The 60948-nt window shown below is 38.0% G+C and overlaps 1 protein-coding gene and 2 long non-coding RNA genes across 3 annotated transcripts; 2 read left to right on the top strand and 1 right to left on the bottom strand.

Moving 5' to 3' along the window:
* Positions 1-12523: 12523 nt before the first annotated feature.
* fndc5b (fibronectin type III domain containing 5b) lies at positions 12524-38971 on the bottom strand. Its single transcript, XM_041967277.1, has 6 exons — positions 38549-38971; positions 31658-31776; positions 29596-29794; positions 20806-20895; positions 16152-16342; positions 12524-13875 (listed from the first exon to the last, which is right to left on the bottom strand). The coding sequence occupies exons 1-5, from the start codon at positions 38622-38624 to the stop codon at positions 16203-16205; spliced, it is 624 nt and encodes a 207-aa protein (XP_041823211.1). The 5' UTR covers positions 38625-38971; the 3' UTR covers positions 12524-13875; positions 16152-16202.
* Positions 38972-54331: 15360 nt separating this feature from the next.
* On the top strand, positions 54332-55208 carry LOC121657055. The gene is made up of 2 exons (XR_006013509.1): positions 54332-54752; positions 55161-55208. It is a non-coding gene; the product is annotated as an uncharacterized LOC121657055 (long non-coding RNA).
* Positions 55209-57354: 2146 nt separating this feature from the next.
* Positions 57355-59370, top strand: LOC121628259. The gene is made up of 4 exons (XR_006008116.1): positions 57355-57480; positions 57519-57537; positions 58680-58742; positions 59253-59370. It is a non-coding gene; the product is annotated as an uncharacterized LOC121628259 (long non-coding RNA).
* Positions 59371-60948: the final 1578 nt, after the last annotated feature.

The raw sequence follows: 60948 nt of genomic DNA, 5'->3' as shown, positions 1-60948 counted from the left end.
CATTTTTAAAGGCCTTTGCAATCCACTTAAAAAGAGCATACGCCTTCTTAGCAAAGGTAGAGAAAGAGAAAAGAATATCTATGTAAGATTAAAAGATTAGCTTGTCATTTTGAGAAATGTGCCCTTTCTTTTTTTTTTTTTTTGTCAAGAGCTACATCAGACGTTTCAAATAACTTTTATGTCTGTCTGTTAAATTCAAAGAGAGATCCAGCTACTAAGTTTGGCATATTAAAAAAATGAAACAGCTACACAATCACAGCTGAATGTATCCCAATGTCTTGTTCTTGTCTTGACATATTAAAGCAAAAATTTTCTTCATGTCGAGCCTAATCCATGTCATAATATAATCTTTGGTACTGGGAAACTAGAACATGTAACCTTCTATCCATGCTGTATTAATATAAGGAATAGTGAGTATACTTAGTATCATTAAAGAATTGTGAGCATCTAAAAAGTCTTTGTGTCTATGGGACAAGGTTAAAAAACAATGATAATATGGTAATCACAGCATTGTTTTAGGAATTTATAACACCATTCTCTTGTTGCTGCTTCTAAAAAACCAAGTTAGAAATCTACGGTGCGAAGGACAAAAAATCACATGTATACATGATGCAGAAAATCTAACACCCTCTGTCAGCTGGAGGTGGAAACTCTTCCTTCAATCTGACAAATGAAACTTTAACTTTTGATAAACAAGTGATGATATTTTTTATCAGCACACAGTTCTAAAGCTTTTTTCCATCAAATTCATCACAACCTGGTTTCATACTTCAGAGCTTTAATGAAGACTTGCAGAAGGTTAGTGATATTTCAGAATAATCTTACCTGTTCTGTATGTTGATTGTGTGTTTCTCATCTCCTTATGACAATATACGTAGCATGGTGGTGATGTTATACTTAAAAACCTTTGCATTGAACAGAAATTACAGTAAATATAATAAACAAGACATGAGCGACACCTTAATCCGGGACAGTGGCTGAAACTGTTACTCTTTGCTTGGACCACACTGACTATCTCATTAAATTCCTTATCAAATTGAGAAATTATGTCAACAATAAAAAGTCAGACAAGTGACAAAATTTATGGCCCCATAAACCAATAGTATACCATGACGATACCTTGTGTTGAAGACAAATAAAAAATTACATTAACATATGGTAATTATTTTCTGTGAACATAGAGATCAGACAGAGATAAAGGTCAGCCTGGTTATGGCGGGTTTGTTTTTAAAAAATCCCTTCAGTATGTGTGGTTTATTAATCATTATCACCTAAACTGGCTTCTGTTCTCATGGTCCACATTTTTACAATAGATCAGTGTTTTTATAGTTTTATAAAGCATTTGCTGCTGCTCACAAATTGGCTTTTTTGGAGGCGTCAATTTTTTTCTGAGCTGGTGCAACTGGATCACTCACTATTTCATAATGATGTTCTTGGCAACTCAGAATTCTGAGACAACTGAAATGCACCATCGCAACTAATTTAGCCTAACTCAGCTAAGCTAAGTTATTTTGCCCATTTCTCTCAGTAAGGTAACACAAAAGCCACAAGTGATGAAGGAATGAAGACACAAATGCAGCACATTTAACATATTAACTTAGCCAAGTCGTTAGCTAAGCTAACTTGTGAAGATTTGTTTTCATATTGTTCATACTATCTGTGTGTGCCTCAAATATGACTATTAGCATGTTAACCAGCTAGAAGAAGTCCTAAAAAGGAATAGGCATATTGATACTCTGGAGTCGATGGTCTGATGTCAGCCTGTCAAAATGTTGAATAAATATGGAGATACGACTCTGCTGATTCAAAACATGCCATTTGTTTGAGACAGTACAATTGTGTGTGAAGCCCAGCAACAGTATTCTTACTCTGTCACATGATTATAGCAGCCTATCAGATGTCGTGATGCTGCGACTGTTAGCAATGATGATTTTGCTTATTTTGCTGGTTTAAAGCAGGTTATTGCACATTATGTTTTATTTGTCCTATTACTATGACATATTCTATTTTTATTTTCACATTTTAAATAAATGTGAATAACCTTTAATGATCTATTAAAATTATTTAGCAATTTTAAAAATATTTATTTTTATCTTATTTTAATTTACCCATTAATAGCCTATAATTTATTATTGTTTTGAAAGCGTTTCTTTCAGGTATTTATGTTCTTGAGTTTTACTCATATTTCATACTGCCTTAGCAATACATATATTAATTCACACTGTACAATCGTAATATTATTTAAAGGAGCTAAAGTATTTCTAACGGCATCAATATTGGTATTGATATCGATAAAAAAGCCAGACTATTATCATTTTGCTTGCTATGATGCTGGACAGGACAGGTTAAAAAAAAGATATCTATAAAAAAGCACTATAAACTAATGGTAACGACAGGAAAGATTTTTGTATCACCCACCCCTAGTCCGGAAGTCCATGTAACTGATATTCATCACCTAAACTGGGCTAGTACTTTCTGCCTCACTGATTTATTTGTTTTGCTAATAATATTATCTAAGCTTGGCTAATCTCTGCCCTTGACTTCATGATTAGCATGCAGACATAAGTATTGATCTTCTCATCCATCTAACAGAATATATGCAATTTGTTAACCAGAATATCTTACTATTATTTATTAGTCAACTTTCTTCAGGTAAAATAATAAGCAAAATTGGGAAGGAAGGAGCAATAAATTTATACTTTAAATAGAAAAAACCTTGTTAAACACATACATAATGTACAAAGTATATTGGATACAAGTCTGGCTTTCACTCAACAGCCAAATCTCCTGAGTAAACAGATGCTGCAGCGGTCATAGAGGGTATGCAGTGGTTATGTCACACAAGTAACTACACCATGTGTTCAGGGTCATATAGCAGAGACAAGCACTGCAGTAAAACTGACTGCTTTGAATACACTTTTAATCCATAACTTTAGCTTTGGAGAAAAGTAATCTGCATTGACTGTGATCAATTTTCCGTTAATTCACATCTAATGAATTTTCTAACCTGCCCTTAGCGATGTACTGGAGCACCTGGATGGAGCTGTGACTTGTGAATTTCTGTCTGCATATTGAAATAACATCAGGAAGGGAAGCAGTGCCTAATATGACGTAGATGATTTGGACAGACTTGAAAGCGTTACAGATGCAGAATCATTATGTGTCATTCTGTCTTTATTGTTTTGTACATCCAAGTCACACCAGACAATAAGCATCAAGCTTCTTGTCATCCAAGATAAGCAACATTGTTTTCATCATTAAACTTCATCAGACTCCTTTGACAATCTACACAGTCATTATCTGCCAGTACTGTTTACCCCATTCATTACAAAACTAGCATCAGCCTCTTATTTGACACAACGCCATTAGCTTGCATGTGCACACAAGCCCAAATGTGTGAACACCTGCGGTCGTCCACTCTCTGGAGCCTCACTCTAATTTATGTTTTCGGTTCCGCAGGATGCCCAGGATGAGTGGGAGTGAGCCTGTGTGTGTTTGTGTGAGTGTTGGGGTTGTTAGTTTGATACACAGCGGCTGCAAATCCAGCCTCATAAACCAGCCTTGAATTCTCAGACCTGCGCCACATTCATCGCAATCTAACCTTGTCACACCCCGTATGCTGGAGGCAAACTTTGACCAACAACCCCTCATTAACATTCGGAGAGATAACATCTGTTGTTGCAGAGCCCAGAAGTGATCTGATACGCTGGATCAGTACTGGTCTTTCATCAAGATCACACTCGTGCAATTATGTGTTATCTGCCAATTTAATGCACATCTTACGGCCTGAAACCAGTATAATGACCAGGAAAATGGCAGCATACATTCTCCAGTCACAGTCCTTCTTTAATGATTTATAGTTTTATATGTAAATATCATAAAATGAAGCTCTGAGGGCTCAAGAAGCAACGCTGAATTCCATCCTAGGTGAAGTCGATTAGTAGCCCTGGAGCTCAAAACCTTCAATGCATCTTGTGTGATCCTGCCTGAAATGTAGTTTTTTGGTACTGCAGATACATGTTGGTTCTTAATAGTACCATACTAAACTAATCTGGTACACAACAAACTGAAGTCCAGGTGCTGTGACAGCTGGTGGATTCAGTGCTGCTTGTTTTTTTTTTCCAATTTCTGTCAGTAAGATAACACCACGTGTGATGACTGATGGAATGAGGATACATAAGGAACTTTTAAGATAAACTCAAATGAGCTGATTTACTGGTAAAACAGGGAGAAACTAACAGATAATCAGTGAGGAAGACGTGACATACAAATGCTTGGTAAAGGCAGAATGAATGAATATGGGCAGGGCAAAAACCCAGACAAAAGCACACACTTTATGAAAACAGCGAAAACGAAAAAAATGCAACAAGTTAGTCATGAAGAACATCTACAATCTGACAAAGACAACAAGAAACTGGCTAATATACACTGATCAATCATGACATTATGACCACTGACAGGTGAAGTAAAAATCTGATTGTCAAGTGGATGGGATATATGAGGCATCAAAGGGATATCTTGTCTTTAGTGCTGATGTTTTACAGGAAAAATGAGCAACGTAAACATTTAAGCAAGCTTAACTAGGGCCAGATTGTGATGGCTAAACACCTGGGTCAGAGCATTTCCATAACTGCATGTCCTGTAGGGTTGTCCCAGTCTGCAGTGGTCTGTATCTATCTAAAATGGTCCAAGGAGTGAGCTGTGACAGGGTGTCAAGGCTTATTGATGCAAAGTGGGGGTGAAAGCAGGTCTGTGTTCAAATTGCTGAGAAAGTTAATGCTGGTGCTGATAGAAATGAGTCAGAATACACAGTGCAGTGCAGTTTGCTGTATACGGGGCTGCATAATCGCTGACCAGTCAGAGTCTGTCCACTGCTGAAAGCATCAACCATTAGGTCTAAAAGGTCTAACTATTTGCTTTATCACTTTTGTTATAGAGATGTAGAGCTCTGACAGCTCTGTACAACCCACTTATGGCTGCATGGCACTAGCTCCAAACATCTTTGGGTCCCGTAGACTCCCATTAACCCCTTAACACAAAATCTTTTTTTTACAATTATATAAAAACAAAATAAATGCAGTAAAATATAAGGGGAAAAAATACAACTAAATACTGAATAAATGACCAATGAATAGATTAAAAATAAAAAAATAAAATAATACAAAAATAATACATAAAAATAGTAAGTAAAAATAAAAAATAAATTGATCAGTATGTAGCAGGCACCAAGGGGTTAGAAAAATACACCATTATCATGAACGTTAGTCACATTTTTAAATTTTACCCCTCTGTATGTGTGTGTCTCACCTAGATGATGATGGTCAGTTTGATCCCCGTCCTCTGTGTGGATGACATCATCTTAGCTTTCATTGCTACGGCTAACAACCTGTGAGCTATTTTTGACCAGGATCTGTCCTTTGACAAATGCAAATCAGGGGCCGTATTCCTAAAGATTCTCAGCGTAGAGTTGCTCCCAGAGGCCAAATTCTAAGAATCAATAATAAAAAATCTTAGCTCTTAAGAGAGCTCCTAATGTGAGATTTGTTAAGAGCAGGGAGGCTTAAGGTTTCCTATATATATATATATATATATATATATATATATATATATATATATATATATATATATATATATATGGTTCCCTGAGCTGAGGAGAAAATGGCATACAGAAGAAAAGGGGGAGATATTTTTCAAATATAGGAAGACAGTGAATTAATTAAACGCTACCAATTGAACCAGGAACAAACACTGTTCCTCTGTCCAGTTGGGTTTCCTTCTTCTTTTCTTCTCTACTGCTATTCACTGGTTTGTGGTAGATTTGAAAACCAACCAACACTGCTTCTTATTTTTAGGAATAAAGGCCCAGGTTTCTAGGACTATCTCTTTTTTCTTGTTTGTTTGTTTTTTTCCATGATATTGCCAAACAATATGACCAAAATATATTGTGTATTTTCTGATCAGAATTAGAAGGCAACATCATATTTCTCTAGTTTTATCTTCTGTTGTCTGGCTCCTTGTTAAATCCAAGAAAGAATTTAAAATTCATCACCAGACATATAAAGTTCTTCGTGACCAAGCTCCAGTGTATCCTAAATTTCTTGTCTTTTCATATTTCCCCAACAGATTACTTCACTCTCAGACTGCAGGTTTACTTGTGGTTCCTAGAGTTTCTAAAAGTAGCATGGGAGGCAGAACCTTTCTCTGTGGAACCAGTTTCTAGTTTGGGTTCGGGAAGCAAACACCCTCTCTACTTTTAAAATCAGGCTTTAAACCTTTTTTTGTTTTTGTAAAGCTTAAAGTTAGGGCTGGCTTGGGTAAGCCTTAGTCAACTCTAGCTGGGTTAGGCTGCTTGGGGGATGTTCAATACACTTTGCGCTTCCCTACATTTTTCTCTCTTTACTGTTTATTTTCCATGTATAAATACGTGACACTATAGTTGTTCATTTGTGCCTCTTTTTTGTCCTCAGCTGGTATCCCTGGCTCAGAGCTGTGGTGCTTGTTAACCCCCGTATCCTGTCCTCTCTACTCCAGTTGAGGCAGAGGGCTCCACTTCCTGTGTCTGGCTGTGCTGCAGGTTTTCCTTCTTGTTAAAACAGAGTTTTTTTCTTCACTGCTGCCTGCCACCCCATGAAAACTTGGACTAGAGGACTGAATCGAAGAAAAGATTCAATACAATCCACTGGTTTCCTTAGCTATAGAATTACGGTTATGAATTGGCTTATATACTCTACCAATAATTGTAACTGGATTATAATTGAAGTGAATTAGGTACATTAAGATGACTTTGTTGTGAACTGATGCTACAGAAACAAAGGTAATTTTATTTGAATTGAATAGCTGGATTTACCCATTTAATAAGTAGGCTGGTAGTATTTTTTTAAATAATTATACCTTGTTTAAATAACTAAACAGATAGTACATCTGAGAGAAGCTGGTGGAAGAAAGTCATAGGATTGGCACATGGAGATGTGGTGGAAGGCATTATATTCAAGTCTCTAGGAGGTTGAAATTAATCTAAAGTACTTAATGTGTGACCAACACTCCAAAACCCAAACATTTCAATGTACAGAAGCCCAGAATTTGTTCTAGACATTTAGAAAATGAAATTTTCAGTACATTCTTCATTATTATGCTATTCTAGAGGTTTTAATCAGGTCTCGTAAATGAATAAATACTTAAATGGTTCTCATGCAAACTGAAGAAAGTACAAACAATTAATGAAGATTTTCAGATTTATATTTCATGTGATATGTAGGAAAACTGGAGAACAAACCAGGTGATTAAAAATTAAAAAAGGACCACATGTTATTAGCCAGCATAGACATGAATCATAAATCCTCATGTCTGCATCCTAAAGTACGTACAAATAATCAAAATCTAAAGAACAGCCAATACATTACTCTCCATGTGATGTGGTTTTATAAAATCATATTCAGTGTGTAGTTATGTAAAAAAAAAAAAAAAAAAAATGTGTTCTTATATTAATGTCAACACACGCACAGACACACACACACACACACACACACACACACACACACACACACACACACACACACACACACACACGTTTCCTCATTCAAAGTGCTGCAAAAAAGAAGACACATCAGTGGTGCATTGAAAATATTATTTTTTTTTCCAGTGTTAATACATAATTAGACATTTATATTTTCATAGAAACATTATATATATATATATTTATATATGTATACCATGGGTGTGAACAATAGCAGAGTCATGCTAGCCCTCATGAACAGGTTTTATCCCATGAACATCAACATGGTTCAACACAGACGTTGTGATTGTACATAAAACGTTGACTCTGTTATTCTGCTGTAATCATGCTTCTTGGTTATTTGCTTCGACATAAAGTACAAATATATGCCATAAATAAATGGCCCCTTTCTTTACTATTCTATGCAGGGCCTTAGAGGGGGAATAGTCATAGTTCTCAATATTTGCTCAGCCATTCATCTACAGTACCAGTGGGAGTTCAGCCATGTTGTAGGCCTCAGTTGGTACACGGACAACATGACAGCTGGAGTTTAGTTTGTGGTTGGGATTATAGGGAAGCCTGTGATGTTTTATTTATCACTGCACTACTGGGACATACTTTAATATGACTTAAATCACGTAGCTGTAATAGCACTGAGGGCTTTAAACATTCATACAAACATCTTACTTAGGAGATATGTGTTAGTGAGTATGCACTTGATTAAGTCTCCTGAAGCAGAGCGTTAATGGACACAAAGCAGAGCATTGACTGAAGAATGATAAGATACAATCGGACCATCAGTATACTGTAACTTGTCGGATCCTCATATTGGAATGGCTTCTGTAAGTATTTTCTTCACCACATGTTCATGCTACACGAACACGTTAACTTTCAGACATCACAGTGTGACTGGACTGAACTTAAAGCTTTGGCACTGCAAACCTCCCTCAGGGTGCAATGATCTTCTCTGTCACTCTGTGTCTGTCACTCACAACGTTTTTCCCTCCAATTCCCTGATGTCTTCCCCTCGGTGTGTCCGTCTCTCTCTCTCTCTAGCTCTCTGTCTTTATGTCTCTCTCCCAGTCCCGGGCTCCATATTTGCACATGCTTCACTGGATGTTCACCTTGAGCAGCTGTTCGGTCACCTCCTGCAGCTTCAGATAGACAGAGACTGAGCTGTCTGGGCCAAACCTGCCTTCTGCTGCTCCCCCCGACTGTGGCACTTTGGACTGCTGCCAGATGGAGAATGGACTTGGTGGATGAGTGAGTGTTCAAGTGTGTGCATGGACTGGATGAATATAGGAAAATTACCACTTCAAGAGCTCAATACGCCCATTTGTGCTTTTATCAGCTACATCTGGTCGTCAGTGGGATGTAAAAAGTTCATTGGCTGTCTGTGTGTCAACAACAACAGCACCACTAGTGCTGGCCTCCTTTGAAAAATCACAAAACAAAGACAATGGAGAGGCTACATGGGACGTCACAGTTAAAATCCATCATCTACAGAAAAGTTAGCCTAAACATCTTAGCCCTGAAAATTGAAAAGCCACTTTTTTTTTTTTTTTTTTTTTTTTGTAAATTTAACCAATTAATTTCCTCTTGTCTTAATTAATCATCATACGACATAACTCATTTACAAGAACTGGATTCTGTTTCTAGGTCTGAAGAAGAAAAGTATGCACGAGTCTGCATAGTGACCAGTCAGACAGATCAATGGATCCCTTGTTCCTGTCCAGATTCATGCTTGTCTAAATTTGCTACACCGCTAGCTCACACACAACATGTTAGGATATTAAACTTCTTTACACATTCTGAAAGTTATTTTAGCATTCATAAGGAGCAATTAACTTGTTTTTTTGCTCTCATTAAGGGTGCTAATATATAAGAAACCATGAGTAAAGTTAGCTACCTAAGCTAGTCACATATGAAGTCTGACACTTAGCTAGCTTAGCTTTACATAAACTTACATAAGACTGCTGGTGGTGGCAAAACACTTTAATAATGTGTGGATTTTTCTATGGAAATGCATAAGTAAAAAATACTTTAAAATACTGCAATAAATAACCTAGAAGTAAATGTAAATTTGAATTCATTGTGTTGATGGTAATGTCTGCATAACAGAAGCCCACTTCGCCTCATCATCATGAAGAGATGGTTAAAAACAGGACAGTGAACAGATAACAAAGGGATGGGTGATCTTAAAATAGCTGCACATTTGTTTATTGGAATATTACCCCTGTTTTTATCTGCTCCACCTGTGCAGACAGAGCAACAACAATAACTCAAACTCTTTACAGCTTTTTACAGGCTGCCTCAGACTCTACCAGCTCCCTTTGGAAAAGCTTGACATTCACCTCCCCAGAGTCTGCTTTGTCTGACATGTTTGCTCTTTAAGTCAGCTGTTTTACAGTGTTGGCAGCTCTGTCCCGCTTTGGCTATTACCTGAATTAATGTATGTCTCAAGAGAAATTACAGTCTGCTCTTTTAGTTTCTCGGCTCTGTTTGTGTACTGGTGGAAAATACCAAAACAAATTGATAAACATACTGTTTTAACCATTTATTTCTCCTCTTTTCTAAAATTAGCCCTTTAAGCTTTAAGTATAAGTTGACTACAACTACTACACGTATGAGCTTATTCACAGAGTAAAAGGTGCCTTACTGATTTTATCTCTCTTTTTTCTCTGAGTTCCCTCTTTTCTTTGATTCTTTCATTCACCTCCAGCCTCTGATCTATTTTTCCTTACTTGTTTACCAGGTAAATTGTTCATTCCAGCCAGTCTGAGACAAAGAGGTGATGAATGAGCAGAGAAGCAAGGGATAGGCAGTGTGCCGGGGCTGAGAAAGAGAGCGAAGAGCTGATGCGGAGCGGGAGAAGGTGGCTAGCGGGAGTCTGAGAGTGGGTATAATGAGAATCAGGGGAGATGGGTGGGTGTTGGGAGGTGCAGACAGGATTACTGGAGAGAAACGAGAAAGGAGAGATGAGGGAGAGCATTGCTACAGAGTGATAGAATGTAAAGGTAAAGTCATAAAAAGGGGAACGAAGGAGGCTGAAGATAGTTGGCGATAGAATAGAAAAGAGGAAGGCTGATAAAGGAGGAATAGGGTTAAAAAAAAGTGGCACGGGGAGGTGTGTTTGCAAACTCTAGTGGTGAAATGGTACAGGTCAGTATTTTAAAAAGACGAGGCCTTAAATCCAGCCTGAGCATGCGTATGAGCGCCTGCACTGATGATTAGCAGTCGTCTCAACCAAACGAGGCATTTACTCATTATCTTTAACAAGGGAGCAACTCTGCTAAGTTCAGCCTCGCAGCATTTTTCTCTGACTTTTTGAGTGAACTCAACTGGTTGTTGGGTGTAGATAACACTACTTAATTGAACAGGAAGCCCAAAAGGTGATAATAAAGCCTTATCTTTAGCTAAGTAATTCCAATGAAGTCCTTTGCTCCTTTACATACAACCCAGACGAAGTGCTAACTGAATAAGTGGGAAGGTTATATTAACTTAAGGTTTTCCAAGAGTGAAAACTGTGAAAGCAGTATAGATTTTCCCAATTTTTGGATAATTCATTAATTTTCCCTTTTGAGGATAGGGGTTGTTTTTCTGTATTATGTTTTGACTAACATATTCAAAAGACAAAAACTATAAACTAACAATCATCTCTAGTCTCTCTGTGGTATCGATCCTACCCTTACGACGCAAAGCTTTAAAATAGGCACAGAAATGTCTAGTTTCAGCTTTTACAAATGCTTTGCTTTCCATAAAAAGTTATGAATGGTAGTTTTCAGTATGTTAATTAGAAAAGGGAATATATGTATTGATCGCGGGCTATTGTCAGTGCTGGATTAACACATTTGATGCACTTACAAGTTTTTGCAGCAGTATGATGCTGTGGAAATTACTAAGAATAAATTACAGCTCCTACTAATTTTGTAACTTATGATGCTCTCACTGTGCAACAATGAGACTCACTGGTACCTTAATAGAAGCTTTTAATAACAATGGATCTCTGTAGCACAGAGGATACAATACAGGATTTGACTTAAATGTAATAATTTGACTCCATGCCAATTCTGAGTAAATAAATTAATCATTTCCTCTATAAAATGCCTTATTTACTGGATATACTGACATCTATATTATGAGCTGCAATCATAATAACTTTTTATGGGTTAGACCTAAAATATAGTGTGAACTATTTTTGACTGCAGACGCTTGGACTTGAGAAAAGTGTTGGACAGCGTTGCATATAAGGCACCAGAATGCTGGAAGATGCGCCTTAATTGTATTTTTTTTTACATCTTTCCTTACTTCTAATTGGCATAAATGCTGGAAAAGAAAACAAGATAATCCAACTTAATTACACTGCTAGTCCATTTAAGTTCAGGTTGTGGAATCAAATCTTCTGTGCAAATTTTATGCAAATACCTCTACATTCATTGTACTTTTTCCTTGATCCCATTTTGATTTTATTTAAATCTCTATTTCCCTAATAGTGGGGATTCTGTATAATGGAAATGATAAATGAATGCAATAATTTGTAAATCCCATAATCCATTATTTTATTATTTACAATAAAAAAAAATATTTCCACGATAGAATCTTCCCTGTTTTTACCGCAGTGCTGCCTGATGTCCTGAAGAAAATGACCATCCAATGCAGATTTTTGGCCATGTCCTTGTGCACAAAGATTCTTGGAATTTTTTCATTATATTAAATATTATTATTCAGTGTCTTCACAATTTTACATTGAGGAACATGACTGATATAGCTCCAGATTGCAGACATTATTTTACTTTTAAAGGACTCTGCCTCTCTAAGGTGCTCTTGTCAGACCCACTCTTGATATTGACCTGTTGCCACGTCACGTAATTAGCTGCAACATGTTTCTAGCGCTATAAGTTTTTTTTTACAATTAAAATTACTGTATTTTTTCGGCTTTTTGTTGCCCCATTCCAACCTTTTGAGATGTGTCCAAAATTTTTCATGAAACAGTAAAATGTTACTTTCAACATTTGATCTACCATGTCTTCTGTTGTAAATAAAATATTGCTTTGTAAGTCTCATGAATAATTGTACAACTAATAAATGTATTTTACACAGCATCCCAACTGTTGTATAATCAAACAAACTGCTGTATAAAATGAGGTAATGTAGAGCTGCAAAGGGACTCTGGAAGAAAACCCACATCAAACCATGGTTTTGCCTCTGGGTCTCCACTTCCTGGCATCCCTGCTGGTAAGCAGCCAAACCACAAAAGAAACCCAATCAAACTCTGCCCCCTGAATATATTACAATATGAATAATCCATATTCCCAGAGCATCCTGCTGCAGACCACAGACAGCATATGGTGCTGGAAACGTAATGATGAACAGTGAGATCTAATATGATCCTAAATCCAGCCATGCCATTCTTCTAAAAGTTGGCACTGATTCTATCCTCTGTATTTCGAAGCTGGAAGTTGTTTTAATTAATTTGATTTGGATGACAGATTGCTGGTCAGTCCTTGAACTCAGCATGATTCATGGCTGTATTCAATCATCATCACCCACACAAAATATGGAGACTATAAAATGTGTGTCTCTGAACCGACACAGAAGTTTAAACTTCCAGTTAGTGAGGTGAGACAAAAGAGGCATCATTAAATCTGACGACAAAGAGAGAGAGAGAGACAAACGGACACGAAGGCCGGAGATGGAACTCATCATGCAATATTTGTAACCCAACGATAAAAATCATACTATAACCAAGACTGGGATTTTAAGGGTTTCGAGCAATCACAATAGAAGGAGCACCAAACAGGAATGTGCTTATAAGAGAAACACTGACACAGAGAGACAGGGAGAGACGTGAGCTGCTACACAGAGGGCTGAAATAAAAACAGAAAGGAGGTAATGCAGATGGACAGATAGAAAAAGGGAAAGTCCTTGGTCTAAAACGGAGCTTTCCTTATATTGTTGTGTGCTGACTAGTACCTGGACTAGTTAATGTTGTGGGGCAGCCCGAGTTTCTGCCGCCTCTGACCGGTAATCCAGATGTGAAGTTGACATTTAGGTTTGATGATCAACTCCAGCGATTCCATGCCACTGATGTGCAGAAACCAAACTGTATGAATCAAGCAGTTCACATCAAGAAAAAACTGTTAATTAACCATTCTTATGTCTTATGTCTGTATAGGCTGGAAGTCCAGTTTTGGTTGCAACATTTAGAGAATGCAGTTTTATCCTCCGCTGTTTCCTTTTTAACTTGTTGCCTTGATTTAGCAACTTCGGGGTTATCTGCATTGTAACTGTAGAGTTCTCCACTGTGTCAAGATGAAATCTGGAATAGTTTAACTGTTCTTCAGTTTTTTTTCAGAGGATGGCTTTCTGTTGGTCTCAGGGTCCTGAAAGAGACACAGTTATTGTACTTAAAGATGAAAATGGTAATGCAAGAGGTTATAATTCCACCGTCAAAATGTCTCCTTGTTGTTGATCGCTTATTGAACTTCATTGCCCCTCACAACTGATGCTGCCACTAGATTCATATACACTTGGCACAAAAACCAAAGTAATTTGTATTTAGTCAGTTATTTCTCCCATTTAATAATAACAGTTGCTTTTATACTGTACATTGTTTACAAAGAGGTATGTTTTGTAAGGGTGGTGCTTTTATGGCAAGAGCAACACAGCTAAATGTATGGGCAGTGTTTTAAAAAAATGTGCCAAAATCCTCTGCAATATTCTCCTGTTGGTATTCACTCTTGAGTCATTGCTTCATGGATCAGATGATTGCACTCTCCCACAGTAAAAAGGAAAATATAACTCAAATTGGCCATTTTTAGACTTTATTCATGATCCACTTTCAGAAACCTCAGTGGTCTTTGGAAGATCCATACACAGCCACAACAGCTTGTCACCTCCTCCTCATGTTGGTCACATTTAGCTGTGGGATGGCATCTCAGCCAAGTCAACCAGCATGGATGTACTGTTCACTCTAGCACCTACAGCACACCGTAGCTGATCATCATCCCATCTTTTCTGCTCCCACATTTTGGCAGTACTCTATGATGATCCTGACTCTGTGTGGGAGAGCGTTGTCATCCTGGAGGAGGGAGTTAATTACCAGATTCAGAAGATGTGGGATTGAAACTGGCTCCAGAATCTCATTCCTGCTGCAAATCATACATCTGTAACTAACATACACCTGGCAGGACTTAAAGCTCAAAATTAGAGTCAATACCAAAAGGAGGATATTGTAAAGAATTGTAGGCTCATTTTACCAACACATTTAGCTGTGTTGCTCATTTCACCTAAGTATGATCCTTATAAGTCGTATATAGCAGCATTGCTACCCTCAGAATACTCCATGGTGTCAATAGCAGCGCACACATGCACATGCAGTAACATTTTTGACACTTTTATTGATGCAATATGTTGCACAGAACAACAGCCAGACCTGGTTGTCTGCTCACTCTCTGCCCTCCTTCCTCCTGGGAACCAGGACACTACCGCAGATAAGCAGGGATGTCAAACCCTGATCCATGAGGGTCGCTATCGTGCAGGTTTAGAGCTTGTTGTCAAGTTCTGCTCAATGACTTATTAATTTCAGTCAAGTGTGTTGAAGCAGGAAAACACTTTCAACCTGCAGGACAGCGAGGACTGGAGTCTGATACCTTTGAGATAAAGACAGTGATTACTAATAAGGTCTTTCTCACCTGCCGCCACTCATTGAACCAGTCTCACCTCTCCTCTTCTAGCACCACCCATACCACCACATCATACTTTGTTGTAAAGGTGACTAGTTAGGCTTTTGAACTACATATAATACAACACCCATTGGTATTATTATGTAGTGAAATCGTTTACATTTTAAAGTTTAGATTTCAACGTAACATACAGCACAGAGTTAAAGGCTAAAGCAATTATCTGCACAGGGTGATTTACCACAGGGACATTAAAAAGACTGTTAGCTTTGACTTAGCTTAATCTTTCAAAAATACTACCAAAAATAACACAATTATATGACATTCCATTTGGCTTAAATAACATTAACTTTCCACTGTGGCATGATAAGTTCTTCCATTATTTGTTGCAAAATCCAAAAATGTTACACCTGCATTGCAGTGATACAGATACAAATAAAAACGTAATATAAAATCACTGGGAATCATTCAAGCATTCAATTACATTTCTTTTAATGATTCCATGAATATATAATTAAAGCTAGCAAAGCTTTAATGACATAAGGTATGCTAACAGAGCTAGCACCATTTTGCTGACATTTTTGAAGGAGAACCACCTTTGGTATGTGTGTTTATCTTGTTTGTGCAATATCAGCAATTAAGCTAACAGTGCCACGCAGGTTTGTAACACTCAAAAGTTCTTATTGTTTCATTGCATTTGGCAAACTGAAAAGGGTACATTATAATGATAGCAATGCCTTACTACCAAGGGTCAGTTAAAACAAGATAGTTTGAAATTAAAGTGATAGGCACATAAACTATTTTACAGTTTAACAATTATTTTTGGCTATGGCTCGATAGTAGCTGTACGAGGTGGGGCATGACAGATGGTCAGTTTGTTATATAAAATATGTTAGTCAGTGAGTTTCTTTGGAAGAGAGGCATAAAATCCCCCAAACACGGTGTGAGGTAAGATGTAGTCAGAAGGAATTCCTCACCTGTCCTGAGGTCTTAGGTTGGTTATTGCAGAAGGCGATGCAGGGTTGGTCTTAGACGTTACTGCGCAGTAACCCCCCTTGTGGGTGCTCCGGGGTACTGCACTCTGAAGAGTTCTTGGCTTTGTCCTTGTTGTTGTTGGGCTCGTTATCTTTGATGATGTCATACTGACGACAAAACAAGGCAATCACCCCTAAGACGAAAAAACACATCAATGATGTGATCCAAACTTAAATCAGAATAAGTTGTTTTGATATTTGACTTTTACTTCAGTTCTGGGAATATGAACCAGAGAAATTTCATGTTTTGTTGCAACAGCTTCATTTAATGTGTTAATTATATCCATTTCTGCCTTTAGGCCCCGTAACATCTCCCGAAAAATAGGATGGTAAAGATTAGTGTTCAATCAATCTTGTGCAGAAAGTAGTTTTGGATTATTTTGATGAAAACTGCATGGATGCTCCAGAAAAAGATGATGTTTTAAAAAGATGAAAAAGTTGCTCTAAAATCCAACTGAACTTTTCTTCCCTGATGCTGACATCACAGAAATGTAAATAAGCTTTGCCAAGAGCAGTCATACAACTGAATATACTTTCAGACTTATGAACGAGAACAGGAGGAATCCAGTGTGTGTGTACATTATATATTTTTATACATTATAAGTGAGCAAATTTCATGTGTGCACTGTTTAAGTATTGTTCTGTGTAAACATCTTGCTGACATGATGCAAAACAAATTTCAGACAATGTATGTATCGTATCGTATCTTAAATCTTCCCATAAAGATCTGTAATATTGATCAGTCTAACTACAAGCCATGGCTTTATTGAATGATGGTCCATACCAGCTGCCTCTGAGTCGAGAGAAGCCAATGCTGCCTCTGATCAACATCAGCAGAAGGCTTCTTCTGTTTTTGTACTAAATTGTGTTTGACAAAGGTTTCCCATGGCAACACTTGGCAGTGTGGTTATCTTCAACTCTTGATGGAAAAACAGTTGTTGATGACGTGCTGTTTTAGAGATTGGACATCATTGGTGTGGAGTTATGGCTTGTTCTTTAGCCCTTTTTACCCTTTCCTATAATTCCTCCAGATTCCTAAAGTTGTTTAATAATATCACTAAAAACAGAGAAGTCTTCAAATGAAGAAGGAAAATCAAGAAATATCTTAGTGTTAGTCCTGTAATTAGTCTAATATTAATATAATATTAATCTTGATCCATGTAGAGCCAAGTGCATCTCATGTTTTATTGTCAATATTAACATACCCTTCCTGATTAGGTTTCTAGGACTCATGAACAAACAATTTATTGCATCAAGAGAATTTTGTCAATTGTGCTTCAAACTTCAGGATTACATTATAAGCTTGGATGGTTCTATTAAAACTAAGGAAACATCATCAGCTCATGAAAACCATGTAACACCACCAAAAGCTCTTGCAGGTATGTGGTCCCAAAGTAGAAACTGTTTCCTTAATGTTTCAGTACCAGTTGGAAGATGACAGACAGCTTCCCGCTAATTGTCAATCAAACCGATAGAACTGAACTAGGACAGAAACGCGAACAGTGTAAAGGAGATGGGGACAGGGATTTGTATTGTATGTTGAGACAGCTGTATGAAGCCTGCCTTAAGTCATAGAGATTAAAAACACAACGAAAGAGTCATAGATGTGAGTGCAGATAATAGAGCAAGCTTAGAGAAATGAGAAAGGGAATAATTCATGATGATGGAGGAGCATGCCACAGGTTGAATCCAAGCAAAAGGAAAAAAAGAAGGGAGCTTCAGCATTTCTGCTTATGTCAGCCCCTTCTCATCTGATCATTGCAATACCAAAGGGTAAGATGGAATATCTCCCTGTGATATCCCCCAGCATGCCCCACAGGCCCAATTAAAAGCTGAAAAACACAATTCACCTCCTTCACTTTAAGTTTTTTCCCACCTTCCTGCTCTGCTTGGTTTTTTCAATCCTTCGCTCAGTGCTGTGTCTTTAACTCTCTTTGAATCTCCCTCTGTTACTCCCTTACCCTCTCAGTCCTCTAGCTGGTAATTGGCAGGGGATAACCACTGTAGTTATCTCTCTGTACTGTATATACCATATAACAGTATGTGGGCCATATTTGTATCTCATTATACTTTGCAAAGTAGGTTAGGAAGGAAAATTTATAACTGCATGAATCTGTTTAGTCCTACTCAACAGTGCTGAGATGGACTAAAGGATGTCTTCAGCTTACAGCTTACATAATACACAGACATATTGTGTAAGAATGATGATGAAACAGCAACCTTGTGTTTGGCCATGAACTGCTAACTAGAAGTATTAATGGAAGATCTCCTGTTTTGTTTTTGGAAACAAATCAATTAAATATATGTTTCTATCTTTTGGTCTGTATAAACTTCGATCAACAAGCATTACCCGAACAGTAATACAACATGATGGAGGATATGTTATGTTCTTATTCTGTATTGTGCATCATTGTTGCAATGAACATCAGTAAATGAGCCATTTTACTGTTGCACTGCAGACCCAATTGACTTTGCAAGGATTTAGATTTAAACAGCTCCAGATGACTATTTGTAAAAGCATTCAAGCCCCCACTGAGGATAAACTTCACTGATCCCTGATGTTTTCAATCACTCTACAAGTAAGTCAGAGTTTTCATCTATTCTGTTAAATATCTCAGCACCCACATCTGTAGAGATGTTTATGTTTCTAAAACAATGTAACTTAGTGCTTTGAGAGTTGGAAATCATTCAGGAAACTTTGCTATTTTTATACTTTTAGACTTCATAGCTGACCTTCTGAAACAGTCTTTATCTGTAGGCTACTGGTGTTCCTCAAGGCGCCATTTTGAAGCCCATCCTTTTCAGTGTATATATTCAAAGCTTGTCAAACAGAAAACTGTAAAATTGTCAGAAAAACTTTCAGCTGTCTTTGCAAATGTTTTTAGTCTTTTCAGGAAAAGCTTACAGTTGTTGGAGGTGGTGTTTGCCTGATTAAAAAAAAAACCTAGAGCATTTTGGGGGAAATGGAAACATTTTTCCATCTGGTATTGTGAAGATAAAAATAATCTAACTCACCAGCCATTTTCACTCTAAGCTGGAAAAAAGTAAAGTTACAAGGCTGGTAACTCACCAGATAAAATTCCAGATTCAAGACATTTAAGTCTATTGATAAGGTTAATTCATTTGTAGCCAACTCACATCCACATCACATAAAAAACAGTCATCAGAACAAAAAACAAAGGTCTATGTCAGCATGATGATAATACCAGTCTGAAAAAACTCTTAAAACTGTTATCTTAGAAGATACCATTTACTTTCATCCATAGAGATGAAAGCAATGTCTTACAGAAAGCTTTCTCCATTTTCCCCTTGCTGCTCTCTGCTGCTGTTGTTTTTTATTTCTTCCAGATTTACTTCTAGTTCTACTGAAAAACAACCACAAACAGAACAGCCTATATCACCTTTCTCTGGTGACATAAGACAGCCTAGTTTAGGCATTGTTTATACAATCACACTACGACAGTAAAACACAAAGGTTTTGTTGAGTTATGGGCTCTTGTTTACAGTACCTCGAGTTTTATGTGGACAAAACCACAAAGGATTGAGAACAGTCTCCAGAGGGAAATACTTTTGAAATGCAAGTTGACTCCTGTCTGTGAACATGTCACCAAGGATATTTTGGGGACGATTACATCTGTCATGTCATATTGCACTTGCACACTCAGGCCCTGTTTACACAACAGCATATAGCAACAAAAATGGTGGGCCTCCATGTTCTGTGCTGCTCAACCTTTTTAAGTCATTTGGTCTCTTAAAATAAAACCTGCTTCTCATGCAACATTCATGCACTTTATCAGTTCACACAAAACTCAAATGCAGGGTTGCCGTCTTAAATGAATGAATAAATGCTTTGCTTTATTTCGAACATGTAAGAAAACAAACAAACAAGACAAATCATAATAGTCATAACAAAACAAAAAGAATAATAATAACATAAATATTTTTGTTCATATTATTACGTCTGTAGTTATTTATCCCAGTCATATGATGACGTAATGCACATTTTGGGTGTGATGTTTGCCGTTTTATATTTACACATCAGTAATAGCTGGAAGTACATTTCAAGCCGTATTTATTTGGAGAGGTCACGGTGGTGACGTTTGTCTTTCTTTTTTTTATCATGAAAGCAAGGCTTTTGAGGCCTCTTTACCTGAACTTGTCACATTTCCATGATATGTAGCTTCAGCTGAGGAAAAAAATCTTAATAGCGTTGAATCTGATTATCAAATATCCAAGCCAACATTAAAACTAGTTTTAATAGACATTTCAAACAGCAGACGGAGGATCTCTTGTGATTGATAAGATACTAATGTCTCTCAAGGACTGTGAGTCTCCTGAAAGAGATTGTCATATGATGATCGTTTGGCCAGTTCATTTCCATCATGCCCCTTGATGTCATCTCCACAAATGCACTTTGATTATCCTCACAGCCTGGCCAAAGACCTGCAGGGAGCAAAATACTCAAAGAGCAATGACTCCCCATCCAGAGTCTTTGTCTCCTAATAGAAAGTCAATCAAAGAGCTTATTTGCCACAAAGACAGTTGCTTCCTATAAGGCCCACGGTGATAAATGTGCAATGCTAAAAAGGAATATTACCTGCCCACATGACGAGCACCACAACAATGATGATGAGTTCTCCAGCCCTCAGCTGGGCAGCCTGACCAACCTCCTCCATTGTCACCTCATCTGCAAAGAGAACACACACACACAAACACACACACAGAGTCAACAAAGTGCTGTCGAGGACACTGCAATTCATTGGCCTGGGGAGCGAATGTGAAATTGCCGTCTCTCTGAAACTCTGCAGGGAAAGATAAAAGAATCAAACAGGGTGACATGAGGGCAAAGAGGCAGGTTGGTGTAAATTCTCCTCTCTGGTCAGTGTAATTAAAGCTAAGTGAGAGCAGAGGTCTGCAGAGACAGTGTGGAGCTGGATCCATACCCAATCGCTCACTGGGCTTCTCTCGCTGACAGCACTCTGGCAGCTGCAGCATAACACCAATCACAGGCTTAAAGGTTCTAACACAATCTGGACTGCAGCCCCTTGCTTTCTGCTGCCATCAGAGGCTTTGTGCTACCTCCCCTTGGTGCAACTGTCACAGTTATCTAGCTGGGGTCTGCCTTCCATGGCTTTGCATATCCATCTAAAACAGAATAAAAGCCCCACTGTCACTGTTTTGTCTGTGTTTGGATCTAATATTGATGTGAATATCCTCACAGAAAGATCTGCTCACTGCCTGAATTGAGTTGGTCTTAAAGCTGCCTTTCCCAAACTGGGGTCTCCAACCCCATGGGGGTCCCAAGTTAATTTAAAAAAATATAGCCTACATTTATCAAATAAATTTGGGATTTTTAATTAGGGATGTCAATTAACGTGCTAATGAAAGCAGATTAATTTGTGAAACTAATATTGTAATTTTTTAACCACCTACTGGGGGGTGAGCGTTGTGAATGGGATGGGCAGTGGTGGGCCTAGCACCCAATCCCTTGTATTATATATTCTGGGCATCTGATATAGGTCTCTTTCCCATAGCCCCCTAAAGCCCAAAAGAGAGTGTGGGGTAACATCATAAATGCATTTATAAAGGGTGGAAATGATACCGTTGTTGTGTGGAGGAAATGATAAAACATGATCAATCAGGTATAGTAGTGTTGGGAGATCTGGAAATTGAGTACATTTTTTCTGTACAAAATGTCAAATTTGGAGGTATCTGAAAACGGGTGAATTTGGTAGATTAAATTGATGGGAAAGTTGTGTAAAATATCCAAACTTCTCATCTATATTTATGCAGCTTTTCACCACTTGGGGCAGTAATGTGTCAGTTAGTTGTTCAACAAACTTCAATAAGCAGAATGAGACTCGGCTAGCCGCTAGCCTGTACCAAAAGATATGGAGAAGTATTTAAAACAACAAAAAAAAAGGACAAAAATGGTGGCAAATTAATAAAACTAATATATAAACTAAAAATCTATTTACTATTTATTTAATTTGAAGTTGAGGTGGAGGTTCGCCTAGGGCTCCACATTACCTTCAACTGGCACTGAATCATTTGTATAAGATTAATTCGGCCTGCTATGTATAGTGGTAGGTTAGACCAACATGCCATATCTTTTTTAAATTTCTCAAACAGAACTCCAAAATTCTTGATAAAAACAGTAGAGAAAGTTGGTGAAATTTCAATTCCAAGATATTTAAAACCCTTATTAGCCATTTTTTAAAAATGAAAATTACAAAGTTGAGATCAGAAGTGCTGAGGTTCTAATTCTGCTTTTTGTTTGTTCCAGTAGGGAAACACACTTTATGGGTGAAATTTACTGTTAGATTTCCATTATTTCCCTCTGTGTTCAGAAGGAAGGCAGCTTCATTCAACTATGAAATTAATACTGCAGGTTTATTTCCTTTTACCAAATAAATCCTTAAATTTTATTTTTTCTTTGTCATACATAGTTGATTTTATCACATTATTTGAGTTGAGAATTACAGGAAATATTTAACTACTGCTGTGTAAGGAAAAAACTGCTGTTAAAAGCAGCTTTTTAGATTTTAGAAATAAGTGTTTTACAAAAACGTTACTAAACTACTGCTCCCACAGATTCACTGTTCACTTATTTTGCGCATAACAATGCAATTACTTGCAGAAAATTCCTAAGGGTGATGATTACTGGAAATTATGATTACAGAAATACCTTTTTGTTATGCATTGGACTTGAAGAAGCATCTGACTGAACACACACTGTTGTTTCTTCACTGTGTTGTGACAGATGATGTGAAGAATTGTCCATTATTTTCAGCAGCTTGTGCAGCATTCCTTTCTGGACAATCAGCTCCATGGCTCCAAAGTTATTCCCAGCACAGAACCAGAACTCCTTGATTGGTTTGTTCAGTTCTGATGCTGCTGCCCCAGCAGATGGCTTCAAAACTGATTGCACTTTCCTCAACAGACTTTTGGAAGATATGCACAATCTTGGTGCAGGCACTGAATGATCTTAGCTTCCTTCTGCTTTCTACCTTCTTGTAGATGTTTCTGTGTTGCATTTCCAGTCCAGTGCTTAACTCCAAGGTGGTATTCCTCCACCACCTCCACTTCATTTTCTAGGTTGTAAATAGTGTTTTGTTTACTCTTGTTCCTCCAGGAGTCATTACTTTTGTTTTGTTTATGTTCAAGGTAAGGTGATTGTTTCTGTATTGGTTTTAACTGACCAGTTCTCTGTACTCAGCTTCTTGTCCGTCACTGATACACCTCTCAACTGCAGAAAATCAGAGTATTTCTGTGAATGACAGGACTCGGAGTTGTATTGGAAGTCTGAGATGTGCAGTGTGAAGAGAAATGGTGAGAGTACAGTCCCTTGTAGTGCTCCAGTGCTGCTGGCTACCATCTCATAAACATACTGTCAGTCTCACAAACTGTGGTCTGTTTGTTGGGTATTCATAAAACCAGGTGGATGTGAAGGTATCAGAAATCTAGGATTTATCTATTGTTTGGTACTATCTCAGTGAGCTGAGGCAACATTATACACTGACATGGAAACACAGCAGACAGCTGTTTTGTCAGAGAAAATCATAACCTAAGGTCATAAACAACAATGTCTCTGCAGAAGTGTTGGGTTTCTCTTGAAGATATGATAGGTTTTAGGGCGACTTTTATAAAGAAGTCACTTCAGTGTACTGTATCATAGCAGGAGGTCAATAGGTTTACAAAATGTAAAAGGTATAGTATGTAATGAAAGACGAGAATTTGTTGTAGGTTGGACTCTTCCCCATTTATCCATTAAACCATGAGGATGTTGGACCATACTGCAGCCTGCTGTCTAAGTTCAGGAGTAATTAATTGGCCATTTGTACACAAAGCTGCTTTTATATGATTAGAATGTCACAGTGTGATTATCTATAACAAAGTATATCACTTTAAAAATGAAGACAAACAGGTTTCAATGCACATATTAATTGTCATTATTCCAAATATTTATTTCAATTCTTTTTATTTATTTATTTATTTTGCATTCTGTTTGTTATTTTATCTCATCTCTGTCTTCCCTCTGTTTGTCTCTGCACAGCCTGTACATCTCATAACATTTTATAGGTATTTCTGGCCATTGACTTTCAAACTACAGTCTGCTGGCCCATTCTGTCAAGAGATGGACAATAACTAATATAAGGGGAAAGACATGAACAATTTTGCAATCTATGAACATATTTTACATAAAGAGGTTTAAATATTTCTCCCTCTAGAGTGCAGAATATCATTAAATGAGTCAAAGAATCTGGAAGCATAAAGGTTAAGGAAGTAAGCCCAAGTTGAAAACCTGTGACCTACAATAGCTTAGACCAGGGCTACTCAATTCGGTCCTACGAGGGCCGCAATCCAGCAGGTTTTCCATGTATCCCTGCACCAACACACCTGAGTCAAATTAGGTGGCTCTAACAGCCAATCAGGTTCTACACAATGACTCATTAATTTGACTCAGGTATGTTGGTGCAGGGATACATGGAAAACCTGCTGGATTGCAGCCCTCGTAGGACCGAATTGAGTAGCCCTGGCTTAGACCAATGGTTCCCAACTTATTTTCATGGCAACTCCCTTCATGCAAATACTAAAAAGCCATGGATGCCCTGTCCAACCCCGTGCTGAAACAATGCTTGGTTTCAAAAGTGAGATTTTCCCCATAAATAATGTATCCTGGCTGAGACCTGTCCTTTGATGATGCCAAAGTTAAATTAACAACATATAGCCTTTTATACTTTTTTTTTTTTTTTTTTAAATAGGGCCATTGTGTGGATATTAATCACTATGGGTCTGAATGTTCAAAGCCTCTGGGTTGCTTTGGAGGTCCCACTTGGGGGATCCCGGACCCCAGGTTGGGAAACACTGCCTTAGACAACACTCTATCCAAAAATGTCATCAACAGCTGATATAACTTTCAGTACTTACTTCCATTCACAAAATCCCCTGAAAATTTCACTGCTAAAAAGACAGAAGCCTTATGTTAAAGTTGTATAGAGGTGTTGACATCTCTGGGCTCAGAGGCAACTGGGATGGCCTTTTACACGGTGGAAATGTGCACTGTAGTCAAAGTAATTAGAATTTCCATTGTACTGAAACAGCTTCAAGCTAGTGGGCCGACCTGTGGAGTTGTTTCTTTAACAACTGGTTTATACAGACCATTAGACTGACCAAAAGGATAACTACAGATCCTCCCTTGTGTCCTTTATGTGGAGTATCAGCGCCTACTATCAGACAAATCCTTCAGGATGCCCTTCTGTAGAAGGAAAAAATATAAGCACTAATTTATTTCACATCCATTGCACCGCTCAACCAGTACCAATTCTCTCTTTTTTCTTTTTGTAATCTCCTGATGGCCAGAAGTGTCCGTTTTTAATGACTGTAGATACAGTACTGCAATTAAGTGTTATCTTGTTATCTCATCTGAATTGAGCATCTTGTGGTCTGGACCAAAGATGAATGAACAGACCATTCCAACGTTTTTTTTTTTATCACCAAAAAGTTAAAAAAAAAAAAAAAAAGACTGGTGGTTTGGTGTTCCATCAGTGCTCTTAGCAAAGCTCATTTACACTTCTGTGATGGCAGCATTAATGCAGAAAAGTCCTTGAGACTTTTCAGTAACATATGCTGCCTTCCAGACCACATCTTTTCCAGGGCCATTCATGTATCTTTAAGCAGGACAAAGCAAAACCACACTCTGCATACAATACAAAGGCCATATCATTGAAAATATATTATTCTGTTGTAATTGTGAAGCCAATGCAACTGCTCATTTTACTTAAAAAGAAGGCAAAACTGCAGCTGTACTTGGAAGAACAACAAACCATGCATAATCCCCTATACTTCATGTAAATGAGTGCAACTATTTCACTGGAGTCTGCTGCTACACAGTGCTCAGCAGACTGTCAGACCAATTAAATGTTTAACCAGCTCCAACGTTAAAAAGGATTGTAAAAATGTATTGCTGCAATTGACTGATTTACAAAACATCCAATTTTTCGGCTGTTATAACCAATATAAAAACTTCAGCTGATGTTTTTACCACATTATGAGAACTTCAGTGCTTCAGGACTCCTGCGCCGTTGTTTTTGTTGTTTTTTGACATGCTGTGAGCAGGGCTGTACTGCAGATAGGAATACAGAGTATATATAGAGTCGTGTCAGGCTGATTAATACCCGCTTAGAGGGGGGAGGAGAGCAGTAATGGCCTGAGATTTAATCGGGAAAGCTAATGAATACTTCCACCAACACACACAAAAATCATCAATCTAAGTCGGGACCCCTCAGCATCAAGACAAATCACCTCTCTAAGCATCTATGTCACATGACCAGACAAACACAACAACACACAGCAGCAGCACAACAAACTTGAAACTAATAAGATTATTTTCTTTAAAAACCTAATAAGCAATACAGCAAAAACACTCAACCACTGGTTAAAGCTAATACCAAAAAAACTCTTCCAACCACAGTAACCTCAGCAAGCTTACAAAGCCCTGGATTTCTGTCCATGCCAAGGTGGTGTGCAACTACTTTAGGACAACTTTTGGTAAAATTGCTGATCAAATAAGTCAATTGTACATGGTTTTGTATTTAAAAGGAAAACACTAGAAGTGTTCATTGTTAAGCTGGATACAGTGAAGTCAGACAGCTAACTTAATTAGCAACCAAACTACCGATACAATCCAGCAAAACCTTTTTCTACAGGTAAAATAAGCCGTTTCAGCCTAGATCTGATCTTACTTTGTCTGTTATCATAAGCTAGTTCCATCCAACCAACTTCTGTACCAACTATAAGTCTTCAGGGTTGGGAAGAGCTTGAGCTAACCCAGCAACCATCAGATTAAAGTGTTGGCTTTAATGAAATGATGCTTTCATTGATTCCTTAAAACTCTGAGTGCACGGACATCCCAATTCAAATATAAGGTATCAGAATGGACTCATCTAAACTCCCATCTCCCTTAGGTAATGTCAGCACCATTATATGGCAAAACCAATATGTCTGCTATGTTGAGATATTTTTGACTAGAAACAGGAAAAGCTCATTTGTAACGCCTTCAATTCAATAATTAATGAAGGGGGAATAACATTCAGTACAACCAATTTGTTCAGACCCATAAGTTTAAATATTTGGCTGAAGATAATGATGTCAATCAACTAACTCAAGCCAAGACTTAGTCAAGTCAAAACTCACTGCTGAAGTTGCCTTCCTATTCGTATCAGAAATGGTTTCCTTAATTTTCACATTGGAACCTACTAATTAAAAGTTAACAATTTCCATTAAACAGTAAAAAGGCAAAGGTAAAAGCTTTATAGCAACAGTGCAGGACACACAGAAGAACTATATACACTCACTGGCCACTTTCTTAGGCCCATCTGTTAAGTTGTTTGTTCACACAAACAAACACTTTTGTTTGTGTTTGATGCTAATAAGGCAATCACATGGCAGCATCTCAAAATAACGTAAACATGGTCAAGACGACTTTGTGAAGTTCAAACAGAGCATCAGAATGATGAAAAAAGGTGATTTTAGTGACTTTGAACAAAGCATGCCAAACAGGATGGTCTGAGGATTTCAAATACTTCTGATCTACTGGGATACTCATGCACAGCCATCTCTAGGGTTTATAGAGAATGGTCAGACAAAAAGTGAATACTACTAAAAGTGGTAGCCTAGTAGAGGTGGGCCTGGTTCTGGAAGACCCAGGTTCAAGTCCCTAGACAGGAAACAATGGCCCTTAACCACCCCAACTGCTCCCTTGGTACTGGAAAAATGGCAGCCCACTGCTCCTAGTGTAATTGGTCAAAGGCAGGGGTCCAATTTGATGTGTTTAAAACTATGTTTTTCGTGAAATATATACTGGCAAATAAAGATTCTTCTGATCTCACAACCATCTCTAAGATTTACAGAGATGGTCTGAAAAAGAGAAAAATTGTCTGGATGAAAACCCCTTGTTGATGTCAGAGGCTAGAGGAGAAAGGCAACAGTAACTTAAACAACCACTGGTTACAATAAATGCAGAATACCATCTTTGACCCTTAAAGCAGATGGGCTGCAGCAGCAGAAAACCACAAAGTTCACATGAAAGCATGGAGGCCCTTTCAGCCTTTTATGAACAATTGAGCATGAGGCTACCTAAGTACTGTTGCTGGCCATGTCAATCCCTTTTTGACAAGTTCTGATAGCTACTTCCAGCAAGATAATGCACCATGTCACAAAGCCCAAAGAATATACAGCTGGTTTCTTAAATTTGAAAATAAGTTCACTCAAATCCAATAGCATCCAGAGTCACCAGATCTCAGTCCAATAGAGCATCTTTGGGGTGTGGTGAACAGGAAATTCTCCCCATGGATGTGCAGCCAACAAACCTGCAGCAACTGTGTGATGTTGTCATGTCAATATGAACCAAAATCGCTGATGTTTCCAACACCTTGTTGCATCTACAAACACAAGAATTAAGCTAGTTCTAAAGGCAACAGTGGGTCCAACCCGGTACTATTGGGTACGTTTGCTGATGTTCCAAACAGCTGCATTACAGCCACCAATACTGCAGAGGAGAATTTTTTTTCAATGTAGATACAGTATCACTCATCTGTGTGGTGATATTTCCAGGGAATACTCTGATCCATTAAGTCCCCTGTTTCCTCTCTTATCACTTTCCTCCTGATGAGCATTCAGAATTTTGCAGCGTCCCTTTGAAGCGACTACTTTTGGCCACATAACTGGGTCGGACATGATAAAATTCGGAAGTACAGCAAGCTGCTCCAGATAACAGCAGCCTCATTGTGTGTGAGAGAGAATAATACACTGTATGAGAGGAGGGAGGGGTTCTCATGAAGATTTCTGTGTTTTGTAACCGTTTTGTCCACCCTGGTGAAGCATAACAGAATATTATTGCTCTGCTGTGTTATCGTCTGTGGATAAAAACTCATATTAAAATGTTTATGTGCCTGTATGTGTATATTTGTGCATATTGTGTGTTTCAGGAGACAAACAGAGAAGCAGAATGTTAGTTTACTGCAACTGTTTCACCACACTGATGCATGATTGCTTCTATTTCTGTGTGATTTCATTCTTAGGTTTGTGTGCTCTTGCATGCGTTGAATTTTAATTCTCTCCTTACATGAGTGTTTATGATATATGCTGTTCAAAGATAAATAAAAACACCTCATACATATATGTATGGCTTTGAATGCTTATGAAATGTCTAAGGAATACACAAAAGAAACTATGCATTACAGATTTGTACAAAAAATCACAGTGAAACATGTGAGCAAAAAAAAAAAAAAAGAAAGAAAAAAAATGATCAGTTGTCTGTTCAATTTGTGTTAAAAATCTAACTAAACCCTTAAAAAAATAAACAAATTCGTAGATTAAAACTCACCAGGACTCTTGGATGCCATCTTTTCAGACTCCTTTGGTGTTCTGAAGAGCACAGGCTGACTGGGGGGGCTGCTTCCTCCCAGGCTAATGCTCTGAACGTGGATGATGTACTCAGTGTCCTCATCCAGATCCCACAGCGCACAGGAGCGTGTGGTAGTGTTCACTTCCTGGATGAACCTCAGCATGTGCACATCCTTCTTCTACAGCAGCACAAAGAACAGAAGAGCAGCAGAAGAAGGTACTCTGATATATCACCTTAAAATCATGAACTTGCAGCTACAGTTTGCAGCCTCTGGACAATACTTTTTTCCCTCCTTGTTAGCAAAAAATTTCCAGGATAAAATGTGCAGATTTATGGCAGGATGTGCAATTTCCGTTGTTAGGGCTCAATTAGTGTTAATGCATACACTTTTTGTCTTAGTTACCAGTTGGGAAAAAGCTTAAATAAAGCCTCCTGGGATTATTTCTGAAACACAATTAAGTTTAAAAAAAGAGAGTGGTTCTCTGGCCATGTATACAACACTAGAAATATACATTATTACCCTGCTTGCTCAGGCCAGTTGGCTCTTTTAAGGTTCCTTGGGGCGCTTTTATTTACCTTACAATTAAAGACATTTCTTAAACCATTAAAACTTCATGTGGACAAAGTGTACAGTTAAAAAGCCATGATTACTTATTTTCCCAGTTAATCCCAATATCAAATGCCATGATTAATTAATCATAAAGATCCCTCAACATCATCACTCTCCATAAAGAATTATGTCAGCACCATATCAAATTCAAATTATATTTATAAAACGAGTTTCTCATGCAAAAAGCACAAACTGCTTTACACAATAAAAAAAAATTTATGACTGCATAAATAAGTCTCCACACACCAAAGTATATAACATAGCAACTTAAAAACACACACCTGATTCTAGTCTTTCTTTCACACAGTCTCACAAACAAAGTGTACCCCCTCACACAATCTCTGTCCCTCCCTCCCTATTCTATACAAACATGAACTCTAACTCCTACTAACCCCTAGTTTCTGTCTCTTAACTCAATGCAGGTATAGCCATATTAATAGAAATAAACATCTGGCTTGAAGCTGCTGTGAGGAAAAAATATCTTGGGGATCTGTCTGCACCAGGAGCCACCTCACCCATGACCAGATAGGGTGCCACAACAGGGACCACCCAGACCAGGGCAGGCTGGGGTTCACATCACCACAACCATAGGGGCTGCAGTGCAGGACCCCAAGGTGAGATCACCATGGGAACAACCCTGCAGATTGAGCAGGCATCTGTGTAGAGGATCTCAATAAGGAACACTGGAGTAAACAATGTTATAAAGTTCAAACAAAGATCAAATAAACCTAAAAATAATAAGAACAAATAAGAGCTAAAACACACATAAATGAGTTCATAACAACAATGCACTAAAATAAAACAAAGTGTAATTAGATAAAAGACTAAAATTCTGTTCAAAGCTGAGCTACAAAGATGGGCCTGGAGCCTTTTTTTAAGAACATCAACAATATTGCTAAAGGACAGCTGAAAGTGCTAGCTAGCTGTTTGTTTGGGTTTTTTTGTTTTTCTTTTGTCCTTGTGTTTCAAAATTCTCTATTCTGGTTCAAAAGAAATGTTCAAAACCATTTTTGTGATTTAGTTTACAGAAACAAACGTCTCAGGTAGAGGTCCTGCAGCCTTTTCCATCTGTTTTCTCTGAGAGAAATCCAGAGTTATTATGTATTTATTTACGTTTTATCGTTTCCAATGAAGAAGTGATTTAGTTGGAATGGGACTTCTTGGTTACTTTCTTGCTATATTATTTTGTTATGTTGGCATCAAAAGAAAAATGTTAAAAATTAAACTTAAAGACCTAAAGGGATCATTTCTTTTACATTTTATAATGATGGAAAATTAACATTAATAATAATATTGATAATAATAGTATTGTGATTATTTACTCTGAAGATAATTGGACCAATAAAATCTAAAATCATGACATCTCTAGTCATATCTATGTGTGCAGAATTTTTTCAGTGACTTTTTAACATGCAGCTTGCCCAGAGGTACCTGTTGGGTGATGGCGAATCCGATGACAGGATCTCCCTCCAAAATTTCCCAGGTCACCACAGCGGAGTTGACCTCAAGCTCTCTAATGGTCACATTGAGCGGTGCTGACAGCAGAGTGTCTGACGCACACACACATGTACAGCCAAAGGAAACAAATTAAAAAAGATCATTAATATTCTAGTCTTACAACTTGTAATAGATACAACAGATGTACAATGGGAGGCTGAACGCAATTCCTCCTTCAACATCACTCTCTCTCTTTCTCTTTGAGCGCTATGTTCTCATGCTCTCACAGCCCAGTTTCCCTGAAATCTTCTCTTCACCTCCCACAAATTAATTCTCCTTTCAGTAATACCAAGGCTAATTAACCACACACAAGTCTCTTTGAGTTTCCCCTTGAGATAGTCTTTTCTTTCTGTTTCCCTCATACTTTTCATCTTTACCTTCTTCCCTTTCTCCCACACATATCTCATTAAAGTGTGACTCCGGAGGTTATATTTGCCAACTGATCTTAACATTTGTGTTGTAAATAAAAAATAAAAGTCACATCACAGAATGCAACGCACTGTTGATCTGCAGATTAACTATGACGGATCAAATCACCGTCTTGCTTAACATGTTTAATTTCTTAACCACAGAGTGTTTGCTTTTGTGTGTGTGTGAGACATGCAAAGAGTAAAGCTTGTATATGAGCTGAGACCAACTCAAGGTCTTCTATGATCAGTCAGAGTAGTATTTCCCATGAGTCTGACTTGACAAAGTAATGTCAGAGTTAGACCTTGACATTGTGCTTGAACACACACAAATACACTAGACCAGCATTGAAATACCCATTTATATGAGCTATAAATACTCCGGACGGACAAGCACATATACCAATTCCAGTTCATCAAGTTTACTTTCTCTTTCTGAAGTCTCCCTTAATGCACCTTGCTCTCCATAAAAAATTTACATAATGCTTTCATGACAAAATCTCCACACATTTCTTCCAGTCCTACCTTGACTTCTTTAAAACAAGATGGAATGTATAAATAATTCTGCAGTACTCTTAAGAAGTGCGACAGCATGAATGGAGAATCTAATATCTCTCGCTAATAAGCTCCTAGCTAATTAGCAAAAAGGAGCACTCGGCAGCCAAAATTAATCAAAAGATTTTGTGAAAACAAAAGTAAAGTCATAAGAGAATAAACATTAATGTTTTTTATTCACCTGGGGGCTAAACACAACAAGCAAATATCAAAATTGTTCATCCATATCTTTTGAATGCTCATATAGAAAACTATTAGCTAGCAAGCTAGCCAATTCAAATGATAAGGTGAAAGGCTTTACTGTTGTGTTTAAAGTTAGCTCCTGCATTCCCTAAACTGACTTAAAATATATTGTCCACCCAAAAGAATAAATCCATCCTATAATAAACTTAGCAAATATGTAAGAGCCTTCCAACAGATAATGGGATGATTATGTTTCAGCTGGTAGCATGTTATTTAGCCTCCACTGATGCAATGAGTAGAATTCTTTTTCTTAAACAATTATGCGGAAAGACACATCCTGTGGTCATGTAAAAGATGTTAGTCTGTTTCAGAAAGATCGTATCATTGGCATCAAGCAGAGAAAACATTTAGGGAGATTGCAGAAACTACTAAAATTAGGATAAGAACTGTCCAACACATTATTAAAAACTGGAAGGATAGTGGGGAAACATCATCTTTGAGGAAGAAACTGAATTGAATTGAGACTGAACAGCTGTGTAGCCACAAGTAAACCACTAATCACTGACGCTGATTGGAAAAAGAAGGCTTTAATTTGCTAGTGAACATAAAGATCTGTCTCTGGAGAAATGGAGGAAGGGAAGGTCATGTGGAGTCCAGAGTGATGGGAGCATCATGGTAAAAAGAGAGGCAGAGGAAGTAGTGCAGCCACCGTTTCTAGTGCCCGCTGAACAAGGCTGTGGGTGCAGTGCTATGATCTGGGGTTGCTGCAGCTGGTCAGGTCTAGATTCAGCAATAATATGTGCCTAAAAAATAAGGTCAGCTGATGCCTGAATATACTGAATTACCAGATTATTCCATCTTCCCTGATGGCATGGACATATTCCAAGATGGCAATGCCAGCATTCATCTGGTATGAAATGTGAAAGAGTGCTGGGCTAATTAAAAACATCAAAATTTATTAAAACTAATCAGGATAAATATTTAAACTAATTAAAAAATGTAAGAGAAAAACTCAGAATAATCCCTTAATCACAGCAGGATTTGGTTGTATGCTGGTAAAAATCTACATGAAGAACAAAAGTCAGCCATTTAATGACTGAAATACAATGTTGAAATGATTGCTAAAGTCAGAGCACTACTTAGTTTTTTAACACATCTATAAAATGTGTCAGCATTCAAACGCTGATGAATGCATGGAACAGTAAGTCTTGGCCCCATATGTCCATCATGGATAAACTATTTTAAATCCTTTGAAAATTATTTGTGCATGTGTTTGCTATCTGATGACACTGCAGTGATCTGACTCTCTGTGTGAACCTGACAGCTTACCAGCAGAAACTGCTGTCTGTCACTTTTTTGGGAAATTAGATTGTCGATCCTGCAAATATTGAACTTACAGACTTCTTCAGAGAGTCAAATAATGGTATTACAAGAAGAATGCACTTTCTTTTTCTGTCTGTTCAATGTTAACAGAATCATTGTAATACAGGCAAACAACCGTTTGTCTTTTTACTCTAAAGTTTTCCTTACTTTTGGGTGAAAATACTATAAGAACATATATTGTACAGCCACTAGGCATTTGTTTCAGTTTAAAGTACATTTAAAGTGTTTTAATAGAAACATGTTATGTGTTTGTGTTTGTGTGTGTGAGTGTGTATGTGTCATCTAGGTTTATCTTCTAAAACAAAAGCATATTTACATGTATGGTTTGTGTATTCACTACATTTAATTTGTTTGTCAAAGAGGTGGGAAAAGGATATTTTGATATATCAATATTATGCTACAATGTCAGTTTTAATTAAATAGTTTACCATAACCAAGTATTTTTTTTTGGTAACTATATTAAAGAGGTTTATTTAAGGGTTCACTCCAGGACTACACTTGGTCCGATTGAGGACTCAGTTCGGTTGGGGGGTGTAGTATTCTTCTGGACTGAGACTGTGTTCACGCAGCACTACTCAAATTAATCTGACCTTTTAAATAACGTGTTCCACTCTCCACCAGAGAAAGCATTGCACCAAGAATTACTGAAGGAGAAGACGAGTCACACATCAAAAACAACAAAAACTCATTCATCTATTCGTTAATGCAGAACAACTTCAGTTTCTAGTACAGAACAGCTAAAAATGGAGCTTCATCAGATCTTAGTGGTCTTGGGCTGATCTTTTTCTATCAAACCTTTTTTTAAATTCTTCCATGTCTTACTGCAAGAAATTTCTACCCTTCCAGAGCCGCCTATCGTCCCAGACGCACTTGTGTTTTGGTTGTGTTTACCCCAGATGCTGTGGGCTGAACGCACAATACGCTTCGATTTGTAGTCCACTTCCTATGTTTGGTCCACTTGAAATAGACCGACACCTGTGTTTGTAAGCAGGCAGAGTCCACTTCTTTGATTCAAATCCGAATTTGTTTGCACATTAACAATACCACAAACAAAGCCAACTTTGAGGAAACAGACTAGGATTCAATCAAAAAGGCTGGTGTGAATGGGCCTTAAAAAACAAAGAAAAATCTGATGTTTTCCTACCTAGCGAGCTAACGCTAAATGCTGCTCAGAGCAGGATAATCAGTAGAGCAAATTTTTACCATCTAAAACAACTGAAACTTTCTAGGTGAAAAATATATTGCACATACTGTATTTACACTGTATCCCTTCTACTGCACAATGTGTTTCAAATTGGACTGCTTTTGAACGCACCACAGACCGTGTCGCTACAGCACATCCTGTATTTGAGAAACTGAAGAAGCAAATGTCTGATGATGTGGTGTACTTTTAGGTTTGAGTTGCACTAGATAATAAAAATGTTGCTCTTCTGATTTGCTTTCCTGTGTGTAACAGCATTCTTTAGTTCCTCCAAATGCATTTTACTACTTTTAGCTAGTTAAATATGAACCAGGGGTTTCACAACTATTTGGCCAAATGCTGTGACACTGTTTACCTTTGTTGAGAGACTGGCATGAAAAATCAACAGATCAAGTTCACTATTTTAATTTCTTTCTTGTTTTTGTGACACTGGGTTGTCTAAAACACTTATCAATGGTCCATAGATGTCTGATCTAATATACTTTTATCTAAAATTGGGCTATATTATATTGTATTGTATATAATACTATATATATGTATATATATATATATATATATATATATATATATATATATATATATATATATATATATATATATATATATATATATATACACTACCGTTCAAAAGTTTGGGGTCACTTTGCCATGGGATTCAATAGGGAAGTGACCCCAAACTTTTGAACGGTAGTGTATATATATATTGACTATATTGACTTAAGTCAATAGTGCAATAACAAATAGTGTATATTTTTTGTTCAATTTGAACCTACTTTGTAAATACTTTAAATTGTATTTTTAAAGCCTTACTACTGAACGGTTTCAAATTTTCTCACTGATGTGCCCCCTAAATGTGATTAATTCAGCATCCGTATCGCATCCTGTCTCCTCTCTCAGATTTCTCTACCCAGTAAAAGTCAACCCAATGTTGAGTCTAGTTGATGCCTTTATCTGACTCTTTCTCTATTTTTCCCAACCTTTGTTTCCACTTGGCTTTTTTTTTCAAATTTGTAGTGCTACTTTAAAATCTATTTTAACTCTACATATGTTTATACTTGCTATTAGCCTAAGCAGTTTAGTCCTGACTACTTCATATATCACAAAAACAGCTAAAAAATATCTAATATGCTCCACTGAAAGCTGTAAATCCTGCTAGAAATCAGGAACATAAAGCTACATTAAAATATTGAGTTTTGTTTGAAAATTAGACATTTATGACCTTTTTTGATCACATTTGTGACACATATTGCAGTTAAGTCACCTACATGCAATAAACAACAAGAACAACAAAAACATACACTTTGCTTGCTGTGCGTTGAAACGCTGATGTTGTTACCAAGGAGATATCTTACCAAAAACATATTTTACTGCTGAATGAAATGTAATCTTTACAAAGATGTCAGCATATTTAATGTTCCAGGTAAAAACTTTGTATGCTGCCAAAAACATTCTTCAGGGAAGCGGTACATCAATGAAAACTGTAAATAATTTAGCAGGATTTTGGGATTACATCTTCAAGTGTTAAACAGACAGAATGATTTCCCATAATCGTGCGGTGGTGTTTCTCCAACATGTGAGGCTGTTAAGTTGTTTACCACCAAATGATGAAATGTGATCAACACATAGATATCATTTCAGTGTAGTCCATGTTTCAGATTTAATGTTTATGTAGCATCTCACCTGTACAGGTCCGCATTCCATCTGCCAATGACAGACAAGTTTGAAAGAATTTCTTCTTTTCAACCAACATTGTTCTGCTTTAAACGCAAAACATGAGCACATTGTGTGTTTATTCTATGTTTGAATGTTGTAATCACTTTTTCAGAAGCTAAAAAAGTTGTCAAGAGTTTGTAGATAATCAGACAGTTAATCTACCCATTTCCAACATAAAAATCAACCAAAATGGTTGATTTTCTGAGACTTAATCATGATTTTTAGACCACGTTGTGCACCTTACATAGGAGACACCTCTTTGGATAATAGTCTGTATAAAATAGAAAATAAGAATTGAACTGCTTGAGATCTATTTCTATTTTCTTTATTTTGGTGGTCAATAAACCATTACTGATTTCTAAAGGCTCTATATACAGTGTTTGCTCAACTACTGTATGATCCATTGCTTTGAATCCCTGTTTTGACTAGATCTTTCCTCACTGTTTATCTTCCAGCATTCACACACACACAAACAGATTCCCATCCATTTATAAGTCTTTGCTGCCAAACGAGCCAAAAGATAGCTGGAGAATTACAGAATCCCATCTTCAAACTACTCTCATCTCCAGCCTCAAGAAAACCAAACAAAAAAATCTCTGCTGGCTGAGATAAAGCCATATGATCTTATCAACAAGAGCTGGGCTTTTCAAAGGACTATCTATCATCTCTCAGCTTATCATCTGGGAACAATGTAACAGAGATCTTATGTCTGAAACCAAGTCTTTTCTAGAATATAACCCAGTCATTATGATATTGATACTTTATATATATATATATATATATATATATCTTTTTATATAACTTTTATTTAGCGTGGTGAGATTATGTCGAATGTTTTGTTTGGGCTGAATATCACAAATTAGTGGCATATGCTCACATCTGACAGGCTACAATATGCAGATCCTCATGGGCTGGTGAGTGCTTCAGTATATCCAGAGTATGGTGGAGTTTTTTTTTTTTTTTTTTTATTTACTACAAAATGTGCACCTGTCCATTCCTCTAGAGTACAAAAGTAATTGGGTGTGTGAGAGAGAAATTGCATGTGTCAAAAAACAACATTAACTTTAAATAATTGACCTAAGCTCAAGTCCACTATTGATGCAGTATCAGCCATTTTTTGCCATTAAAATGCTTATTGTTAACCAGCAAGTGTTGTTGGAGATGAAAGCTCAAACACGCACAACACATCCATGTGCCATGTCTTTTTCTTCTTCTTTATTTTTCCTAAAGGGATGTACTCCCCTGAAATGCTCTGCATGCATGACATCAGACAGCTGTGGTCAAAACAGGTAAATAACAGCATGGGTTTGATTAACCGGTTTACCACCTCTCTCTCCGTTGTTTACCTGCGATGATTGCTCATCAACCTGTGGTACAACTCACCGGCACAAACGGAGGACGCCGAGAGGAAGCCCAGCAGGTGCAGCAGCACCGCCGCAGACGAGCCTGGTTTAGCCATCCTCCTGCTTCTTCTAGCGAGGCTTTACATCCTGTGCGGCCCATTTATGTCATCGCATCAACGCAACGTGCATCCCGGTTGGGATGCTGGGGAATGGACTTGTTGTGCCCGAGACGAGGCTCTCTCGAACTTAAAGGCTGCAGCGACAGAAGCGCAACAACATCCAGAGGAGGAGAAAGAGGAGGTGGTGGAGTAGGCGTTGAGATGAGAGCGGAGAAAATGTAGGGGAGGTGTTGGGGGGGGATGGGGTCGGCTGCTCGATACCGTGCTGGTGGAGCCAGAGCAAAGGTCTTCCGACCACCGGCAGACTTGCCAGTGCGGCTGCTGGTGACACAGCGACGGCGTGGAGATGATGTTACTACGTGGAGAAGTGAGCGCAGCGTAACAGGAGTGCGCAAGTGCTGCAGAGTGCAACGTGCCGCCACGGTTTCTGACTGACTCTCTGTCTTTCTCTCTCTCCCTCAAACACACACACACACACACACACACACACACACACACACACACACACACACACACACACACACACACCTGCAGCAGCATGTACCAAGTTGTTAATAGAAAAAAGGACAAAATAGAATAAAATAAACCTGATACATCATGATTAAAAAATTGGTAAATATTTGATCAATTTAAAGTAGGCTAATCATTTTCTAAATGTTGTTTATTTAGAAATAAACCATTAAAGCAGGGAGAAATAAATACCTAATACTATATTGAGGAAAAAAAAAAGCAATTAGCTACTCATGCAAAAAAATAAGAAAATTAACTTCTGCTTCTATTAGTGGCTTTGTAGGCTCTGAGAGTCTGGTTCATTTTGGGAGGTGTGAATGTGCAACCAAACTGATGCAGTTCACAGAATTTAAGTCTTTTCCACCCACAAACACTCTTGGTTCACATCATATAAACCAAATACAGGAAGCAATCTACAAGGCCATGGGCATTGTGGGTTTAACGCAGGGCACTGTGGGTAAACACAACCAAAATATATCCATATATAGGAGAATAGTTGGGAGAAATGTGTCACAGTCTGATGTGGATAAACAAAAGTAAAAGTTCTGATAGATTAACACAAGACAACCATGTTTCCACTTGGAAAAGTAGTTACAGAGTCACACACGCATTAACCCTTTAAACCATGTCAATGTCAAAATCATTGTAGTGCAAAAGGTATCCACCAGGAGGCAGAAGGCAAGTGTTAGAGTGTGTACAACATAATTTTAAGCTGAGTTTTTACCATAATGTGATGTAAAAGATCTCAGAAACGATATGTTTTAAATTTGATATATACGGCAGGGTTTCATAATGGCTTTGAATCATCATTGAAACACACACATTGAATCACACACACAATCAGTCTGAATCGTTATTTAATTAAATCATGAAGTTCCTGAAGATTCCCACCCCTACTAAATATACTTTTTAATACCTGTCATTTCAAATCCAAATGTTGTTTTTGCCATTTTTGAAGATACAACAAAAGAAAATGGAGTAAATAAAGGGTTATATACAGATCTTTGTGACATTCTCTGTTTTGTGTTGACACAGCATTGGTTCATCCAAGAAGGTGCGTGTTTAAATGTTTCGTTGGTCAGTGTTAAATGGCTTACACACCTCTAAAATGGCAGGACAAACATGTGAAAAATAACCAATTTCTAAAGAAAAGCTTTAAATGACTTTCAGAAAGCCTATAGAACTAAGGAAAACTTTACAAGAAACTGACTTCTTGGAAGCAAAATATTAACAAATGTTGTCATGGTGGTGTGAAGAGGGTGAATTCAGCAGCCTCACAGCCTGAGGAAAAAAAGTGCTTCTACGTTCACACAGCAGCTGATGCTTCCACATCACTTCCCTGACAGCAGCAGGATGAAAAGGCTGTATTTTCATTACTGATGTTTTATACATAAAAGTTCTGGGCAGTTTAAATCGCTGGCTGCCGGGCCTTCCTGTCGTGGACCGAGCACCACCTTTGCTAGTTTATGATATTTCCTGATAAGAAGCTCTGTAGTAATCTGAAGTACCACAGGTTGTTTTTACAGAACCATCTAAGTCCATAGAAATAATGTGGAAAAGAGCAAGTACTTTAAAAAATATATAGCAGTTGAAAGGATGAAGCATCTGTTTGTCACAAACAAACGTCAACCACTCAGATAAACCAGGCAGAAACATACATAACCAGCCAATACTGGTGTGCAATACTACAAAATTCGGTATTGATCTGATACAAAGTAAATAAAGTGCTAGGATCATTCAATACCAACATTTTGTAATGGGGCTGTCAAAATAAACATGTTCATTTTTATTTGGGCATAAACAACAAACAAATTTCTCACACCTTTTTAAAGATCCAGATTTAGCATTATCTCTGTGAGAAAGGCTGATGTTGAGCATTTAGGTGCCTACTTACAGTGGTGAACCGAATCCACCAAACCTGATATTCAAAGCAGGGCTACTCAATTCAGTCCTTCGAGCTCTGCAGTCCTGCAGGATTTCAATGTCTCCCTGCTCCAACACACCTGACTCAAATTAAATGGATCCGACAGCTAATGAAGTTCTGCACAATGCCTCGTTAATTTAAGTTAGGTGTTGGAGCAGGGAGACGTTGAAAACATGCAGGACTGCAGCTTTCGTAGGACTGAATTAAATAGCCCAGATTTAGAGGATGGCTGTAGGATGACCCATTTGATTTATCACACAATTAACCACAGTCATTACATCTGGCATTCTGGTCCCATTCTGGTTCTGATGTGTGTGCTGCTGGCCGGTGCCTATTTGCTTGCTCGTTTACCTGACCAGCCTGAATTATTTAATCCTATGAGATTTTTTAATCGGTTCAAGATCTCACACGTGAAGATAAAAATCAGGCATTAAACAGTTTTGATTATTGTGTGTGGCGTGTGCCGATAATCTAATCACAGAACAACACACACATAACGATGCTGTCCCCCAACTCATCTACCATCCAGTCCTCCAAGCCAGACAAACGTCGAAACGTAGAAGAAGAACCATAGCAACAACCAGCAAAAAACGAAGAAGAAGAAACATAGTAACAATCGGAAAACATAACACACGTATATAGCATGGAAGAAGATATATAGGACAAGGGAATGATGGTGGTCTTGGGACTATTGTTAACAGAAAAAGCCAGAACTGAAAAAAATAACAGACTGGAGACGGTGTGAACATGGACTTTATTTCATGATGATTGGGTGTTTGCCATCCGAGGCCTGGAAGAGGCAAAATCGGGACAAAAACAGCCCAAAAATTGTTATCTGTGTACCAGGCCTTAGACAGACAGCCAGGTTGCTTCTTTGATGAAATGCAGCAGCACATGCTGTGTAGAGGTTGGAAGAACCAAAACTAAAGTATTGATGTTATTACAATCAGATTGATCAATATCAATATCAGCTTGGGCATCAATATTATCTATATTTGAATCGATCCATTCACCACTACCACCCAGTGAATAATCATTGTTGTTGATAGTTTTTAAACCTAAAACCCACCTGTAGCTATGATTATAGGAGGCTGAGTGGTCCAAACTTTTTTATTTTGGCCATAAGTATATGCTGATGTCTGGCAAAATAAAGTCCCCAAATAATCCTGAATTCACAAATCTCACAAATCCGCCACCTTTGCAAGGAAAGTTAATTTCCTTCTTTATAGAAATTAACAAGAACTCAGCTTGGAAGGTTAGCTCAATATTCCTTATAAAATACATAAATACAATATTCATTCAACTGCACAGTGCTCCAGGGGAATTATTGTTCTTTTTACTCCATTACATGTACTGACTGAAGATAGAACTATTCAATATGTTAAAAAGTCATAAAAGATTTTCCTCTATTATAAACTATAGCTGTTGAAATACATTTTTCTAATAGAATCAGACACTCACCATATAAAATAACTACTCTTCCTGTAGAAAGTCATTCTAAATAACATACCAGTGTTGCCTGCAAATACCTACTGATCTCATCAGGGTTACTTTCTCCATCTGGCATTTCCTTAGCATAACACAGCAAATTGTTAGCATTAGCGTATAATCACAGGGCAGAGTGCCATCTGTCAATAGACACTGTAAAATGTGACACAAAATGACAAAAATGCATACTAATAACACACGTTTGTTGTGCATTCACAACCTTTTTTTTAGAACATGCTGCACAACTAGCTTAAGACTTTTTCTTCTGTTTTCACATACCATCTCTCCCAAAGGTCTATAAGATATTTCAGACTATGCTAATGATACAACATCAAACGGTGTAACGCATTCCGCACAATGTATATTCACTACAAAGGGAATTTTTGAGCGTCTTCTCGATTTATACATAAACTATTTGGTTCTACATTTCAAACCAAGGGATCAACCTTTTCTGAAGAGGAAATAAATCCTGAATGATGATATCCAATTACAAAGGGTCAAATTTGACTCAAAGCACCCGTGGAACCTGCATCCAGTTAATGAGATAAATGTGTCATAGCTTGTCTACATAAGAAATGTGGACTTTATATTGTCCACATACTGAAGGAGGCAGAAGCAAAACATTAAGCAACAGGTTAAATAAGGAAGAAATAGGAGTTGCAGAGTACATGTAAACCATGTAAAGAATAAAAAAATGGGCCACCATTTGTCCTCCATTGTCGTAAAATTACTTTTGCTGCTCACATGTGTCCAGGGATCCAGGGACACGAGTCGTCTGTAGATTACACAGATCAATAAATGATTAACATTCCTAACAGAAGCCCCCTAATGTCTTTTTCATTTCAATGAGGAAAGACCAAGGTTTGACTTTCTTCCTCTCCTCCACTTTGCTCTTCACTATCTTTGAAGGTTACAAGAATGATTTTAGACTACAATAATCATACCTCTTTGCTCTGCCGCTGACACTTTTATCACTCGACTTAGGTTCAGATGAGCAAAGTCTCCCTCAGGGGTGGCTGCTTTCAGCTGTAAAAAAAAAAAAAAAAAGACCTTGAAATATCATCTGTTGTTGTTCTCAGGACTTATTTTCATGGGCCATGATGCAGAAATATATATTTATATATATTTAGGAGGTGAACACATTTGCATGCTGATTTGATGGTGATATTAATAGTTAGAGAGATTAGTGAGGAAGATTTATGTTCTGTGTGAAATGCTGCAAAACATCAACCATTCATGGTAATCAAGAGTGACAAGTGTGCTGTATACTGCCCACTTATTCCTGTGCATCCTTTACATTAGCATGGTTGTTATACAATATAGCCACTAGAGGGCAGTGCAGAGCTCCCCTCCAAGTTCCAGCATCAGATTTTGACAACAGCAAACAAAGCACCGGTGGACAGGATTGTGATAATGTACATTTTGCTGGTGTGACACAAGGTAGTCCAACAAATACAAGCAGAGGGATAGCATCCAATATAAGTGTTTTAGACAGAAATTATTTTTAAATCCTAAAAATAATAAACTAAATTCTGGATACCTGAGTATTGTTGCTGACCATGTCCATCCCTGAATGACCACAGTGTAGCATCTTCTGATGGCTACTTCCAGCAGGATAATGCACCATGTCACAAAGCTCAGATCATCTCCAACTGCTTTCTTGAACATGACAATGAGTTCGATGTATTCCAATGGCCTCTAATGTCACCAGATCTCAATTGAATAGAGCATCTTTGGCATGTGTTGGAACAGGAGTTTCTCATCATGGATGTGCAGCTGACAAATCTGCAACTATGTGATGCTATCATATATGGAGCAAAATCTTTGAGGAATGTTTTCAACACCTCGTTGAATCTATGCCACCAAGAGTAAGGCAGTTTTGAAGGCAAAGTGCAAGCAAAGTGTACGTAGTTAGTGACTGTATATAATATTAGGCCAAAACTGTCATTGGTTTGAAACAAGGGACAAGTTCTGTATAGTAAAATAGTAAAATCATCCTGTTGGATTCTTGGCTTGTGCAGGTTAAGAGTTGACTTTGGTAAAGGTGAATACAAGGAGAAAACATGTTGATCTCAAATTGTTTAAAATTATTATTTCACGGCAGTATTTTAATATAAAAGTTTATACTCACCATGTGTTGAATGAGAGAGATTTTACCCTGGAAAGGGTTGTGTGTGTAGAATTGAAGGGTGCTTGATGGCGTACAAAACAGGTCTGAAATGTCTTTAATCCATCTGAAGCTGCAGGGGAATGAAGAAGTCTGCAGCCGCTTTGAAGTGGCATTATCGCTCACTTTTACTTCGCCTTCTCTTACAGCTAACCTCCACAGTGCCCCTGGAGCTGTCTAATTACATTGTCTGTTTGTGTGTGTGTGGGTTGAAACGAATATTATTTATGGTCGAGCCTTGCAAATGAAGATGAAGAAGGATCACAAGTAAAATGGGGTGAGAAATTACAGTAGAAATTGGACAGAAAAAGATGACTGATAAAAAAAATATGAATAATAGAGCCAGACAGAAAAAGAGAGAGAGATATGTCTAGTGGAGGGAATGTTGCTGGAAAAGAAAAGGAAGAAGTGTCAAGAACGTGATATAGAGGTAATAAAATGAGTTTCAGCTCATTACCTTACTCAAATCTCTCCAATGCCAAACTGAACCTGTTCAACTTGGCACAGAGGCACCTCTGCAGTGTCACATATGCCCTTGTATGTGTATAACACCCACACACACTACCAAAGGAAAAAAAAAAAAAAGACAGAAAACACCAAAGAGATGCTGACACAATCAGATTTCATGTTTATGAGTATTTGTCCTTTTCTCCTTGGCTATGCACTTAATTTTAAGGCTCATGGGACTAAAGTAAACCTTATATACTTTTACTCATTCCAGACTCTTGGTAATTTTTCTGCAACACAGCACACTTCAGACTCCATGTGAGCGTATGTAAGCGTATTACTAGAATATCTGCTTCTCAGATACCGACTCAGCATCTGTTATCATCTGTTCTGTTTTTGTCACATCAGATTTCAAACAGTCACCCCCTTCTCTCTTTCCTCTTTACATCTCTTGACCTACCTTGTTGAAGACTTGAGCTCCAAACACCAGCTGACAATCGAGATGATCTAATCTGTTCAATATGCAGGGTTGCTTCCAATCTACAACACTCCACTGATTTTTCTAAGAAACACACACACACATACACACACCACCATGCTCACTCTCATCCTCTTTCTGCTTCTCAGCTGGAGACTTTAATATTTTTTCCCAGGGTTCTGTTATTAGCGAAGGAGTGGGAACACATTTACCATCACTTTTGGATCAGGTGGAGCAAATAAACTTAAATTGATCTTTCATATACACCACAATCCTCATCAGTCTTTATTGCATCTCCTCCTTATATAAGCAGTTTTATGATCACACTTTTCACTAAGGGAATCCTTCATTAGCAGGAAAAACATCTGGATATGAGAAGTAATCAGCGAATCACATTTCATTTGATTTTACTGTTCAGGAATAGAAATAATTCCCATGATATCTGCAGGTGTGTTGTGTTATTGTCATTGAGTCAACAGTACTGACAAATTCAGATTTTAAAACAAGATTTTGTTACCACTCATTTTTCTGGTGGCAAATAAACAGTCTCTCCAGCTTCATCCAGTTAGCAGCTGACCACTGAAAGGAAGGTAAATCACTGCTAAAAATTTACACACACAAGAAAAAAGAGCAATGCAGCAAGAAAGAGTCAACAAATACATCAGCTGACAGAGTGCTGTTGTTTTCAGAAAACTAATTAAGAAGGCTTCTGGAGACAAGTTGCATTTTTTCACAGCTTGTAATCCTTCAAGCATGAAAGAAAGACAGGGGGTAAAAATGGTCTCTGCCACAACTATCTCCACTTCAATTTGTCTGGCAGAGCTCAGTCATCCCGGTGTGTTTTGTTTAATTTAGTAAATGAACTCAAATTTACAGAAGAATAATTTTTGCCACGTTGGTTTATATTTTTTTTTTTTTTTTGCCTTTTAATATCTAAAACTATAAGAAACTGATTAGGGTTACTGAATTGTTCAGGTTAATGTAACCATTATAGCACTAAAACATAAAAACAGAGGCCATAAAGGTAGGTTAAATCAGGAACTTTTGGTGGTTAAAGCCTGATATGAGTAACAGAGAAGTCAAAGAAGAAAATGTTGATATACTATTAGATAACTTTATTTTCATTAAAGAAGAGTGCAGAAGGTATCTTTTCAGTGTAGAGTGGTTGAATTTTCTTTTTTTTTTCCAAGCTATTCTCGTAATAAAAAATAGTCTGCATGTCTTACTTTCAACTCTATTTTATTAAACTGAAAAAATGTAACATTAAATATATTTTTTTATCTTTTGAAATGTGTTTTTCTTAGAAGTCCCCCTACCCTTGCTAATCTGAACATGTTGCCTGCAAACACTCATTGGTTTGTTGTTTTAATTATTTAAAGAAAGGCTGGTAGACCTCTAGACATTATATAAGCAAACATCCGCCTCATCCCAGAACCTCTGAAACTGGTGACGGTGACTTAACGACTGTGCTGCATGTGCTTCAATGCTGTAATTCAATATACAAATTAGATGTTTTTACTCTCTCAGCAGTGGAGAAATTCTAGTTGTGCAGCTCAGTAGGAAGCAGATCATTTTGAAGTCTGTGACAAATTAGGAGGTCATGTTGAACACAGGGGGATACAACAATTTTTAAAGGAACTTTAGAATGTCAAGGCATCATTTTGAGTACCTGCTCATAAAACTGGAGGAAGGAGCAGCGTGCATAGCCAAGGACCAGCTCCAGTGCCAGCAAAGAAGTTGTCAATCTTCATTTGGTGCATATCAAAACAGGTGTGTTGCAGTAGGGAAACATTCAATACCTGCAGGACACTGGCACTCAAGGACTAGAGTTAGTGATCCCTGGGTCCTCCACCTTCTACTTTCAATGAGAAGACAACATGGGGCAATACAAAACTGCTTGGGGACGGTGCCTACAGTGCCAGGCCTTTCATTTCTTCATCACACCTAAATGTGATAATGGGGCACTCACTGCACAAGACCTCCATATAAATGCCCATATCAGCTGAGGGGATGGTCATCATCGAGCAGGGCTTTTATGTGAAAACATATAACGTAACACGTAGGTTTTATTTTAAGACCTTGAAACATAAAGTAATGTATGCAGATGTTGACCTAGAAATAATGCAGCAAAATACATTTTATGGAAATTATTCTCATCAAGCAGAAAGATTTTGTTAAGATAAAGCAATTCTTCAGAAATGTGTTCTGATAAAGTGCCAAATTACCACACAACAAGCGAGACAATCCGTGGAGCCCTGGTTGCTCCTGCAGTCCTTAAAAAATAATAATAATCATTCTATGGTTTGCACTGGATAGATTGGTTGCTTTATCTGGATGATGTCCTCATCTTCCATCACTCCTTTGCTGATCATCTTCAGAGCCTCGGTGAGGTGTGTAGCAGATTTCGCTACAAGTGTCAGCTGGCACAGACACAGAAAATGTTCCTTGGACACGCTGTTTCCAGCCAGGATCTCCTGCCGGATGCAAACAATCTGGAGAAAGTGCATCGTTGCCTTTTGCAAGAACAGCCACAGAGGTGAGAGCATTTGTCGGACTGTGTTCCTACAATCGTAGGTTTGTCAAGAACTTTTCCATCATTGCTGCTCCACTGCACGCTCTCACACACAAGGGAGCCTTATTCACATGGACTGTTGAATTTGAAGATGCATTTCAGTCACTGAAACACGCCCTCACAAATTCTCCAGTTGTGATCCATCCCATCTTCACACAACCTTTCTTACTGTATACTGATGTTGTTGAAGCTGAGACCCACAACAAAGCTGTTCATCGTGCCATCTCTACCACGGACAGTTCCACTTCAGCCGACAGTGGCACAAAGGGCAGTGTTCCACCTGAAATTAGCCACATGCTTTCAGTGGATCCAGACAAACTGCAACAACAGCAACGTGAGGATGAGTGTCTCACTGAAGGTTTTGTATGGATGGAGGACAATGTACGCAGGCCACCTATTGGTCAGTTGAAACATTCTTCCCCCATAATTCAGAGACTATGGCATGAGTATCACAAATGAACCATCCGACAGGGAATCCTTTGCAAAACATTTAAGACAAATCCCCACTCACCTACAACTTTTCATGTTGTGTTGCTAGCAGCTCGTATTCCCACAGCTCTGACAGCCCTGCATGGGAATCAGTTCAGTGGTCATATGAGTGAGCACACGATTCTCAGAGCTGGGCGTGCCTGTTACTGGCCGTACATCTGTTAATGTTAGTCCAGTCTGCTTGTTTCTGATATCTAGCTCTCATTCTTTCATACAGAGCATTTCTTCTCTGAATTAAATCAGCATTGTACTGCAATTAAAGGCATGAAATCATCACCTGTATGATTTGTTTCTGGCTGTGAGTGTGATGTTAGTGCTGGGTTTTTAACAGCCAAACCATACTGTCTCCCTGATCTGGTTGCAACTCCCATGACATGCAGCATCATTCTTCCAAACCTCTTAGGGCTGGATGCCACAGAGTCCCACATGGACCTGTCTGGTGTTGGTGGTGGTGCTGGAGGGGGGGGTGAGATGTCTGAGGAAGAGGAGGAGAGGGTGGAAGATCATCCAAATTGGGATATAAATTTGTTCCACCTGCTGCTCCATGCTGCTGCTCTAAATAGGGCGGAGGCCCCTGTGTAGCAGCTAATGGCTCTGGCCTTGTCTGATCTGGATCTGTCTGTCTAGGTGGGTCTGTGTTAGGATCTCTCCTGGTCCGGCCCACAGTATTAATGTCCTCTGGATCTTCCAGAGCCATGGCTGAGGTAGATGGTGGTTGTTGGTTCTGCTCAACTTCTGCTTTTTTTTTTTTTACTTACCTTCTTCTCTAGCCATCAACCAGTCTCTGGCTCCACTTCTTTCTCTTTTTGTCATTGTACCCACATTTCTGCTCTATATCCTCCACCAGTTTCTTACAACTGGTAAGATTAAGCTTCCCATCAAACTTAAACTCTTTCATCCATTTCTGAATGTATTTCACATTTTCAGACCTTCTACAAAACAGAAATTTTGCATCACCCACTAGGGTCAAGGAACTGCTTTGTCCCATGATTACTGCTTGTCACACAGACACACCAGAGTTCCCCGAACCCTCCTGTAGTCCCTCACTATGTGAACTCTGTCTCCCAGAAACGCCAGGGTTCCCTGAACTCTCTTGCAGCCTTTCAACCACGGAAACAGGGTGTCCCTAACACCCAGGGTTTGTTTAAAACCCTCTTGTTTCGACCGCCAAATTAGCTGCCTTCAAAATATTACCAAATATAATGAAAACAGCACTCTCACCAGTCACTGAAGATCTGTGTTTCCTCTCTGGTTGGATCCTGTCACTCTCCAATGAATCGGTAGTATCCTGGCCCCTGTTTTATGGCTACCCAGACCGGGGGTCTTTGTTTTTAGGATGCTCTGACAAGTTGTTGGATAATAATAATCTTAGACTTTAAATCAGGACCGACAAACCAACAGAATCTTGACAGAGTCAAATTTACTTGCAAGGAGTTCAGTTTAGCACAAAAACAGACACGCTGTGAGCAGTGTACAGCCAGCCGTGAACCGAAAGAGAGCCAAATGTAAACTGAAGATGCAATTGTTCAGTACAAGTGTTAAAACTGCGTTCTCTTCTCAGCAAGGTCATGTTCAGCTTTCCCATGAGAAAAATGAGATATGCATCCACTGACAATATACGCTCAGTTACAGTGTGAGTCACATAAAATATGCTTTACAGAATATAATTATAATTCACAGAATATGCTTGCAATAGTCTTAAGAAAAAAACAATTATAACTAGAAACTATTAACTTTACTGAAACTATGAACTTCATTTGACTTTATTTTTTTCTAACAATGCAACGCGTAGTCCTGTCTTTTTTAAGGGTCTATGGTGAGTGGAAGACATCACAGTGTCCAAGCTTCACCAATGTCCAATCTTTCGTTGTCTGAATATATGAATGAATTTAATGCCATTGGGTAAATTAGACATTTCTCTGATCTACTACATGCACAGTTTCCTCATTCAAAGATGAATGAGGTGATATGTTTCACATTTAGGTTTACCTCATAACTGGATAACATCCTAATTTTTTACATTTTTTTTTAATTTGGATGACGGCGTTATGCTTCTGTACTCTTCCCTTATAACTAGCAAACTCTTTTTCTTCTGACTTTTGTCATTAAATATTTGTTGATTAGAATGCTGTATTTATAAGAATCTTTTACAATGTTTTGTGTGTTGATATGTTAATGTGCCTCTGTAATTTCTTATTTTCTCCATTAGGGCCTCCTGGCCAGTGTCAGGGATCTCCTCCTCCTGCAGTCCCCTGATCCTTCACACCTGGTCCTCATCAGCTAATCACCATCAGGACCTATTGGTTACATCTGTTCGACAGGCAATAGAAGGAGCCTTCCTGCCCTTAGTCCTTGTTGGACAGGTGTAACCAATAGGTCCTGATGGTGATTAGCTGATGAGGACCAGGTGTGAAGGATCAGGGGACTGCAGGAGGAGGAGATCCCTGACAGCCAGGGCATGTTTGCAAATGAGAATTGGTTCTTAAATGTTTCACCTGGTAAAATAAAGATGAAATCAGCAGCAAAAGCTGTTTGGCATGGTAGAGAAGATTTGGCAAGTTTTTCATGGTTCAACCCACAAATGCATTTTCTTTACAAATGTGACAATTTAAAGGGAAATAAATACTTTCTGGTCAAGACGCATTGTTACAAAGGAGTAATCCAACAAGCACTAATCTACTTACCTTTGTTAATATAATTCATTTAGCTTTTGGATTAAGTCATATAACTTATTTTTTGTGGTTTGACACAAGGGCACTATTGTTTTGGCTTGGGACTTACAGTGACTCAGTTTTATATAACAATAATTGCAGTCATATTTAAAAAAAAAGAAAAAGCTGAGGAAATTCAAAGCGTTTCTTTAAACTTATCTGATAGGAAATGTGAGATCACTAGCTATTTAAATGGACGAGCTCTGTGAACCACATGGAGATGATATTAATACCAATACGATGACTGAGCGTGTGACAGATTGCATCAATTTCTTTGTGGACAGCATCATCCCAACAGTGAGTTGCTTCCACAGTAACAAGTCCTGGATCACCAGTGACCTGAAAACTGAAGACACCGTGTAACCGGTGAGTTTCTGTGTTGTGCTGCCGTCACACAGCGTGATCGCTTGGAGAAACAGTCTCTGTTTATTTGCTGAGAACAACAAAGAAAAGTAAAAACCACCATGTAAATCTGCCGGCTCCAGTTTCTAAACAAATTAAACAGAAACTAAATTAGATGTTAAGAAAGAAATTCTGTTTCAATGATAGAAATAAAAAATGACAAAAAAGGATAAGAAACAAAAGGATGGATTGGGATAAAGTAATAAATAAATGACAATGGCACCCACCTCTCATACAGGTGGATTGTAGAAAAGGGGAGGGGTACAGGGGCCTAAGGAATTTATAGATTACTCCGAGAATAAGAAACCAGGAAGGAGAAGTTTACAACTCAAAGTGAAATGCAGTGATTTTTAGCAATCCTTTCAGGTATGTCAACATTTAAACAGATTTTCTGTAATTACAGCCCAAAGTTGAAGTTATCTAGGTTACAAACACAAAAACAACTCAAAGATTAAGAAGTGCAAGGAGGACTACAGTAAAAAGTTAGATACCACCTCCAGCAAAACAACAGGAGGGATGCGTGGTCAGGAATAAAAAAGATCACTGGCTTCAAGTTAAAGGAGGATCAGACTGATGGAAGTCTGGACAGAGCTGATGAGCTGAACATGTTCTTCAATAGATTCAGTCCACCACCTGCCTCCAGCCCAACAGACAACACACCCTCCATGAGCCTCATCATCTCCCTCCACATCAGAACATACTGAGACCTCCTCTGTCTCAAGATTAAATGTAAATCCAAAGGAGGATTATTTTCTAGAAGCAGCACAACCTCATGAGCTATTTCAAAATTTGAAATGTTCAGTTTTTATTCAGTGAAGCTAGAAGTTTATTTCATTTCCTTCTATTTTCCTGTACTTTCTAAACCTCATTATTGGTCACAATAACTTAAAATAACCATTGTTGTCTATGTGCAATGATCAAAAGACAATCCTTAAAATGTATTAAAATGAGCTGCTGAGATCAATGTGCAACCAATGCTAAAAGTTAGTCTGGAGCCCTCTTATAATAAGCTAAGTAGCTCTATTAAACGTGACATTGCTGCAGTAGTGGGATATCAAGAAGTATTTGCGGTAACTGTGAACCAAAGTATCAAGTTGTTAAGACACAGCTGTAATCACCTGCACATCTGGCTGCTGGGGAACAAACTCTGTTTATCTGTATAGACTGTTAACATTTTTTCTAAAGAGGATGTAAAAGTAATGCAGAATTACCCTAAATAAATATTTATTGATAAAAAAAAACAAAAAAAAAAAAAAACACGGACTGCTTGTTTTTACGTGAGATGAGCACATTAGGTGTAATGAAGCAATAGAAATATAAGCCAAGATGTAGCAGAGCTGCTTTGTTTTTATGGACAAGTGTAAATGTGTGATTGGAGCTTTTTCAGATAAAAATTATACAACTTCATTGATATGAGACAATAAAAACATCTCATACCACTATTTTGTCCACATAAACTGAACTGCACAGAATGGCACAGGCTGACTTGGATTCCATGGTTGCTACGGAGGTGCATCATTATTTAAAAACAAACAAAGTTTTCACTGATAAAACAGATTTTCTGAAAATTCCGTTTTTTCTCAACAAGTCCTTTATAAAGACAAGTTGGCAAGTTCATCTTGAGAGTCAAGAAGAAATTCAAATATGGAAAATGTAAGTTTTGAGCTTATTTAAATTCTGTAGGTCATAATTTAATACTTTTAACTTCCATTAATGAGGTATCAAAGTAGATTCAAGAGCGATTAAGTCTGGATTTAACTAATTGAGAGCAGAAAATGTGCATTTGAAAACTCTACTTTTAATATTTGGGCTGTAAGTATTAGAGTTTTGTACATTTCAAGAAAATAAATCACCTTAGAAGTGATTTGGTTTAAGAAACTGTAAGATAAGTTTAGGAAAATGTTAATGTTTTGCTTAAACCTCATATGTTTGATTAAAAACTGTTTTTGATGTATAAAACTCAGATTTTATTTGTTAGAATTTGTTTTAAAAAGTTATAGAATTATAGCTATGTCAAATCTATATAACAATCACAGCATCAAATTTGGAAAATGTGAAATCTGAGCTCATTTAAATTCTGTAGTTCATAATTTAAAACTTTTAACTCCACTAATAAGATAACAAAGTAGATTCAAGAGTTTAAGTCTGGATTTAACTAATTTGGAGTGGAAAAATTTGCATTTGAAAACTGTAAACTCACTTAAAGTTTTATTATTTGGGCTGTTGGTATTAAACTTTTGTACATTTCAAGAAAAAACTGCTTATAAGTGATTTGTTTTAAGGGAACTGTAGGACAAGTTTAGGAAAATGTTAATGTATTCATTAAATACGGAAGTGTGGAGCTGTCACCCAAATAAAAAATAAAATCGGACCTTATCACGTTATAACGTGATATGTTTATTGTAATAACGTGAAACGTATCACGTTATAACGTGATACTTTATTGTAATAACGTGAAACGTATCACGTTATAACGTGATAAGTTTATTGTAATAACGTGAAACGTATCACCAGGGGCGCCGTATGGGGGGGAAAAGTTAGGAAGATTCCAAGGGCCCACGACTTGATAGGGGCCCATTGAGATATAAAAATATATAAGAAAATTATTAAGCATTATCTAGAAATAATAGCTATTTTTTCAAGTATAATGAGAAAATGTAGCAGTAAAATAAATTGCCACTCTGTTCTAACTTATTTTTCAGTAGTAAAATGATAAAAAAAAAAAATTGTTATTGACGGCCACCTCCATAAAACTAAATGGTTTGGTCCTGGCTGTAATAGCGCATCAGTTTGAATAAACCTGTCGGAAGCATCGAATATTAAAAATGCAGCGAGGGAAAAATAAGTCGGGTTTTCAAAAAAGGAGAGAGCGAAAGGAGCGAAATGAAAGACAGAAGAGAGGATGCCAATATGTGACCCATTTTTTCACCAAGAAAGGTGAGGTTGAGATTAACCTGTTGCTCATAAGCTAGCTTACCTACAAGCTAATTTAGTCCGCTCCCTCTGAGGTCAGAGGCATCGCCTGGATGATGCCTAGTGATGTGCGAGCCGACGGTTCGCGAGTTACCTTGGAAAAATAAAAACGACCCGTGTTTGTGTATTTTTTATCTTTAATGAAACCAAGCCTCTTTAGCGTTTATAGTAAACTCATCGTATGTCTGTAGATAATCCAGTGGGCGAGTAGCCTGTTTAATCCACAAAGCTCACAGGGTTGACACTTCACAAACTTTCACAACAAGACCAGGCAAGATGAAAATGCGACAGACCTCAGAGGGAGTACATTTTAGTAAGATATCTATATTAAATTAGTTTTCCTTTCCTTACCCCTTCAACATATTAAAACAGATGAGCCAGCAGCAGCCCCATCTCCACATAACCCGTCCCCCACCTGTCCCAATGAAGAAGGTGAGCAATGTTCAAAGACCAGTTAGAATCATTACTCATCATCAATCATTAATTTTATCCTTGTTGAATAATATGATGTGGTGGGTGGAAAGAAAAAAAAAAAAAAAAAAAAAAAAAAAAATATATATATATATATATATATATATATATATATATATATATATATATATATACCGTATATTGTATATAAAAGAAAAAAATGGCATAGGGCCCCGTATGAGTATGTATGTGTATATATATATATATATATATATGTGTATATATATGTCTATATATATATTTAAATATATATATAATATACACACACACACACTCATACGGGGGCCCTATGCCATTATCTTTCATAGGGCCCAGATTTCCTGGCGGCACCCCTGCGTATCACGTTATAACGTGATACTCTATTGTAAAAACGTGAAACGTATCACGTTAAAACGTGATAAGTTTATTATAAGAACATAGTCTGTACTGAATGCAGATGTTGTTATGACCTATATTGGAGCAAAATACATTTTATGGAAAATATACTCATCAAGCAGAAACTTTTCAGTTCTTTTTGACAATGATTAATTGTTCTACTCTGGTTTATAGTTGTACAGAAATGTGGGACAGTTATGAGAAACACGTAGGTCACCTGCCTGCGCACAGTGAGACGGTGCGTGCCTGTGTGTCTGAATTGCCACAGAGCAGGCATCCCCAACTTGGGACCTGGTGAGCCAGTGTCCTGCAGGTTTTCAGTGTGGTTTATTATTTCCAGAGAAATTCCTAATTTACTACATGGGATTAAGTTTTACTTCATTGGAGAGATTTGATGAAGCTCGGAGGACACTTGTTGACGTTGCACCCTTTAAGTAGACAGGACCACGTCTTTGTGTCGGCAACTTATTTCTCCCAGTCCCAGCGGTGCATATAGCCTTTATAATTTTCATTTTTATTGTCAGGAGACAACATATTATTAACTGAAAGCAGCGCGCACACTCTATTGCCACTCAGACACATGCACGCACCGTCTCACTGCGTGCAGGCAGGTGACGCACCGTGTTGCTTATAACGGTCTCGAGTACAATAATAAACCAGGTCTGCACCAGCCTCTTAACGACCCATTATTTGAGTCAGTTGTGCTGCAGTATGGACATACTGAAAACCTGCAGGACACTGGCTCAAGAGGTCCCAAGTTGGGGATGCCTGCTCTGTGGCAATTCAGACACACAGGCACGCACCGTCTCACTGTGCGCAGGCAGGTGACCTACGTGTTTCTCATAACTGTCCCACATTTCTGTACAACAATAAATCAGAGTAGAACAATTAATCATTGTCAAAAAGAACTGAAATGTTTCTGCTTGATGAGTATATTTTCCATGAAATGTATTTTGCTCCAATATAGGTCGTAACAACATCTGCATACAGTACAGGCTGTGTTCTTATAATAAACTTATTACGTTATAACGTGATAGGTTTCACGTTTTTACAATAAACTTATCACGTTATAACGTGATACGTTTCACGTTATTACAACAAAGTATCACGTTTCACGTTATTACAATAAACTTATCACGTTATAACGTGATACGTTTCACGTTATTACAATAAACTTATCACGTTATAACGTGATAGGTTTCACGTTTTTACAATAAACTTATCACGTTATAACGTGATAGGTTTCACGTTATTACAATAAACTTATCACGTTATAACGTGATACGTTTCACGTTATTACAATAAAGTATCACGTTATAACGTGATACGTTTTACGTTTTTACAATAAACATATCACGTTATAACGTGATAAGGTCCGATTTTTTTTTAATTTGGGTGGCAGCTCCACGCTTCCGTACTTCCGTAATTAAACCTGTTCTGTTCGATTAAAAATGTGTTTTGGATGTCCAAAACTTTGATTTTTATCTCTAAATGTAACAAAATTGTATGGACATGTCTAAAACAAAAGGTTATACTGCATTATTTTGCATTTTAAATAACTAAAAGTATGATAAACGAAATTATGTCGAAATTCTTCATCTGCTTCAACTACAATTGAAAAAGCTGTTCACCCACCGGTGTCAAGACTGCAAAAGAAATGCGCATGCACCAGCCGCTGGCTGTACGCACGCGTTCACCCCTTTGCGTCCAGACTGCAAATCAATTGCGCATGTGCAAAGTCTCCGCTAGCTTGTTTGCTGTTATTTAAAATCGAAATTATCAGAGTCAGAAAACTTTACTAATCCCCGAAGGCGATTTGAGTCATCATAGCAACAACGTGTTCAAAGTGCAACAAAAAAAGTACTTAGCAGCAACTTGTTCAAGGTGGTATTTTTAAAGAGCTGTAAGTATGAGAACATGAAATAAGTAATGAATGCCGATTTATGCGAAATAAGCCGATTTAAAGGTAACAAGTGATTAAGGTACATGTAGCCTACATGTAAACATTTATGGAATTTGAATCTGGTCTCTCATGTTGTTCTACAATACACAAAAAGGATGTGCAGAACCAGGACAAAAACAGCTGAACAATAATAATAAAACATATTATACTGATTGATACTGATTATTAATTGAACAAGAAGATGTAGAAGTTATTAAAACAAACAATAAATATTGGATATGAAGTGATTATCGGGGAAGAGAAGGAAGTTTGGGCTTCTCTGCTTGACCCAACCTGGAGATGAATGGATAGATGGATATTTTAGTTCATCTTTTATGTTTCTACATTTTTAATGGTTAAATTGTTAAGCCAGAGCTTTCACTTTAAACAGTGATACCAAAAAAAAAAGTTTTTTAGAATAAAAAAAGTTTTTAGAAGAAGGCTGTGGTTTTTTTTATAAAGAAAATATTCTGATACTAAAATACAACTAAATACTAAATTAAGTACTAAATATATGTAATTAATAAAAAGAATATGCTTTTAGACTTTCTACAGATTACACAAAGTAATTTAGATCAGAGAGAAAGTAGAAGTGTGTTTACTGAACACTGACAGAAATCAGGTGGTACATTTATTATATGTGTGTGTACTCTGCACTGTAGCCATCAGTACACTCTAACTTGGTCTACAATGCAAAGCAGGCTCATTTTTATATATGTTTATGCATTATTAAGCAATAAAAGACACTAACAGCGGACATGATAAATGTCTTAGGCTAAATAGTTTTTAACTATATGAATTTTACGTTCTTGTTTGCAGCTGGACTCGCAATCTTATTTTAAAAGAGATTATTTTAAATGCTGCTTTCTCATAAACTTAGACCAATTAAGTGATTTCAGTGGAAAAGAATAAAACAGGTAATATTACTGGAAGTAAAATCCAACACTGGCAGCAGAACTTTGTGGGTTAAAAAGGTTTACAGGCTTCTTAAATTCACTTAGAAGGTCACTAATTTGCTTCAGGACAACAGGTCTTGTAAGACTGTGTGAATTTCCCATGTGTCAGATTTACAGTTTGTCTCTTACGTGTGTGTTTATTTGCAGAACTTGTGGTGTCCCTGTTGCTGTGGCGGTGGGAGCATCTGTTCACCCTGCAGGGAAGTCCAGGTAATTCATAAATTTCTATATTTTAAATGAATCATTTTAATTGTCATAATGTGGCCACTAATGAGTGAATTGGACATTTTTCTGAAGTAGAAACATGTTCCTGAGATAAACAGGAATGTTTTAGTTGACAGTTTACTGTCCAAGCCTGCTGCACAGCTTGGAATATAAAGGTTTGACATGTAAAGTCTGATGCAAAGGACCGAATAAGTGGGAGTGACGTGGTCACAGTGCAGCATTTGTACATTTTGCTCAGTGGGAATGTAAAAGTTAAGTCAGGATGTTCTTCAGCTCGGAACTTCTTTTCTGTGGAAGTGACCTTGTCCAGGTGGTTGATGTAGCTTTTAAAGAAGTGAATCCTTCAGTGCATCAGCTGTGTTGTATTTCAGTCTGCAGTCAGTCTTTGTGTCATAAATCTGCAGTGAGAGTCCGACATATTTTCCTGCTTTAGTTTTCTGCTCTTTGATTTCTGGGAGACGTTAAACTGCAGCAACATGTCATCATGTGTCACAGGAACTCCTCGCCGAGGAGACGTCGCTGGGGGAGGTGGACTCCAGCCCTCCTCTTTCTCCTCTTCCCCCATCCCCTCCTCTTCTCTTTTTATCTGCTCGTCTTCCTCCTCCTCATTCCTCCTCTCTTCCTCGTGTTCTCCCTTATCCCGTTCCTCTCCGTCCTTCCCCTCCCTCCCCTCTTCTCTTTTGTCCCTCTCCTCCTCCTGCCCCCGTTTTCTCTTTTACCTCTGTTCTTCCTCCTCTTTCTCCTCTTTTCTCTATTGCCTCTCATCTTCCTCCTCTCCCGCCTTCTCCTCCCTCCCCTCCTCTCCCTTGTCCCTCTCCTCCTCGTCCTTCTCCTGCCTCCCCTCTTCTACCTTGTCCCTCTCCTCTTCCTCCTCTCCCTCCTTCTCCTCCCTCCCCTCCTCTCCCTTGTCCCTCGCCCCCTCCTCCTTCTCCTCCCTCCCCTCCTCTCCCTTGTCCCTCTCCTCCTCTTCCTTCTCCTGCCTCCCCTCCTTTCCCTTGTTCCTCTACTCTTCCTCCACCTCCTCCTCCTCCTGGTCTCCCTGCAGTCTTGGGTCCAGCTTACCCTGCTCCCGTCATCCTGCAGGCGGCTCACCTGACCAGTCCGGTAGGTGCTGACAGGAACAGGTGAGAGTGGAGGGAACGGGCAGATGTTCATTCTGCTTCATCCATAAAGATGCTGATCAGTAATGAAGATTTCAGAGCAATTCAGGATAAAGTCATAGAAATAAATCATCAAATACAATTTGTTTTAAAGAGCTAAAACATGAAGTGACTTAATTAAAAGTCCAGCAAAGTTTAGCAAGGGTCCAGGGAAAGTAGTCCATCTATATAAGTCTGTTTTAGGCAACAATTTAAGGAATTATAAGTTTTATTCAATCAATAAATAAATTCCAAAAACCAACAATATGGTCACATAAACAGATGATTTCTTTCGAAAGATGAATGGCATGAAACACTTTTGATGATAAAAGCTGATCAGATTGATGAACGCAAACAGGTGAACATGTCTCCGTTCCCCAACTCTTTCCTATGATGGAAGAATGTGTTTTTGTATGTGTGAGCTGGTGGGCAGATGTCACCACAGCAGCTTGTTGTTTCACATCTGTTCTGTGTGTGTTTGTGTCTGCAGGTCAGCGCTCTGCCGTGTTTTCGGCTCCTTAATGGCCAGTTCTTGGTCCCTTTTGGATCCCAGTAAGTAAAAGACAAATCCTGATCAATGTTTAGCATCAGCAGCTGAGCTTCTGTTTGTATGTCCACACTGTCTTCCTGCTGTAAAATGTGTGTGTGTGTTCCTGCAGGATGCCAGCCCGTCCTGCTGCCGCCACCCTGAACTCCTGCCGCTCACAGTAAGTTTTTTCTGGATGCTTTCATTCCAGATCTTATTCTCCTCACTCCTGATCTGTGTCAGTGGATTAAGTTTATGCCTTTTGTCTCAATAATTCTCTTTAAAATACTTCTTTTTTAACGTGAGTTGCCATGGAAACAGGTCAGCTCTGCTCTGATTGATTTTGTTCTGTTTTGTGGCTGCAGGAAGAGGAAGCGTGATGACAACGGGCTGCCATGTGTCAAAAAGCCACGCAACGCCTGAAGCTAACGACGTAAGCCCCACGCCCTGGTGGATCCTGTTGGGTCCTCCACTTATGCACCACCTTCAGCCCAGACAGACTCCCATCTATTCAGAATTTTAGGTA

Source organism: Melanotaenia boesemani, chromosome 17 (genome assembly GCF_017639745.1).
Source record: "Melanotaenia boesemani isolate fMelBoe1 chromosome 17, fMelBoe1.pri, whole genome shotgun sequence".
Classification (NCBI taxonomy): domain Eukaryota; kingdom Metazoa; phylum Chordata; class Actinopteri; order Atheriniformes; family Melanotaeniidae; genus Melanotaenia; species Melanotaenia boesemani.
The sequence above is the reverse complement of the archived record's forward strand: the minus strand, read 5'-3'. Positions and strand labels throughout refer to the sequence as shown.

What these genes read in the sequence shown, in the direction of transcription:
- fndc5b (XM_041967277.1), bottom strand. Translation starts at nt 38,624, where the DNA reads ATGGCTAAACCAGGCTCGTCTGCGGCGGTGCTGCTGCACCTGCTGGGC. An exon ending in GATTCGCCATCACCCAACAG is followed by an intron (nt 29,795 to 31,657) that starts GTACCTCTGGGC and finishes GTGCTGCTGTAG; the next exon opens with AAGAAGGATGTGCACATGCT. An exon ending in GGTGCTCGTCATGTGGGCAG is followed by an intron (nt 16,343 to 20,805) that starts GTAATATTCCTT and finishes TTTTCGTCTTAG; the next exon opens with GGGTGATTGCCTTGTTTTGT.